Genomic DNA, 72,089 nt, shown 5'->3' with positions numbered 1-72,089 from the left:
TACAATGCTGTTCTCATTGTTTTTATAATTATATTTTCAATTATGCATAATTTTTAAAGCCCAGTCTAAAAGCCCATTCACTTAATGAACTTTGGATCTATATTCATCAAAACCGTAGTAACTGATAGTCTAGGCAAAGAAGAACTGAAAATATTTTTTGATACATGGCAATCAAACACAAGACCAGTTAAAGCAGTTCATTGTCTGAATTATGTAATTGATTTTAAAAAAATCTCTGCATAACTTTTTCTCAGTTCTCAGAGCTTAATGTAGCTACATTTCAATATCAGAAGTCTTCAGTCCCTAGCATGATACACACAGAAAAATTTTTGAAAGAGGGAATTTTGCACTGGATCCTTCGTTGCATGAGTGGGATAAGAAGAATTCTTCCAATGCATATTGCATGACAGTGAATTCTCATTTCATTCTTCCCCAGACCCAGAAATCTATCGAAGCCTTTGGAGTTATGTCAGTTTATATTGGTTGTGATTCAGAGTTTTAATGTAGAGACTTCTGACTATAAGAATGCATAGTGATCCTGAACACATTAGCATATGCTGGGTTCTTAAATTTAAGCCTTTTTAAGGTATTGAGGGTTAGATATCCAAAAGCTGAAGAAGAAAAAGCCAATTTAATCACACACTGAATTGTAGTCTGTCCATCAAAAGTTTTGTGTTAAGGATCATTCTGCTTGTTTTGTGAAAAGAAAGGAGAAGGGACCACGAGAGAAATCTAACAGAATTTAAGCATACTGCCTTTCCATTAAGTATTTCAGTGCCAGCTTCTTGTCCAAAAGAACAGAGCAGTGTGAAATGGGAAGCTCTGATTTTTCATGTAAGGAAATATTGTATGGTTTGTTTCCATTATTGTTCCAATTCAGACAGTCTTCATCAGAGAGCAGCCCTATTGATATCTGTGGGAATTATATAACAACTCCTTTGTATGTCTTCTTTTAAATGTTAAAAGTAATTATCCTGTCCCTTCACAAAGCATTCTACTATTATTCAGAAGAGATCTCAAGAAGTCATGGCCTTATCATAGAATGAACTATGTTTTGTGAAGAGCATACCTATTATCTGTGAGGAAAAAGGTATAATTTGTCCTTTTGCTTAGGACTTGCTGGCATATACTGCACAGCATAAACTTTGAGGGAATAACTTCATTTGTACCACCCCATTTTGCCTTTAAAAAAGAGAAAGAGGAAAGAGGAAAGAGGAAAGAGGAGAAAGAGAAAGAGAAAGAGAAAGAGAAAGAGAAAGAGAAAGAGAAAGAGAAAGAGAAAGAGAAAGAGAAAGAGAAAGAGAAAGAGAAAGAGAAAGAGAAAGAGAAAGAGAAAGAGAAAGAGAAAGGGATGGGGTAAAATCCATCTAACTTACAACTACTCTCTCATTCAGGCATAGAATACATTCAAACCCCTCCTAAGTATAACATCATCATCATCACTGAAGACAAAATATTTTCTTATTATTAATATCTACATTCTGCTTCAATACTATTTTCTCAGTTGAGTTATCTCAGTAAAGTGCTCTGCTTGATCTACAGGAGTTCTTATTCTTTGTTTTTATTTATTTTAAACTTCTGTGATTCTGAAGCTTGGGGTCCAGCCTAAATCCCAGTTTTCAAAAGGAAAAAGAAACTGAGGATGATGATGATTATTATTATTAAGAGATATTTCCAAATTCTTGCAGTAATCCAAAGTATATTAAATTGTTTATGAGAGTTCGTGTGTATGTGCATGTGCTCAGTGGTTTTCAACCAGAAGCCCTAGGGCACTTATGGAACTGTACACTACTACTCAGTTACATAAGGCAACAGAAAAAAGAAAGAGCATTAACAGTAGGCTTAATTTTGCTAAATAATGGAAACATCTGCACATCCAGTAGACTTCTTTTAGGCATCTACATACCAGTAGTAGAGTAGATTTTTGTAAACACCAAAATGATATCTGAATTTCTCAGCCTTTCTTAGAATTATGGCATACTTTCTGAAAGCTGATCTGCCCCATTGTTTTGAAACCCTAAAATACATTGTTAGACTTTAGGTCTGACTTGTTACGTTACCTTAAAACAATTTATAGAAGATCATAGAATCATAGAATCATTTTGGTTGGAAAGGACCTTTAAGATCATCAAGATCAACCACAAACCTAACACTGCCAAGTCCACCACTAAACCATGTCCCTAAGCACCACATCTACTCATCTTTTAAATACCTCCAGGGATGGTGACTCAACCACTTCCCTGGACAGCCTGTTCCAATGCTTGATAACCCTTTCAGTGAAGAAATTTTTCCTGATGTCCAGTCTAAACTTCCCCTGGTGCAACTTGAGGCTCTTTCCTCTTGTCCTATCACTTGTCACATGAGAGAAGAGACTAACACGCACCTCGCTATAACCTCCTTTCAGGTAGTTGTAGAGAGCAAAAAGATTTCCTCTCAGTTACCTCAGCTGCTCCTCATAAGACTTGTGCTCTAGACCCTTCACCATCTTTGTTGCCCTTCTTTGAACTTGCTCCAGCATCAGATGATCCTTAAAACAATGAATGACAGACAGTCTGCTTTAAAAAATAATATGTGGTAACATCTACGTGGCCTTTCTTCCACTCTCATGAGAGAGCATATCATAGATGTAGGAGGTTGGTAGAATTCGTGCTCGTACACATGGGCCACACACCTGATTGATAGAGGTTTTTATTACTAGGACTGACAATGCAGTCCACAGAGGAAATGGACAGTCCACATTTCCATGTGCAAGTTTGACAGCAGGGAACCTCTGCTATTGACATTGTACTGTGAAATGGTCACACATCTGCATAAAGGGCAGGTTTATGAAGAATTCAAACCAGATAAATGATTCACCTGCCTCAACTGTCATTCAGAAGTTATAGAATCCAGTAGATTTCTCAAAACCATGTCAGAACACCATTCCTCAACCTTTCTCAACTGAAAGACCATCTAACCTCAGCAAAATACCCCAAAACCAATTTTAGGGAACACTTTCCGCCAAAAGGTGTGTGACAGGGAAAGGAGAAGGAGAGGTTGGCTGGGAATGATGTAATAATGGCTTTACCACTATCCGTGTAATCAGTGAACACTTTGTATGGATATGGAGTGTGGAAATGGGACCACAGAGGTATAGTCCACAACGAGATCTCCACACATCGCATGACCATCAGTATGGCTATCTAAAACTGCCTTCCTGAGCTTTCCTCTGCCTCCCTCTTCCTGACAGACCTAAGTGCTGCTCAAAACTGCTGCAGGCAGCTGACTGCTCCTCATCCAGCATTGTAAAGGAGCGGAGATTTTAGCTGATGGTCAAGAAAATATAGACACTATCCGCCATGGGGGGTAGTGGTTAGGCTCATGCTCCAGTGCTTAGTAGACGACTACCTTCTGCGGTTTTCCAGACAACTGGTTGAGAAGCATCAGTGTGGAATGACATCTAGTAATGATCTGATCTTCACTATGCATCCGTAACATCCTTATTAGCTTTCACAAATAACCTCCTTTTCTCTCACCAAAAGGTTTATAGATAACTCTTTCTCTAGATGAAAACTCAAAGATGCACGTGCCTCACTTCGATTTTGAGACCAAAGTTCTATCAACTCTCTTGTGACACAGAGGAGAAAACTGAAGGAATTCCAACATCATGAAAAAGTTAACAGTTAAGACAGTGATGCAGTGGATTAGACGGCCCAGGAAGGTTGTGGAATCTCCGTCACCAGAGGACTGTCAGACTAGGTAAGCATAAAAGAGCACAGATGGATGTTGTACAGTTCATGGCAGGAGGATGGATTACAGATCTTCTCTTTCAGTCTTATTTTGTGTGATTTTTTTTGGTATGACTTTAACTCATGCTATTCCTGCATTTTCTAGACAGCTGCTCAGCAAAGTGCTCTGAAAAAAGCTGCATACCCACAGGACTACACATCAGATACTGTCACAGCAAGCATTTTCCACAATTTTACTTACACTATGATTTACCCAAGAGAAACTATTTCCAAGAAGCATTTCTTTTGAGCAGACTATCATGTAATAGGTGTAAATTATAAAAAACTTGCTACAGTTATTCCTAAAAATGCCCACAGACGTTGTATGTGATACCTTCTGTGTTTGCTGGCAAAATGTTCTGCTGCTAAAGAAAACCAGAGCAGTAAAATGTGCATATAGCAAACAAAGATTTTGCATGTTAGTTTTCCAGCAGAGAACCCTGATATCAAGAGATTTTTCTTTCTAATCAATAGAAAAATTCCTCAGGGACTAGGAATATACTCAGTCTACAGGTTATTTTGTTTTCAGTCTACAGGCATTATACAAAGTGGGACACAGCTCTGGTTAGCATGACCTGCATAAAACAAGGTGTGAAAAGACCATTAGTCCTCCTCTTACCCAGTGAAAAAGCAAAAGCTAGTGTTGGTAATTGAAAAATCACATGCTGGTATGTTTTGAGATTATCTGCTTATAAGGAAGCACAAGTGTGTAACTTTTATGAAGGGGTTCTGTAAAATGCTTTGCCAAAATTTTTGGTCCATATTCATATAAGGAAAAGATGGTTGCAGTTCAGGAGTCTTCAAGAGTGGGACAGCAGAAGGGACAGTCTGGGGTTTAAAGCATGTCAGAGCCTTCATTAGGTACAAGAGAGTCCTGGAGTAGAAAAGCAAACTTCCCCTAGGCTCCTTCCTGTCCACTACCATCTGGATGTCTCTTTGGCTGGCCATGGGGAATATTTCTTAGGAATAAAGTCTATCCTTATCCATTGAGCCATTGCCATGAGGAATCTGAGGAGTCTAATAATCATCCATCGTTAATAATGACAGTTAATAGTCACACTTTTTGCCCCCCATTAATCCATATTATGTTCTTTCAACTATTGAAAAACCTTTTTTTTTTTTTTTTTGTGAATAGTCTCCTCCAACACAGGTGACTTCAGATCTGAAGTTTATTTAAAGGTTGTTTGTTTCTGTTCTCTTTATTCTTCTGTTTTTCTCAGGGTATATGTTGGTTTGAGTATAATTAGATAATTATATAAAGGTCACATTCCATCAGGGTTTTTTTCTGTTACAAGCTTCCTTCCTCCATGTGTCAACAGAAATTCTACATTTTAAGATTAAAGTCTAATCTTTATACTCCTGAAACTGTTCATTATGAGAGCAGTTATCAAATGTCATTTCACTTTTCTGGTAGTCTGGCAGCAGGTATTTGGACAATCTTACTGACTACCCCAACAGTGCTTTAGTATCTATTGCCTTCACACCTCGATATTTGCTCTTTTAAAAATCTCAGTGACTGGTACATTTTCAAAACTTTCTGAGGCAGCTTAAATGGACTGATATTTCCCAAATTCAGTGGCTATATTCCCAATACAATGACTACAGATGGACCAATTAGTATATGCATGATGTGGAGGTGGGACTGTTGCTCATTTACCTTAAATTTTTATGCCAGTATAATATTTGTTCTTTCCCCCTTGGAGTTTCCCCAAAGTACTCCTGGCTTTGAACAAGCTGTGATTTATTGTGTCATGGAGAACATCACGTGGCAGTTCAAGACTTTTGGGAAATAAATAATAAATTACAAATTAAAAAAGCTTTATTTTTCAACAATTTGCATTTGAGAACTTCTGAAGTGCTTCATTATTAAAGAACTTAACAACCATACAGAAAAATTTGGTGTGCCTGGCAAAACAAACATGGTAACATTACTAATTATGTCTGCCTAGCAAGGAGTGGACTTTAGTACATCCTAAACCATTTCAGAAGGATGGTATTTGTTCTAAATAACTTATAGCTGCATGAAGAATGGACAGACAAGCAGAGAGAGAGCAAAGGAAGAAAAACTTCAGAGTAGACAGAAGCCTTGGCAATGAGTTCATTTAAGGTGTGACAGGCTAGAGACCTATATGGGACAGAACAGGGAGAAAATTTTGTAAGAAAGGCTACACTGAGCAGTCATAACAATGAATAAAAAGTAATCTGAGGTTCTCTAGTGTGCTATCTTTAAGGATAAAACCTTCATGTGGAAACAGCATGGCTTATTTTGCTTTCATGAAAACTAGTCTCACAACAGCAAAAATCTTTCCACTGTAATAGAATTCATGAGGTTTTGTTAGTAAAAACAGGGTGTCGAGAGAAGCAAGGAACCCATTAACAAAAGTAGGAGTAGTCTGCTGCAGGATGTGGTAAGAGCATTGGGTATAAATTATAAACACTCTGGATCGACTGCAGGTGTATTAGTTAAGCATTAGCAATACTGAATGTGTTTCATTAGCTTACTGACACTGAAACAGAAGGTCTATGGAATATAATCATGCAGCAAAGTTAGGGTTTTCTCCAAAGTCTTATGTAGAATAAAATCAGGATTTTGCTACCATCTGTAGCCAAATTTTTCCTCATCTATATAATTCCAAGTATACAGAAGATGAATACAAGCAGAGAAGGTAATGCGCTCTAGTTTGGAAACTGGCCAGTGAATAGGAAGGGAGTATGGTCAGAGACTTTTACAATCAATGAGGTTTCAGATGAAAACTAGAAAGCCAACGAGCCTGGAATCCTTCTCTGTAAAGGATGAATAAAGAATTGTGCTGCTGCAAAGGGTAGAGCTGTCTGTCCATCTTTAAGAAGGCCAGGATTATTTTCATTAATTAACCAGATTCTGAATAGTAAATTTTGCTGTCAATACCACTATTTCCTTACTTGGTGAAGAGAGGGCTATTTCTTGTCACATGATTTTAGCCACATATTTGATAAATGTCTTGTGAAAATGACAGCTACAGAAATGCTTTCTCACATGTTTTGATCCCCAAGGATTTGAGCCTAGAGCTGTCCCTGTGTTTTCCCAATCCCGCACAGATGAAGATAGACCAAAGTGACAAACAGAAAAAGAAAGGACTTCTGATGGAGCTGTGAAAGCTAAACGATCTATCAAGACACAAGGGAAAACACTCACCTACACCATGACGTGAACAGTACTTTTCTTTAATGTAAGGAAAATGTAGCCAAATCAATCTGCTCAGTGCTGCGGGAGGCTAAAGAAAAGGCTTTTTAGAAATTCAATATAATTTAGAAAATATCCAGAGCCTGTTTTAAATGGTTTATATTTTTGCTGTGGTAACAGAGTGTTCCAGAGCTGAAGGATCTTCTGTTCACCTCTGGAACACTCAAGAGTTTAGCTCCAAAGCCTTCCCTTGGTTGCACTCTTACAATATTACCTCTACTGTGATAACACTGTCATTCAGAGCACTTTAGTTAAAGGCATATGGGGAGGTACCTTTCCTTGTTGTGAGAAACATCTTACCTTAATGTGTCACATGAGATACAGGCTCCATTTAGAGGTACAACAAATTGCTTAATCTAAGTTTAGAGACTCTTCTTTCCTATAGCCCATATGCATCCTTCCTGTGGATATAACATCCATTGATTTGATGTTCTTCCCTCAGGCTACAGAAAGCAGAATTTTTCCCTTCCTGATTCAGGATATCAGTGTAAGTGAATTAAAGTCAATAAGGATGTGATGTTTCAAGAAGAAGATGGTGACAGGATGAGCCACTGCTCTGTTTTATAATCGTGAGCGGTAGCCACTCACGCAATAAAAAATCACTCCAAACTTCTCATGCTGGATCTCATCTAGCTTTTTTTCAAACATTAACTCTCTTACTCTGTTAATGTCGCTAAAGAATATACATAAAATATGTTGTTATAAATAAGTAAGTTTTTATAGTATAACAGATAAAATAGAACAAAGAACAAGATATCAAATTGTAATGGGGAGCCTTGTATTAACATCTCTATCAGCTCTTTCTCCCTTGTCAGCACAGTGATATATTTGACTTCTTTCAATGACAACAAAAAATAACTGATTAAAAATGCCCTGAGATTTCACACCTATGAAAATAGGTCAAGGAGAGACAGAACAGGTCAATCTTATAAAAATATGGTCAGGTGTTTCACAGAACACATCTGTTATTTTTCATTGCCAGACTGCTTAGAAATCTTTCCCATATCAGGTACACAAGAAAATCATCAGGAAGAGACAAGAAAGATAAGCTGAGGTAAAAACAAGGGTAAAGAACCACTCTCCTGTGTCAGGATTTCTAGCAGATTGAGAGTTGTGGTACTGCCAAACCAGTGCGGAAAATGGGTTTCCACTCAAGACATGAGAAATATTTCTATCTTACTGAAAATATGGTCACAGAATAATAATGTTCTAGATATTTTTATTTTTTATTTTGAAATGAAAGGCATTAATACTCAGATTGTGACCAACACACTGTACGTGTTTGTCTGGTTCACTGCAATCACTGATTCTGAAATCCAGTTTTCCTCTCTCTCTGCTGTAGCTTGCCAGTTTGAAATGAAAGCTGCCCCCGTTGCTTGGCTCAGAGGTATGTAATTTCTGAGAAAGGTCTTTTTGTTTGTCTTTCCTCATTCTAATAAGTGGTGTGCAATGGGAAGGTGGTGTTAGCAATGGATGATCTGTTTTGTGTTTTCCAAATGATATAATCTAATGAAGGTATGTAGTAACTCTTTTAACTGTTTAGAAATTTGTTAAAGTAACTAGATTTTTTATTTGTTTTTTTCAAAGACTTCTTAGTAGCAGAGATTTTTTTCTATGTGAACCAAAGCGTACAGTCATTTTATTTGAATGACTGAACTTCCTGGGCAGATAAAAATTTGTAGTCTTACATGCTTAAAACTGGAGATGTACTATCAGCTTACAAATAAACTGGAGGAATTATAGCAGCTTCTAGTGGACAAAAGATGCAATTTTGGGAAACCATTTTAATTGTGATTAACAGCTTGCTGATGCCAGTTAAAGGTTACAAGGCTAATCCTTCTAGTAGTTACGAGGCGATATTCATATTGCTTAACTTTAGCCATCTAAATTAGATACCTAAATAAAGAGTCCAGTCTCCTCAAGCTGCCCTGAGCAAGGTGCATGAATGTAACTTAAAATTAATTACCTGGAGGGTAATTCAGAGAGTCTGAAGTTGAGGCATTCCAGAGAGAAACTGGAATTAGGTGTCTAAATTAAGTAGAATGAATATGTCATTCTTGTGACTTGCTGGTGAGTAGATGGGGAGCAGTCTGTAGTACTGTAACTCTTGCTTTCCTTATAGTGAGTATAGCAAGGTCTATGGAGCTCTCTGCCCTCGTTCCGCTCACAGGGCAGCTGCTGCTGCTGTTGCTGCTGCTGCGTAATGCAGTGCATGGATTTGGAGCCTACTGTAAGTGACAGGGCACTGTAAGAGCTGATCCCAGCTACTCCCAGATTGAAATTACTATGGATTATTTATGTCAGACCTATTTAAATGCCTGGCAGAAGATTAAAAAAAAAAAAAGAGAGAGAGAAAATTGCCAGTTCAGTAAAGAATCTAAAAATTTACTTTAATTAAAAACAAAAGAAGAAAAAGTGAAAAAATTGCTTCAAGGGGATCGAGTCATAAACCAGTATTATTCTGAAAGTCTAAAGCATTTAATATTACATGAATTATAAATTATGAAATGTAACAGTCAAAAGATTTCCAGACATTTCCTTGCTGATGTAAAATCTTCTATCACTCATTGTCACCATGTGTTTATATCATCCTCTGCACCACAGAATTGGCTTCAGCCCATAACAGTTAATGCGTTAAGTGCTTTTTTTTACCTTAAGGTTCAGCATTGTTGTAATAAAAATGTAACAGAAAAATTGTGGTGTGAGACATATTTTAGCTGTAGTTGATCTCAACACAGCTTTAGCATTTCACCCATTTTATAACAAAAGTATATATTAAGCAATAGCAAGAATGTCTAAACTTTCATGGTGATCAACAAATTTACACCACTTGCAAAATAACTTGACTATCAGAGTAAAACATTAGCATGTACACATATCTGAATTTTCTGTTGTAGGTCACAGCTGGTGTTAACTGGAATCAGTTCTTCAGCATTGTGACAGTTTATATCATTGAGGAATCTCCTTATGCTTCTTTTGTGTTTTCTCCTTCTGTTTCTTTTACTCCAGCAGAGTTTTCACTATAATATTTTATCCTAATAAGAACAGTCTAACAAACACGTTTGCTCACCTAATGTGAATGCAATTGCTCTTTTGATCTGTCCTACTAGCCATTGTATAAATGTACAGTGATGATTTTAAGTCTGAAATTTCTTGTCTCCCTTGGACAATAAATATGTCAAAATGTTGAAGCAATTTAGATCAAACAATCTAAACAATCTTTTAATAACCACCTACTCACTTACAGACAAATGGGTTCCATTTCCTTCTCTTCTTCCTCTCTCCATCTACTTCAAAGTAAAATAAAGTGGTAGTGCAGCCTCTTATTTTCTGGGTTTGTCTTTCTTTAATGAGTCCTATCTTTACTGATCCTCCTGAAAACTGGGTACCATCTAGCCTGGATACTAGCCTATTTCATGGCCAGCCCTATGGTCTGATATTTAATGGGAGTTCATTAGAGAGATACAGGCAATTTTAAAATGCAGTTTTATGATTCCAGACTCCAGTCTAACCTTTATTTGTGACTATTCTTGTACTGATTTAGTAACTATGATGCTGAAAGTGTGGAGAAAATATGTCAATTCTGCTTCTGGTTCTCCCTCAGTGCCTCTAATTCCTCAGTCAGATCTTTGCCCTCCTAGCTAGAGATCAACCTCCCACAGATGCCATATGCATGTGTAACATGGTTTGAACTCCCAGTTGGAGCCTCCCTTGTGTTATACAGCTGCTCCTATACCTACAACTACTGTCACTACAACTTTCTTCTTTTTAACAATTGCTTCATAGAACAGCTCATAGACAAAAGAAGTTTGAGGAAAAAGTCTAACACATAAGTTCTTTTCAGTTGAGTTACTATGTGTGTTTCAGGCATCAAAACTTTCAGCATTTGCACTGGGAGGAAAAGGTCCAGGATGGCCCTTCAGTACTGCATCTGGGCATAAAATGATACATTCGAGAGAGAAACAACACTATACTACAACTACAACTAAACATTACATCTGTGCCTATGTTTCAAAACAGGTGCTATCTACTTCAGCTTGTTAGATCTGCTTGTATTCCTTTCCAAACTCCCAAAGAGAAAATGCGTTTTGTCTGTGGAGAGATAAAAATCTTTTAAACAATATAAACATGTAATCAAACAAAACTGGCTTGCCGAGAGATAGAGTAATATTCCGGAGATTTTGTTTGATCAATAATATTCTACTTCTTGTAACAGCAGCTTAGGTAATGAGAAAAGGACATTTTTATTTTTTGCTTTTAGTCTTTATATGTCACTAGATAAGATGATGAAGTATACACTTCTTACTCTATCTTAAGATAACATTGACTCCTTATCCATTTAATCACATACAGGATCTCGCACTACTGTATCAGTGAGATGAAGAACAGAAGTGGCAAGTCTGGTATACTGGTACCATCTGGTCTTAAATACTCCTGTTTCTTGAAATCTGGTAGTAGCACACTGCAAGTTACCATGGCCAGATATGGCAACAGCACCAGACTGCCAGAGTGCAGACTTTAGAAAGAAGGATGGGCTGCCTTCAGTCCCTTTTCCACACTCACACAGAGCCAAAGGCATCCCACAGCCCACACGGAGCAAGTCAAAAGTTCATTGTCAGTTACCTACTTTTGGCACCCACACACCTCACAGGTAATTATTTATCTCATAGGTTTAGAATGAGTGAAACTGGCCATTTACTTGGCTTAATGTGACCTGTCACAGAGTGTGTTGCTTAGAGTGTCCCTACAGCTATTTGTGCTACATAGCATTCCTGTTTTTTTTCCTCTAGTTTAGCACTCTGACAGACTTCAATGAGTTTTACAATTGTTTAGGTGTCCACAACTACCTGTTGGTGCCCATAAGGATCAGCATCCCATTGTGCAAAGCTGCTTTGATTTAAAACACTGCTGTTTTTTATGAACACTGCCCATAACTACCTTCCAGCATCTGTTATGCTGCAATTTCTTCAGAAAGAGCAGAAATCATAGTTCTTGCTTTCTGGAGCTTCAATCGAGAATCTGCATAAGGAAGTTTAATATCTAAACGTTAAAGAGTGTTTCCTGATGCAGTCTGAGCATCCCAGCCTCTTCAGACAGCTCTACCTTGTTAATCTAGACTCTGTATTGTGTTTATTTCTTTCTGATTTGGATGAAAATTTAAAAAATCAGTCACACAATTAAATAATTAATTTTTAGGGTCTTTCAAACTGCATTTGAGTTTTATTTAGCTATTAGAGGGTCATTTACTTATCTCCTTCTATATCTGGTTTGGTCAGACCACATAGAGACATTCAGAAGAAACCAGAAGTATTTTGTTGGATTAGTCACACAATTACTTCTACAAAAGAAAGCTAAGAGTCATTCCTGCATTGTGCAGCTCCATTACATGTGAAACAAACATGCTTTGTTGAAGAGCAGGTCAAATAAAAGGGCATTTCCAATTTCATAGCCTACTTTTGGGAAAGTTTTGTTGGTTAGTGGAAAGATGGAGCATAAAGGTTTTCTATACCTTTCTATACCAGAAAGTATTACTGTTTGACCCAGTCTAATGAGTTTTGATCTTTGAATTGCCAGATTTTTTTTCCTGAACCGTAGTGAAATTACAATTGCAATGACTTTGAGGGAAATCCCTTGGAAGAGTGAGATAAAATGTAAAATTCAGAGAAATTACTAATATGCATAATTAAATATAAAATGTGCAAAGAAGAATAAAGTAGAGAATAAATATTGCTGCTTCTTTCTCTTTTTTTGCTTCCTTTTTTTTTTAACCAGTCCTTTGTTCAGAAAGAAGAGTAAGAAAAAAGAATCAACAATATATGATAAACTGGACTGTCTGATCTGCACCGTCATCTCTGGAGAGCACTTTAGATAGATAGCAGAAATGATCCAGAAGATGTCAAATCATCTGAATTTTTTCACAACCCTGAGTGATCTTTAGATAAGGCCTCAATGTTATGCCAAGTGCCTCCCCTGATATAAGGATTTTAAGTAGTAAGACTCTAGATAGAAATCCCTTTGAAATTACCATCAAAACTGTAATTTACTTCTGGGGAAAAATCTGAAACCTGAAATAAGGATGGTATATGTAAAAAAAAAAAAAAAGGTTACATGTTTTCTTCATGTGTGTCTATAGCAGACTCCTCTTTCTGGAACGACATTCAGGTATTATATTTAACCAACTTTTTGCGTCATCTCTAAGAATGCATTTCTGTCATTTCTGCCTAACTAATTTCAGCTGTCACCAATGTCAAGAGAGCACAATTGGTAAATAGCAGAGAGATAATAACAGGCTTTCTGGCCAGTCCTCAGGAGGTCTGGTTTGACTGCTTTCATATATCTGGGTAAGCAATTAAACAGAAAGCTAGCTAAAACTGATCAAGGTTATGTCCTTGTCAAGTCTCTTGTTTTACTTTACTTCTAAAAAAGTCAAGGAATGGGAGGTCCTAGGGAACAGCATGTGGGGATGCCTCAGGAGCGAGTGAACGAAGGGCGACCTCCCACCAGCTGGGGTCTCACCAAGGGGTCCTGCAACAGCCCCCCACACTGCAAGGGGGGAGCCAGGACCAGGGGCCACTCAGGAGATGGGGATGGAGACCACCGCTCCATGGCAAAGCTCAGGGAGGGGCTGAGATGGCCCCTAAGGCCAAGAGCTGGGTGTGGAGCAGGTGAGCCTGCATTTATGGCCTTTTGGTACCTTCAGAGCCCTGATGGGGGGCTGTGAAATCCTCTCCACAGGATATGTGCCCTACACAAAATTGCAGTGTAGAGAATAAAGTGGCTGTTAATGTGAATTACAGGACCTTGCCTGACATCCTTACAAAGAATCCCTACTTAAATGTGGAATAGAACTGTAGGGGGCTTTGGTGTCACAAGCAGCTTCTGGGGAAACTGCCTTATTTCATTGTAAAATAGCACTTAGTCATGTTGACCTGACATCACTGAGAGACACGCCACTATTGATAAAAAAAATTATTTGTATACAGAGACCGTGCGAAAATCTGTGATGTTGAAGGACATTGAGGCATGTGGTAGTGAGAAAGGTGCAGAGGAATCCGGGGTAGCAAGACGGGGAGAAACACAGCATGGATGGGAGACTGTACCGAGAGGCATAAAAAGGAACTGATGAGTATAGGAAAGGGTCACCTGGAGCATCAGTGGCCTACTGTGTGCAGATCTGGGCTAGGTGGTTGTCTTGTGTCTGTCTCCCATGGCATGACCATTCCTTAATATAGCCATAGAAGGCAGTCATCACTATCCTGTATGTCATCCCTAAGGAAGAAAAAGCTACTGCAGCTTCCATGCCGTATGAGCTTAACCATCCTGTGTGGTAGCAGGATGGATACAGCCATCCAAGGGCATTGGCTTCTCCAGGGGACAGGCAGAAATGATGATGAAGTAATGAAGCTGTGACTGTTTTCCCCATGTTAATTCTGCGTGCAGGACCAAGAGGACAACGCTTGCTGTCAGGCTGTGCTGTTTTGCATGCTTGCTGGCCTGGAGTAGGATGTTCGGTTATGTTCAACACACCAGATGTGACCTGTATCCTGATGAAGAAACACGATGTGGGTTATGGACTTCAGGGGTAGGGATAATGATGCTGCTTAAGGTAATGATATCTTAAAAAAAAAACACCAAACAAACCAGAATGAGTCCACTTGGAAGGCTGAAGGGTGCACAGGACACATAAGGCAATGGCAGATCCACATCCTAATTGTGACTTCACTTAATCCTCAGGGTAGTGGATATGAGGCATCTGTCTATATGCCTGATAGTTGGGCATGAACATCCTAGCAGGACAGGCTTGCATTTTCTTTTGAATAAAAGGAAACAGGTTCAGGAGGGAGGGGCAGCTCTGTGAGTCATCCTCTGAAAGACCGGAGATGAAAGCTGGATTTAAAAAACGCCTTCCTAGACCAGGTGTAGAAAGACAAGAGAGAGTAGTCAAATCCCTATGGAAAATGATGATTTTATGTTTTTTACAGTTTGGATTATTTTAGGCATTTTTAAGAGTATAATATTTAGTAGAATTTCTTTAGATTCTTTTGAATAAAAAAGTTTCATCCTTAATAGAATCAGCTGATATTTTCACATTAAATGTTTTAAGAGAAAAAAATGTGTATGTATATGTAGATGTATATTTACACTCACATTATGAAATGGTAAATGTTGCCTAGAGACATTAAAAAGGACAGTCATTAGTTTACTGGAGTGAAGACAGGTTTGTGAGCCAAGCGGTTATTTCAATTTCAAAAAAATTGTTTGTTTTGGAAAAAAAAAAAATTAACCCAAAATTCTTTTTGTTGCTTTAAAATTATTCTCTACATAGAAATGACTAGGACTTGCAGTTTTATTTCCTTCAGCTTTATTCTAAAATATTTAATATCTTCCAGAACACTAAGATCCAGAATAAAACATTTTCCCTGTCCCCAAATTATTTTTTTGCCTTGCTTATCACCAAAAAATTAAACTGTTTTTAATTCCCCTATTTCAGAAAAACCCTTCAGGATTGACAGAAAGCAAACAAATTAAGAATTGGTAGGACTTAATTCCAGATAGAATTTAATGATATTTTCATCCTACATCCCTAGCAGTTGTTTTGAGGTTTACATTGTTGGATTTTACATGCCTTTTAAAGACAGAAAATTCAGTATAAGTGATATAAATCATTACAACATGATGGTAAACATAGGGGCAAAAAAGACTGCCACAAAGAGTTCTGAGAAAACAAAGTATTAAAAACTAAAAAAAAATCTGAAATGTTCTTCAGTTTAAAGGGATCTTGATTTAGGCAAACAATTGTCCTCTTAAGAATACACCATGGTCATTCATTTACAGTTACTAATCTCTCCTGTACTTAGAGACCATTAATTCCTTAGCTACTTAAGGTATAATTCCTCACAAAATTTCATAACTGATTCATGCACACACTATTCCTTTTCATTTATCATACTTGAAGCTAATTAACTTCTATGTTTCTGTAAGGCCCTTAGAGGAACAAGCTATATGAAAGAATTGGGGTTTTTTTTGCAATGAATCAGACAAGTCAAAGTGATAATTTAACGAATATTCTGGTCCAGATTTTTATCCCAATTACATCATGGTGAATAGCAGTATTGAATAATTGAGTGTATAATTGAAATCACAACATGGTCTTCAACAGCAGCAACTCAGTATTTTAAGTAATACCTTCTAGCACTGTGCATTCACAGATGTTTATTGGTACTGCAAGGACAACCAACTGTGGCAGCTTCAACATGTCAACCAACTCCAAAATGATACTTCTTTGAGCACAAGAAAGAAGTCCTTCTTTTTTACATTTTTTTCAGGTGCTTTATTTTAAAATATTGTCCTGAACTAGCGCTGTCAGAAACCATGTAATTTTGATTTTCCAGGTGAATCAGAGTAGGAAACATTGGAGGAATATCTATGATAACGGCCTTTATGGAAGAATTCAGTATTACCTACTCTTTCAAGTTAACCATAGGCAGAACTGACAAACAGGGAACATGCAGTTCAGTGGTTGAGATATAAGGATATCTTGGGTTGAAAATAAGTTTATGTTTTAAAAATTGTAGAGAAATGAGAGGAAAAAAAGTTGGGTCAACCCAGAACAGTTTGATTCAACTAAAATGTTTTGACTTACTAAATGAGTGTTTTAATGTGCTTTTACTTTTTAAATGAAAACTGATATTTCAAGAAGAAAAGTCAGTCTTTGATATATTAGCCAATCATTCCAAAACAAAAAATATTTTTTCATTTTTTAAATTTAAATTTTTATTTTATTTTTAATTTTTTTAAATTATTTTTTAAAATATTGAAAATGAATATTTGAACTAATATTTCAAGCAAATACTTAACAGTTCTTAAACAAATGAAAAGAATTCTTCTTTTTATTTGTCACCTGAAATGCCTTCCAAATTTAGAGCAGTTTTATAATTATTTCCAATTCCTATGAAAGTTTTGTTCATAAATTCAACTCTTAAAAAGCCCTTTAATTTTCATCTTCACTATCAGAGTAAATACCTTTTTTTCCCTTAAAATTTACCCACTTTTGGTTTAAAAATAAACCTGAGGTTTTGCACAAAACAACTAGCTTTTGTTGTTTAAAATTGTTTTTCTCTCTTGTGGCTACAGAGAAAAGCTTGAATACATGAATTATAAAGTGTCCACAAGCAGAATAAAAAAGAGAAGAGACATTTACTGCATTGTCTTTTCAATCTTAGATCTAGAAATCACTGCTAGTAACACTGAATATTTGAATCATGGTTTGAACATTTGCAGTTGACCCTGAGTTGCAGCAAAGTGGAGAGCAGTAATCAGCAGCAGTAGATGTACCCTGGCACTCTGCAAGGACAATTCTCATATTCCTCCAAAATATAATGCCTAACCACCTCTCTGACAGCACTTTCACCTTTCATATGAATTTCTAGGTCAGACTTACAGACAGAAAAGAGATCTTGGACAAATTAATTTTTGTTTCAGATGCATATCAGCAAGTCTGAGTGCCTGGTGTTTGAGTATATGAACAATTTCAAGTGCACTCTACACTAGTTAGAAACTGTGTCAATCTTCCAAGCTGATTTATTGAGTAAGGCCCTCAGCTGCATCCTGGCCCAATTTGCATGCATAAAAAGGCTAAAGAAGCATGCAGAGGCATTATTTATTAAGGACTGTCACCTCTGCAGCACAGGCAGTGTGGGAGATAAGCTCACAGGAGCGCCTCTCGAGCTCTGCTCCAGGTATTGTACCACAGCAGGAGGTGTGCAGCAGGGCAAAGCCTTAGCTTAGGATACTGCCGCTGTTTAAATGGCATTGTGGTGAGCTCATGGATACAGCAGTAAAATCAAGCAGGCCTGAATGTCTAGGTAAAGTAGAAAAAAAGAGATGGAAACTCTCTAGGTACCAGAGCAACCCAGAAGTGGCAGTGCACAGAAGTGACTGAAAATAATCTTCACTGCTCCATCTCAGTGCTGGGGACTTTAAAAGATATGTCTCAGAATCACACTCATTCTGCTTAAGTATGGAGAAGAATTTTATCTTTCTTTTTCCCCGGAGGACATAGATTTTGCTATATATGTAGCTGCTGAAGAGAATACAAGTCCAGAACAGCAGCAGAGCAGCCTGGAGTTGTTTTTTTCTCCAGTGGGAGTTTTTCTGACTTGTGACATCTTTATAAAATACATGCTACTATTAAAAATATTTTTTAATTGTATGTAAAAAAACACACAAACAAACTGAAAAAGATGGCAGCAATGTGTTTGTAGTCTCATCTTTTTATCATATATCCATATTCTAGTTTCACATTGAGAATTTACCGGTCCCTCAAGGAATCAATTCACTTTACATCATATGCAGTAAAACAAACTGTCTTTGAAATACGTCAGTGGCATAAATGCTTAATGTTTAACTTCTGTCCTAATTCATAGTAAGTCACAGAATCACAGAATCACAGAATGGGTGGGGTTGGAAGGGGCCTCTGGAGATCATCTAGTCCAACCACCTGCCAAAGCAGGTTCCCCTAAAGCAGGTTGTGCAGGGTCGTGTCCAGGAGGGTTTTGAGTATCTCCAGAGGAGACTTCACAACTTCCCTGGGCAGTCTGTTTCAGTGCTCTGTCACCCTGGAAGTCCTTATAATGCAAATAATGGATTAAATAATTGACTAGTATTTCTTGGGCAGAAATCATCTCTACAACTTCTGCATATATTCCAAGAACTAATTATGTGGATAAATGCAAGTCTTTCTTAGAAAACAAAGGGTTTAAAGGAAGCTCCTGCTCTTTTCAGGAAAGAAAGGGTACATGAGTTATAATTGCTTCATTCTGAATTGTTCAGTCAGCTTACAACACAGTATAAAATATTAAGGGCAAACCTTTCTGTTAATTAATTATGATTAGGTACTTTTTGCTTAGTTTCTGATTTCAGCAGATTTAAACGGATAGTACCTCCTGCATAAGTATTATACTTATCTATTTAGTGTCATTTTAGCTTTGTTAGCACAGCAAAACTACATAAAGAAGAAATCATTCTCTTCACGACTGTCCCATTAGAAGCGAATTTCTCACGGGAATCCATCATCAGAGGCCTCCGGTTTTGACCAAGGCAAGTGGACCCAGAAAGAAGAGTTTAACAGGCTCTTGCAGGTGTGAATATTGTCTAACCACGCAGAGCTGCTCCTGGGAACTGACAGGCTCACTCGTGTCACAGCAGCAGCTCAGCTCCCCTGAAGACATTAAGCACTTGGGTAAAACATCGAGGGAGCATAAACCCTGCCACCTGGGCAGCTGTCAGGGCAGCCTGAGGAGCCAGAGTGGGAGTTTCACAGGGAGGGAGCTGCCTTCCCCTCCCAGCTGTGGAGACTTCACCGGCTTCCATGGCAGCTGCCCAGCAGCTATGGAGGACAATTACAGAGAGAGAGGATGGATGCATGAGTGTAGGCTCTGAAAAACATCATTTGAAGTGAAACATTGGTGATAGAGTCATAAAGCTTGATACTCCATGGCCAATTTTATTCTTTTGCTAGAGCTAAGCTAATAAAAACGCCATTGTTCAGAAGAGACTTTTATGTGAAGTTTTATGTGAAAATGGAGATTCATTTTGAAGTTAGTATTGTGATGCTAACTTTGTGATATTGGAGTGAAAATAAGAATTCCAGCTTTTCAGTATTGACTCTTACAAAATGACACAGGATTTCTGGAAGCATGACACTGTCTTTAGGAAGACATGAAGTTGTCTGGGGCTTATTGGTGTTATTTCAATTGCATTTGGGATTAATTTAATATTCTCAAAGGGGCATGGGTTGAGAGAGGAGGGATTGAGCACGTAGCAATCACTAGGGTTCGTAAGGGGTTTTTTAAGCTTTACTCCACAACCTGATGGACTAGAAACCCATTTTACCTTTTCAAAGAAACACTTATTCTTACATAGGCCTTTGAGTTGGGATACTGTGGCTTTATGGAAAACATTAAATGTTGAAGAATTTTTTTAAAATCTGATTCCACAACAGTGACATCATAATGAGATTAGGAAATGGTTTGCCTGTGTTTTGTAAGTCTTTGCAACATGACCAGTCGCACAAATGTTCATGCACTATTACTGACTCTAGCTGAAGGAAAACAGAGAAAGAACAGAGAAAGAGGCATGAATAAAACAGACTGACAGAAACAGCAACACTTGGACCCAACAGGGATTTGTGACCTACTGGGCACACTATTTTTTACTAGTGGTTTAGTCATCTCTTGCCAGTGACAAAATTAATTACTGACCTCACAGTGATACCATGAAAAATACTCTATGCTTTCTTGACTCAGAGAGGCTTCTGGAGCTCCATATTAATGCTGTCAAACTGTATCTAAATAATTTACTGGTGATAAGGTTCTATCAGATGGCAAAGAAATAAGGGGACATTCCCTTCTCTGGCCCAGTGTGATGTATAATGCAGGGAGAGAGATGTATTATTTCTGCATTGCCTCATGGAAAAAGAATTAGCCCAGGATTCTTTCTTACTTCCCAGATACCTGAATCACCCCATATCTGTCATAGAGAAAATGTGACAACATTGTGAATTACATGGATACCATGCAGTTTAATCTTTTTTTATTTCCTTCCTCAAACTTTCAGTGAAAGGGAAAAGCAAACGAGACCTATTACAGATGGAATAAGACAACACCAAGAATCTCAGGGTCTGACCTAGCTTAGATTTTATGTAATGGCAGTGGTTCATTAGGTGAAGAAAGATGTTTATGGTTTTTTTTTTGGTTTTAAAATCCACAGTTCTATGAAGCTTTAGACTGGCTATATTTCAATTTGCATAGAAGAGGCTACTATGGTAACCCTCGTTGTGTTGCTAGGGCAACCATATAATAATAATTAGTTCCTTTAAAACTAATTCACCTTTAATAAAGCATTAAAGATTACACACAACACTTCCAAAAGGTGTGAACTTTCTGTGGGAGGGAGTCATGCTGCCATTTATAACAAATCAGAAAGACGATCTTTTTTCTTTTTGTTTTTTTTTTTTTTCTAAACAAGGAAGCACGATTACTCCTCTTGCCATATCCACATATATTTATGTGACTTGCCTCCCATGTACAGTCTACAGAATATTTTTGTGCTTAGAAAAGATACACTCAATATTACAAAATTTCAACAAGACTGCACCAATTCAGATCTCTCAAATTTATGAGTGTCTTCATGTCCTTATGCCATTCTGCTCTAGCAGAAAACTGCATGCAGGAAAACTATTTTTTTCACCATCCTCAGTAAGAAGCAATGAGGTTTATTACTGTAAATGGGCACATGTTACACTGCACAGTGTACTGGAGGCACCCTTGGTCAGACATGGCCATGAGATGGTTGAGTAGGACTGTGGGGAGAGGGATGTCTTGGGGGGCCCATGGCCAGGCAGGGCAGAGCTGTGGGAAGCTGGAGAACAGCCCTGCTGTGGCATCACTGGGGCAGGCGCTGATAGCCCTGGGAGCTGAAATGAGGTCTGGGCAATAGGCAGGGTTAGGGGAGCCCTCAAGTCCATGACTGAACCGGGCACTTGAAGCAGCTTTCAAAGTCAGGAAGATTTAAATTCAGGCCTAAGCTGTATACCTCAGATGTGAACTTCATAACATGGGAAATTTCACTCTACATATATTCAGTTAAATGACAATTCAACAGTTGTGAAATGAGTCTGAATCTGTACTTGCTCCCTAATTTACTCACCAGGAATACAGCTTTTATAGACAATATTCTCTACTCGCCTTGCTGCTCAGCAGGGATTAGAAGTTAAGGGTAAGAAAACCCTCCAATTGATGACATTTTACTCCTGATCACCTCCGTTTAATGGTTAATATTCAACTAACATAGTTGTAACCCTGAACTTTCCCCTTGGTGTTTTGGAGCATCAATATCTGCCTTTAAAAGACTCACCTGAACTACCACGGACAGTCTCTTGCGATAAGCAGTGTGCCTCACCACAAAACTGAAATCCCGTTTGCACTTTCCTTCCCTTAACTTCCTGAAGATTTTGTGTGCAAGGTGGCTAACATTATTTGCTTTCAGGAGTGAAACTCAGTCTCCGCTATAGGACTTTGGTACCTGCAGAGTCCCAGTTTTGCAGTGGCCTGACATTTAGTTTCAGATAATCCTGAGTCCTATGCAGAATTACAGATTTAAATTTCGTCTGCTTTGTGATTTGAGGTTCTGTTTGTCTGGTGCAAACTCAAACGATACTCTGGGCTGCATGAGAGTGCTTAGAAGCAACATTTCTCCCTCCTCTCCCCTCCTCACCACACTTGGACCACAGCCAAGGAGGAGAGTCTGTTTATCTGTCACTCTCTGCTGCAGCCACCTGAGGAGGGAGATGATGAGAAATGGGAACCTTCTGAAATCAGTGCCCCTGTGACTCAGAGTAGCTGGGGAGTGCAGATAAAAGAAATTACAACAGTCTAAAGGAAACGGGACTGAAAGGAGAAGCCCAGCTGAGTCACAGCTATGTCTCTGATGTGCTCGGACACTCTGCTGAGCCCTTCCCAGCACAGTGACACCACATAGGTAAGCAGACTCCCAACTCTTGCAAGATGAAATGGTTAAAAAGTGCACAAATCTGTCCTTGTTGTAACATGAGCCTGACATAATTAGACTGACAGTCTGCTTTTTGATGCCTGTAGCTATTATTGAAGACATTACTTTGAAATGTGACCAGAAGAATAGTGAGAATGCAACAATTTTCTAATCCACATCAATTTATCTGGCTTTTCATCTATCATAAAATATTGGGTAACATCTGGTAAAGAACCCTTTTCTTTCCCCCTTCGGCATTTCTTTTAAAGCAGCCCTGATTAATCTATATGACTAGGGGCTGCAAAAGGAAAGCAGATGGCATACTTATCACCTAAAGACCAATCCCACAACCTTGTCCTTTACGAGTGTCTCTGGTGAGGAGGCAACTTGCTAATGATAGCAATTAGCTTCATGAAAATACAAGGAAGGCCAGAACCTTGCAGACAGCATTTCTGATAAGCTCTGGGACTGATGCTTTTGAAGCCATCCAGACAGGTAGAAACCATTAGTGTCTAATGTTAATTCATCACAACTAATCGAGTCCTATGGGTTTTTACTTTGGTGTAACAGTAGCTTGCTAGTAAATGCTAAATCAAGGAGAAAAAAAAATAGAGATCTTTGTCTTTTGTCACAGTACAGGAGTCTCACATTTTTGTTTATTACTCTTATGCTATACGAACATTCAACATCAAGCTGTCCTGTGTGTATTGTGGTTTGGTGAAAGTCACTCTTTCTCCTTTAAAGTAACTTTTTCCACTAAAGGAGGGGAGAAACCGTCCACAGCAATTTAGTTGAATGAACCTTGTGCATAACAACAAATTTCAATATTGCTTCAGCCTGTAATTTTATCCTGTAATTGCAGGACTCCTCCTTGAGAAGGATGCAATTATTGGAACAGAGGTGCCTGGTAAGAGCAGGTCAGGGCTTTCAAGGAACAGCAGATTGCAGAAGACTAATTTGTAAGTGTCTTTGCAGAAACCTACATAAACTGAGCACTTTTTCTCATCTTGATGTATTGAGATTACTGATCAAGAAAATGAATTTGAATGATGCAACATTTGCAACTAAGTTTCATTATAAACTCAATTTTGGCTCTCTCTGTACAACTCACAAAGACGTTTTGGTCACACCACCGGTAAACTGACTTTTTTTTTTCTGAAATTGAGCAACTCTACCAATTCCCTAGTGAAACATCTCTCTTTTTCAGTGCACTTTTCAGCTTAAGTGATTTACCCCCTTGTAGGTGATGTGGAAAGATGATTAATTCTTGCTCTGACAAATGACCCTGGCTTTTGCCCTGGTAGCTCTCAGTGGGATAACTCCAGAAAATCATAATCCTAAAGATTGTCTCGAATTCTTATCAGTTTGAATGGTGAAGGGCCCTAACAAGCTTCAAGGAGAATGCCAGCTTATTGCTGAGAACTCATCTTCCATCTAAAACCAAATAAAAGTTGATGTCTATGCAGTTTTATTGCACAGGTAAAACACAAACTCTACAACACGCATTAGGAAAAATATTTGTCCAATAAAATTGAAACAAATCAGGGAAATCTGTTGTGAATTCCACCATGTTTACTCTCCAAATGTTCATGTTAGAATTTTCATCTACAAGTTATTTCTATGGTAACTTAGAGTCTTCACAGATTCATTTTAACCTGAATATGTGGTGTTTATATTGTCGTGGTGGATATTTTATAGTTGCATCGTTCCTCACTTTCAAAAGTGGGGCTAAGGGAAAATGAATATCTAGACATGAAATAATGAGCAGATATATCCATATACATATATTTTCCATTTCTGTTGAGTGGTTCAGGTCTTGGAGCAGGTCAGCAACCTGTGGTAAAATTAAAGCATTGCTCATTCATGTTCCTGACAGAAATTCATCAGCACCCACAGTGGCTCTGGGATTACCAAGTGCCTGGACAGATAAACTAGGGACTGCAACTGAACTTCTGTTTGATCTCTCATGGTGCTCCCTCTGGTCAGAAAAGTGGTACATTAGTGAGACAACATCTGGCATCTCACACTGTCACATTTGTTCAGAAGATCAATAGAAGACCTCTGTTCACAGGGCAGTCAATCTGTTACCTTTTAAAAGCAGTAAATTCACTTAGCAAAGCATGAAGAACAGGAATACAATAGAAATTAACTTACTTTGATCACAGCCAGATCTTGACATTTAGTTTCTACTGTAAAGACAATAATTCTGAATGGTTTGATGTTTTTCCCCTCCTGAGCTATAACACTAAAAAGTCAGTGTTAGTATGTATATGAATAAAAATCATTCTAACTTGAAAAATATGAAAATCTAGCCATGTTTCCAGACTTCTTAAGGCATGTTTAATGCAGGTTTGGTCTTGTTCACTATTTGGTTGGATGATCTCTTTAAAATGCTGTTTTGTACCAACAGTCTAGTCAATAAATTACGCACCTTTCTAAACATTACCATAGCCTATAACTTGTCAGTAAGACTTCTTGAAGTTCTCATGTTGTTGTTTACATTCAGTCAGTAAACATAAATAGTTTGCAAATGAAGACTATTGCAGTTATGAACAGTAGGACCTATTTCATTGTGGTAAAACAGTGAGAAACTCAAAGTGACATGAGAAGAGAGAGTACATGCCAAAAATTTTTTTAAAAAATGAAAAAAATTCTCTATGCTTGTCTTTACCTCCTTCTCTTGAAAGACCACCTCATAATTTAAACACAGTTCCACTAATTCCTGAAGTGGCATTACCATTTAACTTTGACACAGCTGAAACAAACCAGCTATATCTACCTATCTTGTTTCACAAATGTCTGCCCTCTTACTAAGCAGATGGTCCTAGCTTAGTATCAGCATACAGTTCTGATACAGTAAGTAAGAGATATTATTTTCCTTTATTATCTTGAGTATAATTCTGGTGCCTTAAATAGAAAACATTCAGAATAAGAATATTTTTTCCAGAAACCTTAGTTTTTAATAAGGAATACTCTTTCAGAACATGATGCCACAGTTTCCTCATGCTCTGTGGAATGTGGTTTTTTTTGTTTGCCTTTCCTGTAAGAAGGACTTCAGGAACAACAAACAACATGAACATAATTTTAAAGCCTTTCATTTTTCTTGGGCTTCTGTTTTACTAGTATTTGTCATTTTGCAACCTCACACATTTCAGCTGTTAGATGGAATGATACCAATAGCAACCTAGTAAGTAAGCATCACTCAAGGATCTTTCGCTTTCACCATTTGAGATTGCTTGCAATTCTCAATGAACACGCTCTCAACAGGAAAATGCCTCTCCCAGAGCAATACCCCAGAATTTTAGAGAGTATCTAGCAGTGTGAAGTATCTCAGATTTCCCTAAAGATGATTTAATTTACCTTTTCAGATTTAAGGGCAGCCTAGATAGACTAGTCAGTTTCCCATTTGCTTACTTCCAGAGATACTCTGTACTTCCCCATACTTCCAGTTAGATTAGGTCATGGCATTTCTTCTGCTTTAATTCACTGCATAGCCAGGATTTTGCAATCCCTTCATGGCCCTCCACCTCCCTTTGCAGACTGCCCTCTCAGCCTTGCCATGGTCAAGGTCCTTCTCACTTTTCCTGTTTTGTATTCCCAAAATCTCACGTGGTAAGGAACATACGTGCTTCCTTTTCTTCCTCCTCAGCTTTTTATGTACTGTTTATTATATTATGCTTTTATTTCCTTCCTCTTGGGTGCATGGGCTCACTTCTCTCCCCCATTGTCCAGTCTCTTCACTATGTACAGGCTACACAGCATTTACTTCTTCCCTTCAGGATTTCCAGCCCCGGACCTAAAGTAGCTTCTTAACAGGTTGCTCACTAGGAACTTTTCAACCAAAAAAGCTCCACACTACTAATTGACACTATTTATACTGAGGTCTTTACCTCAGCTGTAGCTGTATAATGAAGTCTCTTACAGCTGATAAACTGAGTATTTATATATTAACCCCTTTGTGGCTGGCAAATACTAATGAACACCGCTGAATAGTAATGAATGTAACTGGCTCATAGATGATCCTGCATCTGCAGTTTAATTGTTTCTCTACAGTTTAAATGCTTGTGTGTTTTCTATTTCTTCATATTAAGGACAGGCTGAGAGAGTTGGGGTTATCTAGCCTAGAGAAGAGAAGGCTCCGGGGAGACCTCATAGCAGCCTTCCAGTACCTGAGGGGGGCCTACAGGAAAGATAGGGAGGGACTTTTTACAAGAGCGTGTAGTGATAGGACGAGGGGTAACGGTTCTAAACTGAAAGAGGGGAGATTTAGATTAGATATTAGGAAAAAATTCTTTCCTGTGAGGGTGATGAGACACTGGAACAGGTTGCCTAGAGAAGCTGTGGATGTCCCCTCCCTGGCAGTGTTCAAGGCCAGGCTGGATTGGGCTTTGAGCAACCTGATCTAGTGGAAGGTCTCTCTGCCCATGGCAGGGGGTTGGAACTAGATGATCTTTAAGGTCCCTTCCAACCCAAACCTGTGATTCTATGATTGTTTCTTTTTGATTTCTCTCCCCAGATCAATAGCCTATGCTCTTAATTCCTAAAAGCCTAAAGGAATTACTTACTTCTGCTTAGTCCTGCTGAGCCAGCACACCCCTGGTGGAGTGAGCTGCACTCGACCAAGGATCCAACATAAGCAGCAACATGAAATGAGGTTGAATCACAATTTTCTTTGCTGAGAGTGACCATGCCTGTCTTGGTAAGAACTCTCTTGCCTTTCCCATCCCAGATCAGATTTACAGGGCTGGCAGTTAGAAATGCTATTATTTAAACAGAGTTTAACTTATCAGAATCTTTTATGGAAATGTATGAAAAAATTGAGTAAAGAAAACATAGTCTCTTGGAGATTAATCCAGTACAGTTTTGATTACATGTTATTTGAGAATTGCAGTTAATTATTAAACTTGAAATAAGTCTAATATAATTCACAGGATATCAGATTTGTTTAGCCTGGTGAGATACTCCTATCACCCTTTCTTCTCGTGCATCTTTCATTAAATCTCCAGTTTACTGATTTAAATGTTAAGACAAGCCTGCACCTGGAGATTCATACAATTGCATTGAAAATTTTTAGAAGAAAATATAGATGAAAACGACTGATTGAATGACTATGGTAAAAACAGATGGGAAAAAGAGCTGTGAAACCATTGAAGTATAAAAAGGGAGAAAACAAATATCAGGTTTGCAGGCAGAATACTGTGTTCAAGTTCGAGATGAATAAGTGGTGCTAACAGTTTCTTTTTCTGTCTCTGTGTACTAAGCTAGAGACAGCAGATATTAAAACAACCTATTTTCTAGATGTGTTGAGCTACCTTATTTCAAGATCAAGTCCTGAATTCAGAACTGAATGAGACCAAGGAAAACATCAGATATTGACAGTAAACATTTTGTCTTATCCCCTGTGGTTCCAGTTAGAGGCATATGGGATTATCACCCCAAGACTATTTCACCTATGTTTCCTGGTAAATCTTATTGCTCTATTTAACTGGAAGAAAGGAATACTGAGTAAAATAGGTAGCAGAAAGAGATCAGTGAGAAAAAAAAGAATTTCAGGCATAAGAAAATAAAAAGCTGGTAAGAGAGCAATGGAATAAATTAAAACAACTTTTCATAAACATGGAAATAAATGTTTTTTATCTTGTGAAGGAATATGCAATAATGCAAAACACTTTAGAAAGGGTGAGGATTAATTTTCTAAGTGACTTGTCTCTAATGTTCTCTTTTATTCAGTTTATTGTTACAGCAGAGGTTCTGTTGCCGCATTGAAATATAGATCAGTTATAGCCAAACGGCATTGTTTTGTATGAGAAAGGATTAACTTCCTTTTATTTTTGCTTGCTTTTTGTTCTTCTGTTATCAAAATGAGCTTTGCTACTTCATGTATTTTCCAATTCAGTTACTGCATTGCTGAAATATTGTTGCTAGTTTGTTTAGTTCTTTTTACTTTCCAGCCTTCACCACTTTGGTTATGTCATGTCATGTAAAAAAAACGGCCAAATCTTATTCTTCCCATTATTCTGAATCTTCAAGTTCCTGTTTGCAGTATCATTTCCGTGATACAAATTCTTGATATTGCTAAATGAAAAGAACAAGGCATCTTTATCACACTGAACTGCTTAATAGCAAGAACAGTATTTAGCAATCTTTTACTGGCTTGCTGTCAAAGGGTTTGGGGCTGCAATCATGCTGTGGCCTTCTGTTCCACCAGATACCTCCTCCTGGTGTTGCCCAGCTCCTGGCAATTCTCTCTCACTGTGGTCCTCCCTGCTGTTTTTGTCTAGGTACTGAGGAGACAGCTCTGAAACTGGATGAGGTGAAAAATGGGGAGAGTTTTAGCTCCCATTAGTGTTCCTTGTCAGGTTTTAAGATGTGCAGAACAGGAGCTTAGCGGAGTTGGAAGAACTTCTCTGCTTGTGAGAGGAAGAGAGTGGAGGAGTGGAGAAAAGAAGACTGCAGGGCACCCTCAATCCAGGGCATCCAGTAGTTGTCATGCTTCAGAAACTGCCATTCTGTCTGTTCCTTCTATTGAAATGTATCAAGGCACTTGATTTTTTTATAGTCCCCACAAATGCAAACCACCTATTCCCTCTATGCAAAATAATTCCTATCAGAAATAGCTGGCAGGGTTTAACACACTGAAGAAAGTATCAGAAGGGGCTTAAGTTTGACTTGTTCTCTTAAAATAGAGAAGATGTCAAGGTATATAATCTTCACCCCAACCCCTCTCAAAAAAAAATTGACTTACTGCCATAGGTAATGAACATGGTTGTGTTTTTTCCACAGAAAGGGCTTCCAAATATGGGGCTTGCACAAATGACGTCACAGTACCCACCAGTAATGACTGCCATGTGTCAAGACATTATTTCACCTGACTGGTACACTTTCTTCAGCTATATTTAGGCATTTTTACAGAAACCAGTTACACTTTAGAGACTATTTTAAACCCTTAGAATTGAATTTGTAATTCCTATGCAGTACACTTTTGACACGGAAATGAGATATTTATACAGATCTATCCCTCGATAGGGGAAAAGGGATTTTTCTGAAGCGAACCCCAACCTAATTCTCAAATGAGAACAAAGCATGGCTTGTAAAATAGGGGAAAAAAGCAACAATCTTAAAAACAAATTGAATATTACAAAATGAATGCAGAAAATGTAAATTAAGTTCTGATAACATTATAATGTGGCTTTACAGTCTAATAACAACAGCGATTTTTAAGCTCATCTTCATAGTTTATTGTTTCTCCTATAAACACTGCAAGTACATTACTTTTTGTTAGAACTGAGCTGAAGTCTATGACCAGGGACTTGATAAATACTCAAGCAATACAGATTTGTACATGTATGTAACATAATAGCCTTAGTGAAATCAATGGATTTGAAGCTGTACCACTACCTACGGACTAGGTGTTATTCATTTAATTGATTTTCATCTAAATGAAAGGCTGATGGAGAAAAGTAAACTGGGAGCCACTCTCAAACAGTGTTTCCAAAGTGCCTTCTCCTGGTTCACCTCTTGTCTGCCTTCACAGCACACATTATCTTCCCATGTGGAGAGATTTTTCTTTTTTGTCTTTCCAAGAAAAAGTAGTGAAATAATTAATAAGATAATGTCAGCAAAGCCTTTTTAAGTCTGAAAGCATTGTATTAACTATTGACTCCAAGACCGAGGATCTTCCATTTCAACCTTCAGCTCAAAAAATTCATATTAGAGCAATAACAGCCACAAAAATTATTTCGTTCCCTAACTCTTTGCTGAGGACATCCTCTTGATAAAATTGCCTAGAAGAAGATTTTAACAAGATAAATTGGACTTCCACACTTTGAATGCAGTTTTACAGATTTATTCACAGGGGCTGATAATGGGTGTCTATGTCCCTTTTTCAAAGGTTCTCATAGCATGTCTGAGAGAATGACTAGACTACTTCTTTTTTTTTGACTACTAGAAAAATGCATAGCAATTATTTCTGTATATTTGGAGAGACTAACTTTATAGTGTAACTGCAATATAATATCTGCTGTCCTTCATAACACCCTCTGAAAAACTCCTTGTTACTGGGTCTTTCTCACTATGTAAAGGCATTATAGTGTGTCAGTAATTTCAGTTGTAAAGCTCTCAAGGTTGAAAAAAAAAGGTAAACTATAGCTGAAATCCTTTTTTTCCCCTTTCTGCTTTATCTTCTGTTATCACTAAAAAGTTCCTGTAAAAAGAAAGGTCTTGATCTGAACTCTCACTGTAACTGGCGTTTTGATTCATTCTGACATCGTTGGCAAGGAGAGTCCCACAGCCAAGGACCTTCAGAAAATTTCAGAAGGAATAAAGTATTCCTTGCTGTTGTTGTAGCATCTCAGGTAAAAAAAGGCCAGCAGTTATTTTAATAAGCTTTTTATTCTTTTGGTGACAAAGGTGAGGAAGCATCAGTGGAGGATGAGATGAAGATGTCAGATAGCTCAGTATCTCTGCTCAGCCTAGTGCAGGCTTAATTTCCTCTGACTGCTTACTTGACATGGCTAGCAGAAAAAAACTGCAGAATCACATGTAAAGCACTGAAGACATCCTGGGACAAGCCAGTGTTTCACACACTCACCCAGACATGTTTCATCTGATCTTTTTTTAGCCAGGTTTAATATCAGTGGGACTCTGTAATTTTGAGGGTTTGAAGCTACTGCCCAATAGATTGCTTCTGGAACTGTTTCATAAGTAAACAATTTTACTGTCACTGCACACTGCTTTAGTGTATCATCAGCTGCACCTACAGACAACTTTTCATAGTTCATTAACAATATATCCACTACATCTTAGTGATATTGGTTGTATTAAAGCCCTCTAGCTGGTATAACATAGTGTAATATAACAGGGCTGTGGAAAACAATTCAGGGTTCTTGCTAGGTTAAGGGTGCATGCAAGTATTCAAGATTATTCTAGCAAAAACCATTGCCAGACAACCAACTAGTTCCAATGCTGAAAAGGTCACTGGCAAATGAAATGTTCTTTAAAGGATTATGTAATCCCTCATATGGGTTTTAATACCAATTTAGTGAGCACTGCCTCCAGGTTCACAGAGCTTTAGATCAGATTTTTAAGTTAGTAATGGATAGAGATCTATGTCACTTCTGCAGCCAGAAACTGCTTGAAGTAGAAAGTGGGAAAGCAACATGAAATGAATACACTCGGCATTTATCTTCACAGAACCAGAGCTTTCATCATAGCACATCAGAAAGCATTACATTCAGATTGTCCCCATCATACAACATAATCAATATGGAATAGACCTTTTCATTCCTTGGATACTCGCAGTGTTCTAAGGCATTGAAATAAATACACAGATGCTCTAAAAATATATTAAGTGGCTGCCCTCTGTCTGTTCTGTAGGTATAAAAGAACTTTCCTGTTAACACTTCATCTCCTATCCCTTTGTACAGGGTAGAAAAGCAAAGATAGCACATCTTACCTAAGAGTCCAGTCTACCAACCAAATAGCTTGCTTAATCCAGAGGTGGAGAATTCAACCTTTGGTTTAGGTTTCATGTAATACATAGAAGACTATACCGTGCCTCAAATTAGAAGAACTGGTTGCATTTTAAAACAATTTATATCTAAAAAAAAGTTTTGCTGTTATATCTAAAAAAAAGTCTCTGCTGCTTGCAGAAACTATGAATGAAGCCTTAGAATTTAGATGAGAAGTTCTTTCTTCCCTGCTGTAAATAAGAATATCCTTCCTGGCTATAAATTTTCTCTTTTCAAAGTATGGCTTGAACCTCAAACTCTTTATCTATGCAGGTCAATGATCTGTTAGATACTCAGGAAGATCTTTTTTTAATTCTAAATTAAATTAATGCTAAGCAGCAAAAGATTACCTGGCATCCAAAAAAAAATCTGTTTGTAATCTTTCTCTAAAATAGTTTATTATTGCTCAAACTGATTCTCCTGTGTGCTAAACATCAGTTTTGCATATATAATACAGAATTTTGATACCCTACTGTGTTTTCTCCATTCTCTCTCAGCTGGCTTTTCCCTAGTTAATGTCATGGATTTGTGTTCTCTAGTCCCAAATTTCAGAAGAGTTTTGCAATATACCTAATATTTTCCCATCTTCTCTGCTACTTTCTATTAATTCTGTGTTCCAAGATGTTTGGATTCACTTGATTTTCATTTTTCTTAAAAGAATAAAAATATTTTGTATTTTTTATAGCATATGTCTGTCATCCTTTCCTTGGAAATGTGAGTCTAGACATTTAACGTGTCAGCAATGTCTCCTTCAGTCAATAAATTCCCTCTGACCCTTGACAGAGGCCTTACACTCTTTCTCCTTGACCTGTGGTTACTTATGTGCTTGAAAAGTACCTAGGTTTTTAAGATGCATTAATGTCTTCATTCTTTAGGGTTTGCTCCCCCAAAGCTTCTTTCCTTCTAACCCCTTTTTGTAGTCATCCCCTACTCACACCTCCACTTTTCTTTCGACCCAGGATTTGTGGCTCCAGTGACAGGGACTGCACAGTTTGGCATAGCGGCTCTATAGTTTGAGTCACTACAGGCTACGAATATTTCTTCAGCGCTAAGCATTTCCCCCATCTGTGTTGCTGCACAACACACATTGGAACCTCCAGCTTGAATTTTGACTTTGAAGAATATATTTAAGCATTGATCTGATTTATTGACAAAATTTCTGAATGCCCACTGTGGGCTTCACAGTCACTCTCAGTGTAGCTGAGAACTTGGCACTGGGACAGGGGATGTCCGGATAACAAATAGGCAAATGTTGCTGTTGTAGGAAAGCATCTCCTCAGGAGCTGCTGGGTTCTGAGTGCTTTGGAAAATCAAGGAGGCATGGGACTACAGACTTCAACCTAACTGCATTTCCAGTTTTTAACCTCTAGGCCTGCAGGTGAAACTTGCAGAATGCCGGGTGACTTAGGATCCTCGCTGCTGTTCATACTCTATGCTTTCAGTCTTGTGATTTCTAGATCAGTACACATTGGTATTTATTTTCCTTCTGTTGATTGTAGTGCTTCTTGTTTGTTTGATTAAGAGGGGAAAAGTTACTGAAGAAAGCAGTACCAAATGGTCATATAATGCTTCTAATGCTGCCTCAAAGGTCCCTTCAGACACAAATTTGAGCCTTGATTCACTTGTTATCAGTCACTACTAGACAGTAAATACAGAGGGGTTTTCATACTATTTCTATGTAAAGCAAAACTTCAGTTAAAGTTCACAAGCCTGGGGAAACAGATCTTTTATTATAAACTAGTTTTTATTATAATTATTTATTAATTAGTATTAACTTTTATTTCTTGGGGCTTGGAGCTTTGAACTGAAAGAAATCCAAATTTCTGTTTTCCTATCTTTTGCACAGCTGGTTGCACTGAAAATATTCCATTACCTACAATAAAATGTGTTTGCTTTTGTGTAGTCTTTATGATTTTAGAATACAGGTGACTCATAAATACTCATTAATTTCTTTGTACAGTAACTCTGAGGGCTTAGAACTATTATTCCATATATTTTCATGATAAGAAATGAGAGACCAAATTACTTCCCACAGAACTGACAGAAAGGCCTAATCAAAGCTCTTTTGTGAGTACTTTTGTGAGTGTTTATACAATGACTTTCAGATCAATCTCTAGATGTTTTTTTTAAATTTTAAGAAGACTGCAACACTAAAATTCATTTTTGGGGTTTTTAAAATTATTATTTGTTTAATCAGGATACCTCTAAAATGTAGCTAATAGTAATTGCATGCTTTCATAAAATGCTTCCAAATATTACAATGAAAAATAAAAACAAAACCTATCTCTGCTCTTTGTGGTATATTGTTCTCACTGTAATACTCTTTCATTGTCTACAGATTACAGAAGTCCTAGAGGAAAAGTTTTAGTATTCTTTTATCAATCTAAACATGCAAAAATAGCTTAATATTCTGGAAGTCCCCGAGTACAGTTTCTGTGCCAGAGCAGAGGGTGGAAGGTATCTTTCTATTTCCAGAAATTATAGAAGGAGTCTAGAAAACCAGTTTAAAGACTGAACATTTAATTGTGCATGGCTAAAATCGGGGAAGACAGATCCTTCCTAGGTGACAGGCTGTGAAATGTGGCTGCAGAATTGCTATTGGAATTGAGAATGAGATTTTTCAAGTGCTGTAATACTAGCTTAGAGAAACAGATGTCACTGGAATTTTAACCAAATGGCTGAAGAAATTATTTAAAAAAAAAGCATCATCTCCTGCTCATTGTCTTTGGAAATACACAGAAATTAGTGATTTAGGCATTATGACCACTGTCTAAAGAATCTTATAAGAAAGTGTCTATTTGTGAAGTGTTTTCAATCAGACTGAGATCTTTTAACCCTACTTCCACGCGTTTTCCTCTCAATTCCAGTATTTATGACCTCTGCATAAATTTCATATGATGCTTCAAGAAAATGATGTGAAATATGTTATGCAGGACTAGAAAAGAGGAAGTGATAGGGGACAATAATGGCAGATGACCCTGTGTCCTGGTTTGGCCTAAACCAGGCCGATTTTCCTTTCAGTGATTTTTACTTTCAGCTAAGTCTCCTCTAAATAACTGCACTTTCTGAATGCAGGCAAGTATCAATGGAAAACATATTAAAAGAATCTGAAATAACCATGGACATTTATTGTTTCTGAAAACATCCAGGCAGTGAAGGATAGTGGCCAAATTTGGGAGGTTTGAGAAGATGTAGAGCTCACTTCTGAAAATACTGATTGCCACCTCATCCCACATTAGCCAGGTGAGAGTCTGTCATTACACACAGGGAGACACATTCTTGCTCCAAGTAATTTGAGCACCATTGTTTTCTTTCCCTTTCTTCTCCCTTTTGAGTCACATTTATACCTACCTCAGATGCCATTACTTCATTCTGAGTCACATTTCATTCCAAATATAAACTCTTGAGCAATGAATGTGAGATCCAGAAATACTAAGATGACAAACACTTGCTAATGCAGCCTAGATTAGTCTTGGATATTTAATCTTAAAATATTCCTTTCCTGTGTGTTATATGTGGACTGCAATAGAACAGAACAGAATTACATTTTTGTAAAATATCTTTTATTCCATTCCCCAATGCATGTTCCTCTTAATACTGGCCTCCTGATGAATTTGTCATTGTTTTTCTAAACTTAACTTTTGACCTTTGCAGCAGTTCTGGACTCATGACTTTCATACCATACTGAGTCCCCCTCTTGTCCTGTAGGCAAAAATGTACTATGTAATATTCGCCTACTGTCCTGTCAGAACGAGTCTTGTTCAGAAGGACTCTAGTTTAGAAGGTGTCTAACTTCTGTTCAGTGACCCCTTGACATTTGTTACTGGCAATCACTAGGTATATTTCTTTTTCAAGTACTTTTTAGTAAAAATCATCTTCAGCAAGTAGCTCACCTAAGGTCATGTAGGTACCTACGGTTCTCCTGCCATCATCTGTCTTTCCTCCCACTGTTTACAGTTTAGCCTTGTATAGGTTCACTCTTCGTATTGATTTCCCTTCTATTCTCCTTCCTCTGTTAATATAGTCAGGATTTTGCTTTGTTTCATACTTCAATCTTTTATCTTCTGTGTCATCGTAGTCTGTGCTAGAATCAAACCCTGGTTTGCCCCCATTGCCTTTTCACCTGGGTCTTCTTTTTGCATTCAGAGCATTTATGGAAGAAATGCTACAAAATATTTACTACATCTTTTCTGTCTTTGTTCCCCAGTTAACAACTCTTCTACCATTTAGTGGATTTTCTCACCCCAACCGTCAATCACTTGTCACTATCTTCAAGACTCCCCCCACTGCAGCCAGCATTTTACTTGTTCCACAAACAGTCCTCTTAGCCTCCCAAGAGGAACCTGACCAAACAGAGTGCCTTTGCATTAGTTTTGTCTTCCTCTTCTTAAACTATTAAACTCACCTATTAAAAATAGATGTTTCTTGACTGCCTTTTTCCGAACTCCTTTACTTGTTCCAATGACTTCACTGTGTAGCCTGTCTTCGTCATATTCTGTTTATCTTCCCTTTTTACTGCTTTCACTACAGAGAAGTGCTTCCTGGTATGTTTTTCCTCACAAATGCATCTTTGTCTTTTACCTCTGAGACATCCCTTTTCTGCGTCACTGCAGATGCAAGTGATCTATCTTTTAGGTTTGTAATCTAGGTTTAATCTTTAGAGTACTTTTTAGCATTGACATATAAAACCTATTTTAAAATGTGGCAGATTCTTTTTCAGTGGTGGTGGGAGCTGGCAGAGCACTGCAAAGATACAGTTTTATTGTGCATTTAAATTCTTAAAGCTTTGCCATCTTACAATTCAGTTACTGTGGCATGATGTTGTCTGTTCCTGTCAAAAGCAGTTTTGCTCTGCCAGTGTTCATGTAGAAGGCTGCTGCTAAGGTCATTTTCCTAGTCCATCACTTTGACTTTCACACTCTACAATTGCTCTTCCCTTCTGTGTTTCATCTAACAAGGTACTTTTTTAACTTTCCAAGCTCTTCAGGTCTCATTGCAGTATCAAGTTGTCATTTCCCTCCTCCAGGTGGTCTTTGAGGCCAACTTTCATCACACCCATGTTAAATTCTGAACTGCATATATTCAGGCATCAAGTGACACCTCTACCTATCTTTTATTTCCTACAGTCTTGCATAGAACTCTGTGTTATTCCCTTTCAAACCACACTTAAACCACCATTCTTCTTTGATGTAGTGCTCACAAAATTGGGGATTGCTGGGCTTTTGTTGCACTGAGATCAGAAGCCAAGCACACCCACAAATGTTGCCTCATTGTTTTCCTTTACTCCTCCCATCTGTCTCTGTCCATCTGTTTTGTCATATAGTTTAACTCTAGTCTCTAGTCCACAGAACCACTACCTACAGCACTTGACACACTGGAATGCTGAACTGTGGGTAAAATTCAAATATGAAGGCCATAGGATAATGTAAACAAATAAAAGAAAATAGATGTAATTATTAGAAGAATTCTACCAATATTTCATGGAGGTTTTTTTTTTCATTTTCCTGACAATGACAGTGTTAATGATTTTTTTTAAAAATTATTCGTGTCTTTTTCCTAGTAGTTTAGAAATGTTAGTGTTGGGTTTTTTTGTCACAACAAACAAATCAACACTAATTTGTGTGTATGAATTCTGGCAGAATTTTTTCATCAACTGTTCATGAACGTTTTCTCTAAAACAGTCTGTAATGTAGTGACACAGCAAGTGTTAAAAGGATGCGTTAGCATTCCTGCCAATAATGACAACAGGTAGTTAATCCATATGTTGATACGCTGTCAGTCAAAAGCAAACAAAAAAAATAAATTCGTCTTTGGGCAAAAAATAAAAGGGACATTCCTTGATTTTTTTTTTGTTTGGCTGTTGTCCTCCCCATGACTTTGTGTGGCTAGTGTGCATAAAAATAAATACCATGGCTCATGGCAGACATGTTGCGATCTACATGTTAGGAAGGTAAACGAAATTCATGTCTCTTTTTCTGAAAGCTGTTTTTCTTATTGCAGAGTCTAATATTAAGAAGCAGAGAGGACAATAGGTAGCTTGGTGTTCTTTATTCTGCCGTTTTCTCCAAGCCTTCGGTGGAGATCCAATTGCCTACTATGCCATTTCTACACACAGTTACTTTCCCTGACCAAATGTCAGGGGCAGAGATGTGTTAGGGACCCTGACTAGAACGTAAAACCAGCAGAGCAGCACATTTAAGGACCAAGCTTTCCTACTGGCTATATGAAACATATTAGTGTTTTAAGCAACTGGGTTTTTAAAAATTTTTATTTTATTTTATTTTATTTTATTTTATTTTATTTTTTTTTATTTTGATGTGGAGTATCAAGGGTTGAATTTCTAGTTTTCCCAACATTTGTGCCTCTCTAGATGGCTACTGTGTTTTCCTAAAATGTCTTACTGAACATCAAGGGATATAATCATGTCTTTAAAAGATTTGCTGAATTGAGAACATAGCTTCATTCATGAAGAGTTATGACAATATTTCATGTGGGTGCCTTGGTTAACAAGGTATTTTGATAGAATGTTCCCCTGATATATAGCATCAGGACCCCTAATGTCCCTAACCTCTGAAACAATTTCTAGTCCAGATAATGAAAGTCAGTGTTTGCGTGTCATTTGTGTCTTCGAAAATGTCCCCTGAAGCCCAGCAATACAGTGGAATACTGTTTTGATACTGTCTGCTCAGAACAGGCAGTCAATGGTTTGACATTTTCTAATCCGGAAGCATAAGGTAAGTCAGTTAACAAAGCCCAGTGAGCTCACTATAATGAGCTCTTGAGCTCACTATAATTTTGTCTTTTGATATAACCAGGTGTTGTACAGAGTTGGATTTGATACTGCATTACCTGGGGAACTTTTGAAGTTGCTATCTGCTTCACCTTAATTTGTACATGTATAGATGAAGTTTCTAACTAACCAACATCTCTGCTAACTCCACTGTGCAAAAAGTTTCCCTCCATCAGACAGTGATAACTCAATCACAATGTTTAAGCATTTGTATTTCTTAATGGTCAGAAAATACAGTATAGACACTGCTATAATAAAACCTGATGGAATTACTTAGCTAGACCACTTCTGGTTTGCACAAAAAAATTTCTGATTTCTAAAAAATATCTATTTTCCTGCTTTGGACTGGAACAGAAACAATTTTCCTTTCAGTGATTTTTCCTTTCAGCTAAGTTTCTTCTAAGTAATTGCACTTTCTGAAGCTGATTACCTGTGTTTTCAGACAGTGTCCAGTTCTACAATTGATAGCACTCAAAGTTTATAGTTATTACTAAGGTAACAGTACGAATGGTATGCAGAAAGGCTCTTGCTTATACTTATTCCTGTAGAAACCAAGGTCACTGTTAAGTTCCTTATGGTCCACAAGTGAATGGCCATAAAAGAGCTGCACCTCCAGGAAGGATCAGACAGAACAGGTGACCCAAAATTAACCAACGAAGTATTCCATCCCATACACGTCATTCTCAGTTTAAAGCTGAGGAATCACGAGGGTCTTGCTCTCTTCTTCTATGGTCAGCATCCAAAGAAGACTCTGTCCGTTTTCCTGCTGCCCCCGATCCCGATCCGTACATCCCTGAATCCATTTCCCATCTGCTGCTGGACCCAGTCTGGGCCTTCCCAGAGCCTGCCCTGCAGTGCCAGTGGTGACGTGATCATCATCAGGGGAGCTTGATCTTCGTTTTGTATATATTGTATATATTTAATTATTTCCATTTCTATTATTATTATTATACTTTTTTTATTGTCATTTTTTATTAAAACCATTTTAACTTTCCAACCCGTAAGTCTCTCTCCCTTTTCTCTTTTCCTTCCCCTTCTGTGGGGAGTGAAGGAAAGGATTCCCCCTCTTCTGGGGGAAGGAAAGGGTTAATAGATAGCATCTGCCATCAGTTTAATAGCCAGCCCAGCTTTAAGCCTTGACACTATCTTTCTGTATGAATTCATAGCAGGCCTCTTTGGATCTAGGAGTTCCTAAGCAGAAAGTATGATTTGCTCTTGATAGAAAGTATGAACTGTTACAATCCCCCTCCTTCCTCCCTCTCCCCATGCAAACTGTGCCTATATCTGACACTGGCAGTCAGTACTCCCAAAGTATCAGAGGAAGTGGTAATAAATCCTAATTGGGAAGTTACAGATAGATGTGGTTACATGTAAAGTTTAATCTTAACCTCCTCAGTTAGTGGTAGGCATTTTCCTTGGTGACTTTTAATGCATGAGGATAGAAGCAAGACAAATCCTGAACCCAATTCAGTGGCATATTTCCTCCCTCACTTCAGTGAGGACAGATTTTCTCTCTGAGGCCTCCCTCTCAGATTTCACTGTAAAAGTCTGCTCTATCTGATTCCCCTTGAGAAAGCAGGCCAATCATCTCTTGAGTCATCAGCAGTATCAGAAAGAACCTCTAAGGTTAACCAAGGAATTTTATGGAACACTTACTGTTTTACCTCTTTCTATTGTAGTCCATATATTGATAGCGAACAGGATACATACCGCTCACTGGGTGAAAGGCAAGACAGCTGGATGTGTCATGGTTATGTTACTACAGGTAGCGTTTCACAATACAAACAAGTGTACAATAGGCAACAGATTAAAAAGGAACAAACAATACAGCCCTCTAATGGTAAAAGTGAATGATAACATTTCAGAGTATAAATAATAATTGCATGAGAGAAATATTTTTCTGAATCATATAAAATGTAGTGCCCATAATCCTTTCTCTGGTTCTACTGATACCAACTGGATTAAAGTAAAGAAGATGTTAAATCCAAGCAGTGGACAATGATCAATCCCAAAGCACAGGAAAAACATGTAGCCCTGATCTTAAAGGCCAGCAGAACTGAAAGAGGCAGGAGAAAAATGAAGGATGAGAAGATTTCTCTGTGATTGCTCTCCGTTACTGCATAGCTCACAAACTTGCACTGTGCTTTGGGGGCTCCTTCACCTGGTTTCAAAAAAATCATTGCTCCATTGGGGGCATTCTTCTTTCCTAAGCTACACTGGGATCTGACTTTGTCCTGAGTCCTACTTTTGAGTGCTGACGGTTGAGCCTAAAGCTTCTTTTGTCGTTGACTGTGCTTACGGTAATGCCCTACAGTTTCCAAGGCAGTGATCCTGTGGTGCTATAAAAGCAGCAACTGAAACTAAGGGGTTTTATTCTCTTCATGAATGTTAGAAAACATAGTTGCGTTCAATTAATTAAAATGAAAGATAGTTGGTTGCAGGAAGTACATAGGGAGAGTTTCCTGGCTCTGTTCTTCATCCAGATCTCTGATCTGTTTGCTTGTCATGCATGCTCACTTTTTCCCTTGTGGAACAGTCCAAAGGTAGGCAGAAGCTATGTGAGGAACTGGCTGAAGACATGTACTAATAAAATTGTTTATGTGGAATTATTTCTTTTGTTATCTGAGGATAAAAGCTCAGTTTTAGTGGTGTACTTCTCCCTGCAGAGTTTTCTGCTGGTTTTCTATTTCATGCCCTTTGCACGGATCTGTCCCAGCAGCGAAGGACTACAATCAGTAATGAAGTCCTGGCTGTCTAACAGTCAAAGCTAAGAGCCTCATCACTATCCCAATAATGATGTTTCGCTCTCATGTCCCCATGGCAGCCTCAGCAGGACCAATAGGCTGATGTAGAAACACAGGCTACTTCCCCTCTCACCTCATGTTTATGAATGAGGAGTTTAATGTAATTTCTATGTTCAAATCCAGATCTTCTACCGGAAAGCTTACAGCTGTGTCATAGCTGGCTGACAGAGACAGTCAGTGTATCATATAAAGATAATATGTGAACTACACAAAAAAACATTATTATCACTTTTCTCTCTTCCTAGCTGCTATGGCGTCCACATATTACATCACACAAATACACTGGAAGTACTTTGTAGCAAAGGCCTTCCTTTCCCTTATGTTTGTAGAACAGAGCACTGACCCTTCACTGATATGATTGGATGCTACTACTATGCAGCTACATACATGGATGAAAGGCTAAACTCTGCTCTTACAGCAAACAGTAAATGAGAAGTTTCAAATTTGGGCAATGTTTTAATACATTCATATTTTCAGCTGAAGGTATAATTTTCTTTCTATACAATATAAGCTGTTTCAGGGCTGATGTAGCCTCCAGGATATTTATCTAGGCTGTTCTTTGAATCCAGACATTTGTGCGAGCCCTGATTCTTCTGGAGGCTGTTACAATTAGAACTGCCTATAGAAACTCATTAAGCATTACTGAAGCTCTTTACTTAAACCATGACTTAATAAGACATACAAGTTTGCATAGGACACAGTAGTTTTGGACTAGTTTGCACTTTTTCTACTATGGGAAGAGACAGCAAATAAGAATATCAGTCTAACTAGAAGCAACTCCATTAGAATTGCATAAACGGTATTTCAGTGTATTTTTCAACTTCTCTGACCTTGAAATACAAGACAGCCAGGCTTCTGCAAATCAGCTACTATTAACATTTTTTCACTTTATAATTCAAAAAAAATTCAGGCCAAATATATCATATTTACATATGTGAGTGATACTAACAGTGACACTGAAGACACAGAATTTGTCATACTTTCCCACAGTATGCCCCATACTATGCTACAGACTGCTTCTTTTTCTTCTCTCTTGTATTTCTAATATCAAGGATTATGTTTTCATTCTGAATCATTTAACATGACTATGGCTGTATTATCTGTGAGCAATTGTTATTGGGAAAGCAAATCATTTTTTTTTTCTTTCGTGTTTTCCAAAGCAGTTTAGCAGTTGCAAAGGAGAAGATGAGAAGACTACGTACATATTATATGGATCACGTCTGGAGAACTAGTGATTTGCACATACATTCTTTGTATTTAGAACAGTTGATCTATAGGATAGAAGGGCCTTGACAAGACAACTTATATTTTCATCCTCTCAAGAGATTGTTCGCTGTTCATTTCAATTGTGAATGGCTGTTTTCCATGGATACTTAATACTAAAGTTCTCTCTGCTGATGTGTGTCAGTGCCTTGAATACCATGCAGTCCTTTCCAGATTAAGGACTTAAACAAAGCTGTACATTACAATTTGTCTTCTCAGCTGCACCATATTTTATTCCAGAGGTGACAAATGTATTATGTTGTATACAGAATCCCATAGATTCCTTCCATTATATGAACTCATTTGTGTGAGAGGTAAAGCCTATCAATTCCTTACAGTTTTATAAGTATAATCATAATTAGGCCAAATTCCTCCGCCTCAATTGCATTTACCTGAGAAACTTGTGTTGGGAACTTAATAATGCTAAGTTCTCTCAACAGTAATAAAGGCAGAATTAAGTATCAGTCCAGACCTGATGCACTCTCTGGATACGTCTCTTTCATTCCACTGATTTCACAGGGAACACAGAGAACTTAAGCTCTAAATTTAGACACTTCAATTAAGTGTTTTAAATGGGGTGAATCCAGGCTTAAATTCCTGAACTTTTGTTAAAGATGTTCTCCATAGCCATCTTTGTCTCTTTGAAGGCCTTCCTTAGCGAAAGAAAATTGTCTTGATGCCATGAACAGTATGGTTTACAATATATAACTTAAAAATCGTTGTAACAGAATTTAAGTTAAATTTGATTTTATGATTCAGTACACTTCGAATGCCAAACAGACTTTTCCACCTTTGTTTATAAACAAACCAAATCTTTATGGGCAAATTGTAACAGTTGAAAAAAAAAAACAAAAAAAAACCAACCTTCCCCAAAACAAGCAAAGTTTATATTATTAAAACATAGAGGCAGTATTTCTAGCTGCTGAGAGTCTTGTTGAATGTGCTGCTATGTTGTTTCCAAAAAAAATTCTGTCCCAGGTGATGATACAACAGCTTTTTCAGGAGGAACGGCACTTAGGAATGGGTTCTTCAGTCTCCTCCTATCATCACATATTACATTGCAAGGGTCTATCTTCTTTCACCTCATTTGTCTGGTTGTACACTGTCATTACAGGATCCACTCTGTAGTTCAGGAGGAGCAGGTAGGCAGAGGCATCATTTATTTCTCATCATGAAGACACATAATCACATCTAATTTTTTGCATGAGTGCCTTTTGCAAGAGGAATGACAGACTATTGTTTTGACTAGGACTTTTTACATAGAGACCTGGTTTGTGAGAGGTCATCCTTTTTGCTGCCTGGCCTCACTAAGTCACAGGAATCAATTTGGTCAAATATAATTTGTAGTTTAGATTTTTTACTGCAGAAAAGTATAATTTGAGCTGTAAAAATGCCAGACATGTAACACTTATTTCCCTTCTTTGCAAAGGTGAATCAAATAGACAAAGGGCATCCTGACACTTCATGGTCTCAAGTTGTAAATTAAGCATCAATGTATTTTCAATAACCGGCACTGACATTAGATAGAAAACACCTGTAATTTTCTTCACAGAGAAATATTTAATTTCTTTACAGTAACAGTGTAGGGTTTTTTCACGTGCTTTGCTATTTCTCTTAGAAAGTTATTTTTACAGATTGTGATGTCATTTCTATGCTTTTAAAAGGTGTTTTCTTTTGGCTTCACCTTTGCTCTTGTGTTCCCATTTCATTTGTTACATTTTAAAGAATCCCACTAATCAGCTGGAAGCTATATAAACATTTATGCAAAGAAAGCCATATCCCATTTTTATGGCATCTGAGAGACTATTTTCAAGAACCCATCTGTACAGGTGGGCTGGAATACAAACACAGGAGAACTTCTTCCCCATCACACCACAGTGACATACAGAGGATGAGATCCTTTATAAAGAGAAAGAAAGGGGACCTTGCATTGGGATACCTTCTTGACAAAGCTCAGTACTCTCTGCACCAGTTTACCCCTTGCCCACAGAGATCAAAGGAATTTGTTCACTCACTAAATACTGGGGACAAGGAGAAGTTCTGCCCAATGTTGTTTTTGGGAGGACTCAGACCAGCTAGTGTTGCAACACTTGGAGACCAGTCTGCCCACAGCAGAAAGCGAATACATAACGACCACCTTCTGATGGAATAGCCTCTGCATACGGATGGGAAAGCAGCAGTAGCTGCTACTCTGTCAGGCTCAGCAAGTATTGGGGCAACACTTATATGTGGCTAGATCAGCAGCAATTTCCACAGAAACAGACTGAGAACCAAAAACTGCTAAAGCTCCTGTTTGAGCATCAAATATTCTTCAGAGTAACTACAAGTGAGATTCTGCTTCTCAAAGAGCAGTCTGAACTAGCTGGGTGAAGACTTTCAGATATGACATGGTGTCCTGGTTTGGCCTAAACCAGGCCGATTTTCCTTTCAGTGATTTTTACTTTCAGCTAAGTCTCCTCTAAGTAACTGCACTTTCTGAAACTAACTGCATGTTTTTGCAGACAGTGTCTGCTTCCAGGACTGATAACGCTCGAAGTTTGTAGTTATCATTGAGGCACCGGTAGGGATGTTGTGCAGAAAGGCTCTTGCTGTACTTGTTCTTGAGAGAAACCAAGGTCACTGCTGAATTCCTCACTGCTTACGAATGAAGAGCCGAAGGGGGGTCGCAGCTGCAGGGGGGAGCGGACAGGGCAGGTGACCCAAAATTGACCAACGAGGGTATTCCATCCCATACACGTCATTCTCAGTATAAAGCGGGGGGATCACGAGGGTCTCGCTCTCTTTCTGCTATGGCCGGTGTCCAGGGAGGACTCCGTCTGTTTTCCTGCTGCCCCCGATCCCGATCCGTGCGTTCCTGAATCCAGCTCTCGACCATCGCTAGGCCCAGGCTGGGCCTTCCCGGAGCCTGCCCTGCAGTGCCGGTGGTGACGTGGCTGACTTCAGGGGAGCTCAATCTTGGTTTTGTATATATATTTGTATATATTTGATTATTTCTATTATTATTATTATACTTTTTTTTTCATTATTATAGTTTATTAAAACTGTTTTAATTTCCAACCCAGAAGTCTCTCTCCCTTTTCCCTTTCCCTTTCCCTCTGGGGGGAGCGGGGGGGGGATAACAGAGGGCATCTGCCGCAGGTTTAATAGCCAGCCCAGCTTTAAACCGTGACACATGGAAGGGCAGCTAACAGAAGCCTGGTTTTGGAAGTTCTGAAAGATGATCTAAAGTATTGCTTTTAGACACATCTGAAGATATCTTGCATTGTTGCTGTTTCCTTTGCTGCAGAGCAAGTTGCTAGAAAGTAGGAGAGTTTACATGAAACGGAAATAATCTTTGAATTCCTAACTGAATGACTGCTTATCCTGCAAACTGCCAGATGGGTTGTGACAAAACACAATATTTAAGGTACACCTAAGGAAATAGGAAGATTAAACCTCTTCTTAATAAGGTAAGAGATTAAAATGATTTGTTCAGGTCCTACCATTGACAGTGCAAGTAAACTCCTTCCTGAGATTAGTAGGATAAAACTGATTAGTCCTAATTGAGTTTCCAGCAGACACAGTCTCCTTAATTGATCTCTTGTGTAACAAGATATTTCACAGAATGAAATTATCACCTGTGTGTGCAAACATGTTTAATAGGACCAACTGTGCTCACTGAAATGCCTAATGCTTTGAAACTCAGAGGGTACCATGGAATTGATTTTGTATATAGACACCTATGGAAATTTAAGGCAGTTCTCTTATAAGCATATGAGAAAGGGTGAATCTTACTATATCTGAATCAAAGATTTCTCATATCCAGCAAAATAATGTATGTGATAATAGAAAAAAATCCTACAGCTAAGGAAGCCAGCTGAGACCCTAAAATAGTACCTTCAATAAGGTTCACTGGAATTATTACACAGAAGCAGAGGTCAAATCCCAAACCAGCCCTCTGTTATTTAACATTTTAGCCTTCTCTGTCATCAGGATGTCACAGATCCACTGCTATGAACACAGGCCCACGTGAATGAACATTTTTCTCACTATAAGTTACAGGTCTGTTGAATGAAGAGTGAGTTTGATTCAACTCTAAGGGGGTGGAAAGGAAAAGGAAAGGTGTGTAATTGAGTCTGAGGCATCTATCCTCACTCTGAGGGAGGAAAACATGCAAGAGGAAAAGCAAGGAGGAGAATCTGGGGAACTACAAGCTGGTGAATCTAACCTCAGTTTTTGGGAAGACATTGGAGTAAATCCTTGTGGAAACCCTTTGCAGACACATGAAGGACAAGAAGGTGACTGTGAACAGCCAGGATGGATTTAGCAATAGAAAGCACAACTGATTGACTTGATTTGTTTCCCATGAGGAGGCGATTTGATCTATGGACAAGGAGACAAAGCAGCAGATGTCGCTTACCTTGACTCCAGCAAGATTCTCAGCATGGTATTCCATGTTGCTAAGTTGAAGAGATATGTTTTGGATAGATGGAGTATAAGGTGAATGGAAAATTGCTGGATTGTTGGCGTGAAGGACTAATGGTCAGAGGTTCAAACTCCAACTAGCGGCTGGGTACCAGTAACATTACTTGGTGGTTGATACTGGCATTGATACTGTTTAAATCCTCCATTAGTTACTGGCATCATCGAATACCCACCCAATGGGCTGGCAAACAAAAGCAAACTGGGGGAGTGGTTGATATACTGGAGAGCAGGACTGCCAATCTGAGGGGCCTTCACAGGCTGGAGACATGGATCAGCAGGAACCTCATGATTTTCAGCAAGGACAAATCAAAGTCCTGCATCAAGCCTGTAATAATCCCATACAACACAATAAACTGGGGAGTGGCTAGCTAAATAGAAGCTATGGAGAAAAGGGCTTGGGAGTCCTGGTGGTCAACAAGCTGAACAGTAATCACCAGTGTGCTCCTGTGGTGCAGGAAGCTGCAAGCTGGATTTTATTAACAGGACCATAGACAACAGGTGGAGGGAGAGATCATTCCCTTCTCCTTGTTTGTGTAGCACACTTGTTATTCAACACCTTATGCTGGTTAAAAGCTGTAGGAGTATTAATAAAAATGTGACCTAGATGAATAACAAAAGTGCTTTTCCAATCTGATTACTAAATAGAAAAAGTATCTTTAATTTGAACACTCTTCTTCTTCACTTATGAGATGCTGGGTTTTTGGTAGGTACTTGTGTTTCACACAGAGAAGACTGGTTAAGAGAGATTCTAACAAACAAGGAAAAAGGGGGATTTTGTCACAGAACCTCAGAAAATAGGTCATGAGGCTTGTGTTCACACAGAAATTCAGGACATTTGCAACCACTTTGGTGCATCTGCTGTTTTGACTGGTGTCTAGGGAAGAAAATGGAAACCTCCTGTGATAGGAGAGCCTCTCAGCATGGACATGAAAAGAGACATGAAAGCTGTCAAAATAAACCCCAGTTATATACTCTTCATATCTTACAAAATTATAAGGAAATTGTTCCTTCCAAAGTTTGCATCTCCCCAAGGAATGCAGTTGATCCATCACCTATGACATGATCAGCTCCTGGGTCTCTGGATTGCATCTGATGTTTAGTCAAGTTAGTGGCAAGGTTCACCAACACTCTTACCATGGCCAGAATCCCTGTTACTTTTCCAATACTATCTTCCTAATGTAGTGGCTCAACGATTAATGATTTTCAGATATATAGCCTAGGACAACACTGGATTCTTTCTGATCCTACTAGTATCTTTCATACTCCTTCCTTTCATGAGTAGTGCACAGCTGAAGGCTGAATATGAGTCCATAGCTTTTATGAACACGATAACTGGCACCAGAAGAAGGAATCCATATGGCCTTTTCCTCCCCTCTCCCATGGGCCAGCTCAAGGTTTGTGACAGTGATCGAAACTGAAAACCTGAGCTAGGTTAATACCTTCTTTTTATTGTTCTGTTTCTTGTTCAGGGGAGGAGACAGCACATGGATGGAGAAATTCAAAGATATGTGTGAAATAATGGTTTTAGACACAAGATAAAGATCCAGTCCCTCTGTTTTATACAAAGTCTGGAAGGAAAAAAATAGGGATAATTTTCACATATTTCACTTCTTTCTACTTGTGAAGCTACAAGAGAAAATCTCTGGATTCCCAAAGCCCATTTGTAGGAGAAAAAAATTGGTGGATCAGGCAGATATACCTAATATTTTTAGAGAAACAAATGCTGTAAAGGCGTAAAGTTACTGCAGCTGATACATTTAGAGACCTCACTCTTCCAGTGTCATTCTTGGTAGGGTCCTGGGAGTAAAAAACATTAAAGAGCACCAATTACACAAGGAAATAGAAAAGCTACAGGATGTTTTAACCATAATTTCCTTAGAAATTAGTTAGAGACTAGCATTTCTATATGAATTTTGCAATATTTAACATTTCTTCTCTAGCTTTTCACTAAGTCCATGAGTGATGGCGGTCATTAGTACTTCCCAGCATAACAATATGACTCTCAGTACATACATATTTACCTCACTTTTTCATCCTGACATTTAACATGAAACAGTTCTCCTCCCATGCAAATTTTGCATCTCTCTTTCCTCTGCATGATTTTTTTCTCCCCGACTGGACTTCTAGTTCTGCATAAGGTGTTTGTCGAAACACACTTTGATTTTTCTACTGTAATGTGGACTTTCAGTCCTCAGAAAAAAACTGTTACTCTGCCAACTCTTTCTGCTTTGTCTGTGCTGCACTGGCCACAAAAATTTTGGTGACGCTAAGCTCACCTCTCCTTTCCCAACTTTAAATGACCTTGAAACCAGGAAAATCTGTTTGCATGGTGTTAGACAGAACAGTCTATAAGACCAACAAAGGCTTGGTTTAGACTCATGTAATTTTAGACATTTAAACAAAGATTCTGCTCAGTAAAAGTTCCCTTCAAAGCTGTGCAGAGCTTTAGGGCCTCTGTGGATGTAATCAATGTTTTGCAGGTAACTCTCTCTTTGCATTGACTATAGAGGAGGAATTTGAAGTCACACAGATGATGAATTCCATACATAAATTTAACCAGAAGGAATTTGGGATAAAGTATAGTGTTTGAAAATTAAGTTATTTTAAATATATGCTGTCAGTATAGGATTTTATTTTAATAAACTCTTTTGCATAACATTTATTTTAAAATAGTTCCGTGAACAAATACCCAAATAAATCTGTCTTTGGAGAGGTGAAAATACTGGCACTCACTTAGCATGGTAAAAAGAAGAGGTTTATGGACTAAAGATTGATCTCAGTTGAACTTATTAGTGTTTTAAATGCTCGGCTGTTGTCATCCTCCAGGTCCTAAATGGTATAACCATAACTAGATTTCCAACTTCAGGAAATACTAAGTAGCAAGAATTCTTAAATTCCATAGAGGAAGATAAGTCCTCAGCACAACATAATATTCACCTTTACCTATTTTTCCTTTTCTTTTTTTAAAAAAAAAGAAAAAAGAAAGAGAAAAAAGATCAATATTTGTAAAAAAATCTAGCAGAATACATGGGTTGGGTAGAAATTATATTTATTGAGCCAGTAGCCTTCAAACAGCCCCATGTATTATTCCTGCTCCCAATGTGTTATTGAGATGGTTTTTCTGAAATGAAAATCATTGAAATTGACATTAGATAAACCAGAAGCACAAAATAATAACCGGCAGCTAAGCTACTGGGTTCTGAATAAGGATTTCTAATTCTCCATAAGCTCTTCTCAAATTCATCTTAATATGGCCAAAGACATTCACAAATTGGAAAAGCTTCAGCCAATAGAATATGGCTTATGGGCTTAGTGTGAGAAAGAGTTGGCACAGCTTCACAAAGCTCTCTCAAGGTGCTCTCAGGAGAGCCTGAAGTGACAAAAGACAGTGGCTTCTCAGACGCTCTTATCTTTAATAGGTAAATCCAATATTAGTTCATCATCCCTCTAAGAGTGTTTGTGAATCCTCTGGCAGCTGTGTTGCTCAAAAAGCCCAGGATTTTTGAAGCAAAGTGGATTTCTAGTGGAATTGCATATAAGAAAAGCTGCAACAATTGGAATGAGAAAAACAAAGTTCATAGAGTCATAGAATAATAGAATGGTTTGGGTTGGAAGCGACCTTAAAGATCATCTAGTTCCAATCCCCCTGCCAAAGGCAGGGACACCTTTCCTCTAGACCAGGTTGCTCAAAGCCTCATCCAACCTGGCCTTAAACACTCCCAGGGAGGGGGCATCCACAGCTTCTCTGGGCAACCTGTTCCAGTGTCTCACCACCCTCACAGTAAAGAATTTCTTCCTAATATCTAATCTAAATCTACCCTCTCTCAGTTTAAAACCATTCCCCCTCATCCTTTCACTACTTGTCCTTGTAAAAAGCCCCTCTCCCGCTTTCCTGTAGGCCCCCTTCAGATACTGGAAGGCTGCTATGAGGTCTCCCCAGAGCCTTCTCTTCTCCAGGCTGAAGAGCCCAACTCTCTCAGCCTGTCTTCATAGGAGAGGTGCTCCAGCCCTCTGATCATCTTCGTGGCCCTCCTCTGGACTCGTCCAACAGCTCCATGTCCTTCTTATGTTGGAGGCCCCAGAGCTGGACGCAGTACTCCAGGTGGGGTCTCACGAGAGCGGAGCAAAGGGGCAGAATCACCTCCCCCGACCTGCTGGCCACGCTGCTTTTGATGCAGCCCAGGATGCAGTTGGCCTTCTGGGCTGCAAGCATGCACTGCCGGCTCATGTTGAGCTTCTCGTCAACCATCACCCCCAAGTCCTTCTCCTCAGGGCTGCTCTCAATCCATTCTCCACTCAGCCTGTATTTGTGCTTGGGATTGCCCCGACACATGTGCAAGACCTTGCACTTGGCCTTGTTGAACTTCATGCGGTTTGCACATGTAGAGGGGTTTCTGGAGGAGAATGGTCATGTAATGAGCCAGTAGTATGAGAGTATGGAGTGAGGGCCTAGCTGCGTGACAAGATTCATGTAGCTAGTGTCAACAAGCCGACCTTGGGGAGATGAGGAAAAACAGTAGCTGAGCAAACAAGAATTGAAGGAGTAGCCGGTGAGAGCCGAACACGGAGGAGAAGAAACAAGAACTGATGGAGCCAATTAAGAAAAGACCAGTGGCAGAGCAGTGACCAATGAACACATCAAAGAAGAGTGTGTTTAGTATTATTAACCAGGAGCAATGCACATGCTTACAGCCAGGGAAAGTACAAAATGTATAAAAGGGACAGCTTATGCTTAATAAAGCGTCTTCACTTTGATTCACATTGGATTGTGTGGAGGCGTGTTCCTTCTCCTCATGCACAGGCCCAGCTCTCAAGCCTGTCAAGGTCCCTCTGGATGGCAACCCTTCCCTCCAGCATGTTGACCACACCGCACAGCTTGGTGTCATCGACAAACTTGCTGAGGGCGAACTCAATCCCACTGTCCATGTCACAGACAAAGATGTTAAACAGGACCAGTCCCAATACCGACCCCTGAGGAACGCCACTCATCACTGGTGTCCACTCTGACATTGAGCTGTTGACCGTAACTCCCTGAGTGTGACCATCCAGCCAATTCTTTATCCACCGAGTGGTCCATGCGTCAAGTCCATGTCTCTCCAATTTAGAGACAAGGATGTCGTGTGGGACAGTGTCAAATGCTTTGCACAAGTCCAGGTAGATGACATCAGTTGCTCTTCCCCTATCCACCAGTGCTATAACCTCATCGTAGAAGGCCACCAAATTTGTCAGGCATGATTTGCCCTTGGTAAAGCCATGTTGGCTGTCACCAATCACCTCCTGGAATTCTGTGTGCCTCAGTATAGTTTCCAAGAGGACCTGCTCCATGATCTTGCCAGGCACAGAGGGACATTTCTTACATGCACGAATAATAAACAGTGAATTCTACAGACCAATGGGTTTGTGAGCACAGGATATGTTGCATTTTGGAAGACTCTAAATGTCCTTGCAGAGACTAGTTTCAGTTTAACAGCTGTGTAGCTCTATTGTCAAGGGAACTATTGTACTGCTATTGTTGTACAGTTTAATTTTTCAGTCCAGATAAGATATTATCTAGTAATGAACCATTTGCACAGATGTTGTCATTTATATTATAAATGGTGATAATAATTTCTGTCTGTGAGGCACTTGTACATCATGCAAGGTATTGCACTCTCACAGGATTAAGCATGCTCTCTGTTCCAAATCACTGGCCAACATTATTTATGACATGGGGCTTCTTTTTGCTCTATTCAGCATCTTCAAACCCCTTTATCTGTTTAGAAGACAATGGCATGTTTTCTTCTGTATAGTGTTCTTCCCTCCTAGTTTTTCTGATTTTGTTTGCCTTTTAATTTGCATCAATAATTTCAATATAATTCAAAAGAGATGAAGAAAACCAACTGGTGTGAAGCAAAAAAATCTAATGATTTCCACAGAACAGAGTAATTGTGGTTCAGCTTCTTTTTCCATGGAAATGTTCTGGCATCAGATACCATCCTGAACTACCACCTACTGTCTGGTGGGTTTGTGCTTTGTTTTAAAGCATTCATTGTGGCCAATGTAGTTTTTCATGCAAGGCTCGACCCTGCTGAGAGGTGTTTTGACAATAAGTTATCCAAAATTCCCTGTAGGGCGGGGAGTGAAACCCCTGAGCCAACAAAAGGAAAATGAGGATGTGCGTACAGTTATCACTTGTACTCCCACTGTTCCAATGGAAAACTCATGTGCTCCAAAGGTACAGGCAAAATTGAACCAGATGAGGTAGCAGGGCTCAAGCTGGTTGGTAATTTCAACCATGTATAAACCAATGTAATATCTTTCATCTACAGGTGCCTTGAAACAATAGCTCAGAGTGGGTTCAACCACTGTGCTCATGTCTGTTTAATTGTACATAAACATAGACAATACAAAGACATTGTTAACTGTAACCCTCTTCCTGTATTCCTCTGCCGAGGGATGCAGCTCTCTGTGGCCCAAGGCTTAGCTTCAATGCAGCCCAGCTACACATCCTGGGAATAAATGTCAGAGCAAACTGTTTTATTGTAAGAAAGAGATGTAAGGAAGTGCGTAGAGTCATGCAAGATAAAGCAGCTAAAACCGCAAACTCATAGCAGCTTGAGGATCTAAGAGGAAAAACACCAACATGGAGACTTGGTGCATAAAACCCTGAAAGAAAAAACAAGGAGTCATAAGACAGCAAAATAGCAATACTGAGGGTCAGGCCCTTCCACAGACCAGTGGAGGCTGACCCTTTGCCCCCTCCTTGACCATTGCCTGGCCTGCAAACACTCATAGGGCTTCTCATTAGGGGTTGCGAGCATATGAATGCTTAGACTAATAGCTTGGTAAGTGTAGTTGTTTGTTGTGTGTGTTAGCTAATAAATTACTTCTTTGGTCTTTCAAGTTATGTGTGAAGGACTTGAGCACGCAGTAAAAGCTGCCTGAACAAAATGATCCAGGGAGAGTTAAAACAAGAATATTGAAAATAACTTTGTAGTTTGAAGTTTGTTTTTTCCATTTCAAGGGAGTGGGCTTAGCCATTCATGTAACCACAATTTGGAAAATCACTATCAGCTTCTGTTTTCTATACTAACCTCTGACCGGTTGGATGGGAACAGAAACCAACAGAGAAAAAAAATCAACCCTGTCCACTAAAAGACTTCACTATAGTTTTTTTATTTTGTATTATTTTCTACGGTATGACAAAAAAAGAAATTTGGCAACTCTTCTTCCACCATATTTGCAACTTTCTATATTTCTGACATATTCTTTATTGTCCTTATCTGGGTCTAAAACTCTTAAACTTGATATAGATTTCCAGATAGGAACGAAGATTCTAACATGGAAGTGCATACTCATGCATACTCTATGGAGAAATAGGAGAAATGTAAATGAAATGTTTCCTACAAAGGTGTTCTTCCAGCCAGTTAGGGGGGAATGCGTGAATTAATCAGTCTTGCTGGTTATCTTTGAAAAGTCCTCAAAATTTAAAAGAAAGTAAAATTATTTTCAGCATAATTTCTCTCTTTATGGACTTAAAGAAATGGTGAGAGGAATAAAGACAAATCTTATTTAACCATCAGAAGCCCTTCAGAAAGATGGCAGCTAAACTCTGAGGAACTTATTTAACAATCAGACTCTTTGCATTATGAAAGCATTTGTTTTATTTATATTTTTGCTTAGAAAGGAGAAGGATGGCAGAGGCAGATAGAGGTGGGAGACAAAAAATAAAAGTCATCTTGCCTGGATGAATCTTTCAAAGTTCTTAGGTTGAGTTGCGGAAGACAATAGAAAATGCTACTTCGGGTATAAAATGTAAAGCATATTGTGTGTTCTTCAGTTTACTGTGGTAGAAAATAGGATGCAGAGGATGTGCTTTGGGATAAAACTGTATACTCTCTGCTTTGAGTACAGGTAATACGAATGGAAATATTAAAATGTAATTATGCCTCTATTGAAAAGTCAGATGAGAGAAAAACCTGTCTGCTGCTATTTTGTTCTCAGATCTTTATGTGGTCTGACATTTCCAGCCAGACTAGCAGGAAGCAGCTGCACAGCACTGGGAGCTACACTAACAAAGATTGCTCACCTGTAGAGGCGAGCTATCAGGATAAGCTTCTTAACATTTCTGGCATGAAATGGAGACCTTTGCTAAGATTCCTCTAGAGCCTAGACAGAGAAGAAGCTGACACCACACAAGCTTCTTTTAAACAGTTTTGAAATATGCTTTGGTCTCCTACGTTTGGGCTTTCACACTGTAAACAATACACTTACATCTTTGATTTTAACACCTCTGATGCTCCAGGCATGGTTGAAACATCCCCACCTCTGATAACAGGTTTCACACCTCACCTCAGCACCTCTTGTGTCCTCTTTCATGTCCCCTCCATGCCCAGCAGCCTTTCAAATTCTGCCTTCAAACTATCATGAAACCTCGGCATGTGTTAGAGCTGGCCAGAACAGCAAATGCATCTTTGTGAACTCTGTGATAAAAAGATACCTACCAGTTTAACTCTATTGTGATTTCATTCAACTCACAGCAAAAGGCATGCTACCGGGTGGATGCTGGGGTCTGATACGATCACTTTGAACACTCAGTGGATAAAACATAGATGCAGAAAAAAACAGAGATTGCATGGGACAATCACCTCATGCAGAAGAAGCCCACACCAATATGGAGAGAGCATAGCAGCCCCTGTATTTCAGTATCTCACCTGTCTGTGAGTAGGGTGTGACAAGATTTAAAGGAGTCTCTTTATATTTGGCTGATGCCCAGAAGTAATTTCAGTACATTAGGTCTGATAGTTGTTAGGGTAACCTAACGTCACAGACAGCATCCCCGTAACAGAAGAGCTTTACATAATCTTTGTGAATTCCCCCTGACTGGTGTAATGTGCTTTTCGATGACAAAAAACAATTTGGTCCTACAATGCCTGCCCTTTTTGCATGACTCCAACACTGTAGGTCTCACGTACTTTAACACAAACATTGCTGAAGTAGGAGCCTTTTAGAAATTAATAGCGAACTCCATTTTAGTCCCACTCCTGGGTTTGGATCTTTCTATTCCTCCACAAAAGTAACTCTAGTGAATTACATGAGAAAGCTGTCCCTTGCACACCAAGAAATGCAGTTCAAATCATTTGTTTCATGAAGCTAAAGGTATCAACACCACAGCATTCCTGTATCACTTGCAAATAAGACACAATTATGTGATTTTGAGATTTAAAGTAGATCTGGAATAAGATAATAAGTTTGCTTCCCTTAGAAATGATTAGGGATTTTGGAGCAAGAACTGAGTTGGAGGGGTTTTTTTTCACTAATATAATATTCTACATCACTCCTTATTGTCAGATGAGTATTTTGTAGAAATTTCGTTCTGCAGTGTGATATCCTGAGACTGTTTGAAGATGCTTTGTTGTCAGATTTTTAAATAGTGATGTACAGAAAACACTTTTTGAAAACAATAAGCCATAAATTTAAAATCAATGTTTTCCTTGATTGCATGTCTACCCGCAAGAAAAGTTCTAGTTCATTTACAGGCTATTAGGTTCAAAACAGAAACGACTGGATGAAATTCAGTGAGTCAGATGAAGTGGTAAGTCAGAATAGATAATGCTTATGGCTTAAAATCTATTCAACTGTTTAGAAGGTAGAAAAAAGTAATCTAGATAGATTTGTAACACACAGTTGTTTGGTTTGGGTTTTTTGAAGGGAAAGAGAGAAAGCTCAGGTTTAGAAATACACATTTCCCTGGAAGATCTGTTTGGTTTATCAAACTAACAGTACAATTGTACATATTTTTGAAGGCGAAGAATAGGAGCTGAAAACTTGGGCACTGATTCAGCAAGGTACTTAAGAATGAGCTCAGCTTTAAAATTGCTCTAATCAAAGACAACGTTCCTGGTGCTACTGCCTGATTTTAGAAAGCAAATTTGACACTAATGAAAAGATGCCAGAATGAAACAAGTGAAGGCTGTCATCTCTTTCTGTGCAGAAAAAATGACACAGGAAGTAGCAACGCATGCTTTTTTAAGCCTTTCCTGCCTGCCAATCCTCATCATCCCTACCCCCATATGTTTAAACTTAATTTTATCCTGATGAAGTCCTTGAGATGCTGAGCAACAGTTTTAGTTAGCACCAACAATGGTAGTGTTATATTGACACCAATTCAAACTAATAATGTAAAAAGCAGTTTGTAGCTCTATCCAGTCCTGTTAAACTACCCAGTCCCCTTAACAGTTCAGCATCTTTTTTTCCTTTTCTTGTCACAAATTCACTGCTTGAACTTGTTGTCCATGGTTCCTGCAATAGCAACACCTCAGCACGATGTCTGCTACCTTTTCTCTCACTCAGAACATGCCAGGATATTTGCCTGACTGACAGGTTTAATTATGAGTGGCTGGAGCATGATAGGATCAAGGGCACAAAGGTGACAAACAGAAATGAGATTTGGGGTGGATTATTGGAGGCCTTCAGTAACTTTGTAAACCTCCAAAGGTGTTAGTCTGTGAAACAAAGGTTTTCTTGGTAGAAATTTTTCAGAAGTGTTCTGGCTTTTTAACTAGGGAACTGTTTTCATAAATAATGAGTAGTTTAACTGAGAAATAAACTTTTATTCTCCCACAATTCCCTATTCTTCGCATTGATAAACTTCTCATCAGTACGAAGTATCACTGTGTCTCTAATGCAACACTGAAAAGAAAATTCTTCTTTGTGTTATAATATGGGAAAAAAAAGTTCGGTGGGATTGTTTTTTTTTTTTTTCCTGGGCATATTTTCTACAGTGTTCTGCTGTGGTGAACAAGAAATCTGCAACTTCCAGCAAGATCTTACCAGATTTCCATTAAGATATCCTTTGTACTGTTATGCACCAACAGGATAGGGATGAGATTCACCCTATACTTCTCTTGTGGGACACAGGGAGACTGCCCTGAATTACAGTCCCTAACCCGAAACACTGCAGAATTTCTATAGTCTGCTCAGAAACCAGTTCTCACAAGAAGGATTCAAGGATGGGTGGGGATGGGAATGAGAGCCAGACCAAGCTCTTCTCTCCCAGCTTTCTGTCTCTGACAATGACTGGAAGATGCATAGGGAAGAACATGGCATCAAAGCAAGGAGAGAGTTGTTCCTCCTGGATATTTGCCTTGTTTGGGGAAAGGAGTAGTTACAGGATTTAGACGAATTTATCTAACTTTTGAATACGCTAATACTTTTTCTTCCTATGATGTTCTAGAGAAATAAGTTCCCAAACTGCCAATGCACCATTTGAAAAAGAACTTCCTTGGGTTTAAGTTTGGAGAGAGGTCAGAACACCCCTAGCTCTTCTGGTTTGAGTGTCGTATCTCCCTTCAGCTGTTTCTTTCCAAGTTGAAAAGTTTTAATCTATTTAGCCTCTCTTCATGTCTCATCATACTTGTTGCCCTTCTCTGCACCTTTTTTTATGCCTGCTATATCCTTCTTGAGTAACTACACTAAGTATTCAATATACAGAATGCTAACATTTTACACCATGACACTATGATATTTTCCAAGCATTCTGTTTGATCAAATTTTTTTCCCTAAATTTATCTTTATGTGAGTATTTATGTATTTGTTTTCCTCTGTGCATATATATTACCTTGTATTTGTTAACACTGAATTTCATTTCTCATTTCATGTCTCTGTAACTCAGTGTCATCGATTGTCCAGCAAAACTTTAGGCAGATTGAATTTTTACTATGATGACTAATTTTGTGTCAACAGCAAATTTTATCACCTCACTAATTTCCCCTTCTTTCAGACCATTTATGAATACGTGGAATAGCACAAGCTCTAGAAAAGATTCTTGAGTGAAAATATCAATGGTAAACCATTTAGTTACCTTTGCAGTAGCTTTTTGGAAATTCAACAATTGAATTGAAATTCAATGCTGTATTTTACCAAAGCCCTTTTATCTCTTGCTTTTTGACTGCTCCAAAGGATCTAACAGATTTGTGATGCATGACAAACATGTCGATTTTTCCCCAATGTTTTGTACTTATACATAGGAAACTATTCCTGTTTTTATTATAATGTCTACCGGTTTTCCTACTGCAGAAATCAGAATTATTGAGCTGTATTTTTCTGAAATCTCTTAAAAATTGGTTCAACATGACTTTAAAAGGTAGATATATGCTTTAGTAAACAATTTTAGCAGTTATTATTAATTGTATAAGTTTGTTTTAAATATCTCTTCTGATGATCTTTCATTTTTTAAAAAGTTCTCAGACTTGTACCTGATGCAGAACCCTTTTTTAAACCTTTCCACAGTGAAAACTGGGGCATAACAACAAAATTTAATTTTTTCACTTTTTTTTTTTTCCATTTACACCTGGATAATTTTCTATCCTGATTGACTCTCTAGTTGGCTCCTTGCTTTGATGCATTTTGAAAAATTCCTATTATGAGTTTTTTTGCCTTTAGCAAGTTTCTTATCAAGGACACTGCTCACCTGCCTCTTTGCCATTCTATGTGTCACTTGCTGCTTTCTGTTCTTTTTTGCATTCCTCATTTGGACAATAGAGGGAACACAAATACTTATTTTTCTTCTGAACCATCAACCATTGTCTGGCAGTATGGTGAAGGGAGTACACTGGCCTCTTGGAAGAAATCTTGTCATGGAAAAGTAAGGAGGTTTGGGAGACAGTTTCTCCGAAGGAAAAGTAGCTTTCCTGGGGGCAACTGCCACCCCTGAAATAGCACAACTCCACATCATTCCCAGCACTGCAACACACTGGGAAATATAGTTTGTTTAAAACAGTAGGTTTAACCTTAGAGTAAAAATATTAAATACTGCATGAAATATGAGCTGCTGAGTGAAATTTACCTAAAATGTCACCTTCTAAAACTCCTGGATTAGGATCGAATCCTTAAAGAGAGCATGGAAAACTCTCTGTTAAACTGACAGTCACATTTATTACTAATTTTCCTAGCTTTTTCATGACAAGTTTTTTTTTTTTGTGGATGGTATTTTTGGGAAAAGTATGAATTAGTCAAGCAGTGGTAGTCACTGAAACAAGCTCAGCTGGGCACAGCATTTTCCCTCCCCATCTAAATAGGGAGGGAAAAAGGTTCCTCCTCACTCCTCAGCCTTATCACAGTGGACACTACATGGCTCCTGTCCAACATGGTCATGGTCTTTTCAGTTCACTTTTTGTTGCTGAATCTTCCCCTTTTCATTTTAATTTATTTTACCCTTTCATATTTGTACTCATCCACAAATACCAAGACCAGAGACCAAAGTCAAGTGAGAAACAAATCCTGTCTTCCACCTCCAGACCTTGTTGAAATTTCATGCTTTTCTCAGCTTTCAACCTCGTGTAATCCATACCTAATAAAATGCCAGCGTAGCACTTCATATTCCTAAAAAAATTATAAGCATTTTACTCAATTTACAAAATAGATTTATATTTAGCTATATGTGCAAAAAGGTTATCCTAACCAAAGAAACTTTGGGTGATCACAGTAGTATGGTCTACAATGCATCAGGGTAAAACCAAGACCTTTACAAGGATTCCATGAGAAACAAGCAAGCAACTTAGAGCATTTGCAAGACATACGCAAGCTCCTTGAGGTTTGAAAGTAGATCTGCCACATTTCCAGTGAGTCACCTGGCATTATAGGAATTTTGTCCTCCAGATCTCTCTCCTTCACTTCAATCACACATTCCATCTTGATTCTCCCCAAAATTCCTTTTCCAAAAGGAAAGGTTTCTGAAAAGCATCTCCAACAACCCTGCAGCTTTCTTGGCAACAGCTGGTAGTTGTCCTGACCAAGGGAATAGGAGGTCTCTGCTCATGAATATGGGCTCTAGGTTTATCTCAGCAAGTTGTATCATACTGATGACTCTACTGTGCTTCAGCAAAGTAGGCTTTTGCGTCTTTCCACCCACTGCTGATACAGCATTCATAGTAACAGCAGTAGGGATTGAAAAACCATCAGAAACAACAGGTTTTAAACTGTGTGGTTATGCACAGTGCCATTTCTGCTTTGTCTTCTGCTACCACAGCTATGCAACTGACAGAACTAAGTTGCCACTGTAAGGCTCTTGAGTTTGCTATACTGATCGCATTTCAGAAAGGCATATTTGGAATTAGCTCCTCTTGCATTTGTAAGCAGCCTAAATTGATAGAAATCAAAGCACTTGACATTTTAGATCACTTGATGACAATTATTTCATTGCACTGAGTTTTTCCCCACTTCAAAACCAGAAAATAACTACATGCATTTTTTCCTCCATATTATACAAAACTCTTGAAATGTGTGTTCTCAGAAATTCACAGGTCATATTCTCTTTTTCAACAGGATTTGCAGAGCAGATGCATACAAACAGCCTGTGCAACAAAGACCGTAATTTCCTTCCCCATATACTCATCTTCTCAGGTTGATGCAAATCACAGCCTGTGAGGTCATGGCCAGCTTTCCAAGGCTGATGGATCAGCTCCTGAGACTAACACTCAGTACAAAGCTGCCTACTTAGATGGTACAAGCCATCTACGATGAAGACTGGAAATGCCAGCTGCAGTGACTGATGGCTGTTCTGTAATCACTGCAAAACACAGGTCATGCTGTTAACGTGGCCAAATTAACGTGTTAACGTCTACTATCTGATGAACTACCTGTTATCTAGGATATGTCATGGGAAATGGCCAGGGGAGGGTGTCATTTATAAAACTGCTCCTTTGGCTTAGAAACTGATCACAAGAGTAAAGGAAGCCTGTGGTAGTTTAACCCCGGTAGGCAGCTCAGCCCCACAGAGCCATTCACTCACGCCCCCCACCCAGTGGGATGAGGAAGAGAATAGGAAGAGCAAAAGTGAGAAAACTCATGGGTCAAGATAAAGACAGTTTCGTACGTGAAGCAAAGTGGCACACACAAGCAAATCAAAATAAGGAATTTATTCACTACTTCCCATTGGCAGGCAGGTGTTTAGCCATTTCCAGGAAAGCAGGACCTCATCATGCATAATGGTTACTTGGGAAGACAAATGCCGTAACCTGAATATCCCCTCTCTCTTTCTCCCATCTTTATTGCTGAGTGTCATATCATATGGCTTGGGATATTCTTTTGGTCAGTTTGGGTCACCTGTCCCAGCTGTGTCCCCTCCCAATTTCTTGCCCACCCCCAGCCCACTCGCTGGCAGGGCAGCATGAGAAAGTCTTGACGCTGTGTAAGCACTGCTCAGCAATAGATAAAACATAACGTGTATTATCAACACTGTTTCGGCCAAAAATCCAAAACACAGTATCGCATGAGCTGCTATAAAGAAAATGAACTCTATCCTAATAAAAACCAGTACAATCTACATCCCTTATTCCATGACATTGGACAGTGTGGGACCTGAGCATGATGTTAAGTGATCAAGAAGGTGCAATTAGGATGATAAGGAGTTCAGAAAGATCACCAGCCATTCTTCTGATAACACTGCTGTGCTCTGACTCTTTCAACAATATCTGACAAATCCATTTTCAAATAATAACCCTCAAATTTAAAGACATCTGAAAAAGTTTTGCAAACTGAGCTGCAGGTGATTGGATCTGCTGATGTCCTTTGAAGGACACCTGTTGGAATCAGGTTCCCCTCTGGTGCATTTTCATTTTACAGTCAAAGAATCTCCCCCCTATAGTTGCCCTTGTATGAGATGCAGAACAATTGTTTTCCTTTTCTACACAGGTCTAATCATTTCATTTCAGCAAGGAGATTGTACCCAGCAGTACCTTATCTGATGAAGCTGCAAGGTCTGTGACTAGTTTAAAGCATTCTGATTTCGTCTCTTTTCTATGTTTACTTATTTTGTTTAATATTGGCTCTTTTGTTAAGGTATTCATATAAACTTAGCTCTTGAACCTTCATCCAAACTCATAGTTGTTGGCTGCCCTAAACCCAAAGTGGGGTTCTGAAGACTTAAAACTGATATTTTGGTACTGGCAGTACCATGACATCATATACAGATTATTCACTGCTGACCCTGAAGGAGGGAAAAAGAAAAAAGGGAAAAAAAAAGACAACTTTAATAAAGACCAGTACTTCCAGCAGCCTTATGCATAAGAAGTACTAAAGGTGATCCATGTGATACGGGGACTGTAGAATTTTTAATAAAATGCAATAGAAATTGGATTTGCATCTTTCTGGAGGAGAACAGTTAGATATCTGAGGGGAATAAACAGAAGCGATGCTGCAAGACAAGGTGACTGTTAAATAACATGGGAACATAAATTATCGTTCTAATAGAACAACATACACTGAAACAAGTTTATTTTGCAGAACATAAACTTTAGCATAAAATAGTAACAATGACATTCCAAGAAAAAAATATATACACATAAGAAGGGGAAAAAAGAGGTTACAGGAATACAAAGGAAGCCTAAGCCATACAGTAACGGGGAATGGCTTTTTGGTTTCAATCGTCTTCCAGTACTTTGGAGCATTACACAAGAGTTCATGCATGGGGTAATTTCCTTGATAAGTCAAAGGCATACTTTTCTTTTTTTTTTTGTATTACAGGTTTCCAGTGTATAACTGTTTTTCTCTCACTGAAGACCTGCACAAATCCTCTGCCCTTAGCCCTCTCAGTGAGAGCTCTAAGAGGAAACAGTATGAGTCTCAATGGTGATTCAAATATCATGCTTGCTCCATATATTAATTTCCTTCGAAAGCCAGTCTTAGACCCGTTGTAATGGAAACATTTAAAGAGATGGCCTGAATTTTACAGACAATCTGAATTTGAAGTGAGTACAAATTCTGTACTTTTGAAAAGCAAAGATTTTTGTGACAATCCTGCATTTATTCTTCAGAGCGCTTTGAATATATTGGGATATGCTTCATTTTATCTAGAAGACTTAATTCATCACTAAGTTCCTAAACTGCAAAGAAAAAAAAAAGTATAAATGTTCAGCTTCTCTGTTACTCATATAGACATTAACATAATCTCTATCCAATTAAATTTTTTAAAAATAAGTCATCCCAGGAAGGGTAAGAAACTCTTGTATCAAGATGCAGCTGCAGAGCTTTAAAACTTTGAGATGCAAGTACCGACAGAAGGAGAAACTGGTTAAAACTGAGTTTATTACTTGCCTCCTATAACATGCCTTAAATCAAATTTTCCAGAAAGCAAGCAGGAAAAAATGTCTTCGTTTAGAAAGAAAACTCTGGTTTTGCAAAATGAAATAAGGGCTTTTGGCTTTTTCTCAAAGTGTTGCTAACACTTGCTGCTCTCATTTTTGCCACGCACAAAGATGCACACAACCTTCCATAATCCCTTTGTACCCTGGTGCTGGTCCTGGCAGCCAGCCCCCCAAGAACCCACTCATCTATATGGTTCACCTTCTGCTCAGCCTTATGCTTCCCAGCACTTCTGGCAGTGGCCTCCACCACACCAGATGAACCACCAAATGCAAATTTACATGGTGCTGGATGAGTCTGGGCTCCCTGGACCCATCAGTGACAGCTGCTCTGGCATGTGCTCCCTGGAGTCATATGGTAGAACTGCTCAGTGCCTCCCGTTAGAGTGAGGCTGCGTCTACCCGTGCTACCCAAACGCCTAATTGCTCCTTCAATTTACCCCAAAACGAGAGTATTTAGCTTATCCATTGGCTTTACTTAGGTCAGTAATTAGCAGCAATGATGAATATATTTCAGTATAATACAATTTCAGTCACGTATAATATAAAACATTTAAAATATAATCTTTTTTCACAGCAAGTTAATTCAGACAAATTATCGAAATGCCTGCTTTACATCCAAGACTCCTGATATCAACATCCTGGAATGAATTAAGGAATATGTCAGTAATACAGTCAAGAGGAAAAACAGATTCATCACTTCTAATTTAGATGATACGGCATTTGCTTACTGCTCACTACGTAGCTTGAAGAACCAAACAAGGGAGTTTGCAGGTTTCGTCTTTATCTTTATCCTTATCTTTATCCTTATCTTCATCTCTTTATCTCTATATCTTTATCTTTCTTTGTTTATCTTTATCTATTTTATGTGCTACCATAGATTGGGACAGCTCAGCGGTGTTTGATAGACTGAAATTTGGGTTTTTAGGCACTTTGAAACGGCCTTCAGAGTTAATTGCTTAAGTATCACCTAAGCATTAAACACTCTAGTACTCCTAGGATACTAATTATACCTTGAAATCCCTCTAGTGATTGGTCCTGTCCTGGTATCTTATAAATAACAAGGCTTAAAAAACCCTTGTGAGGCAGATTTCATTACATCTTTTAAATAGTTATATAAACTGGACTGCAAAGAGATCAAGCTCCTTGCTCAGTGCTGTGCTATGAATCAATGATAGACTCAGCAATGTACCCAAAATGACCTATAGCAGTTTCCTTTCCTTTAACTGACAGGCTGTATTTTCTCAGATAACGAATTACGAGATGCACAGGTGGTTTCTTTTCCCTTATAGAATACAAATTATCAGTACTTGGAGTTAGGCAGATGTTCTTTTTTTTATGAAGCTGTACAATGTTTCACAATTAGGCGGTTTCCTGATGGGAAACTTCTGGTTCTTTTTGCAAAGTTTTAGAGCTTCATGAAGCATTGGCCTGTTCTGTTATGTTAGCTCTTATTTTTGTGAAAAAACAGGAGACCTTTTGAGCTCATTTGTTTTGCCTCTCTACTTTAAAGACCTGGCCTGGAAGTTAAAAATTAAAATCCTCAAACATGTTCTTTTTTAAAGGTAGCAATTATGAACAAATTGGTTTGGGAGAAGAAGAGAGAATGGTGATTCATTATAAGGGCTTCAGAAGGAGAAACTGGTGCCTCAGAAAAAAATGTAGGTAATTGTTTCTTTCTTTCAGTCATTGTTAATAAAATGGGAGTAACGTTTTACAGAATGGCAGGAGAAGAAGTACTGTCAGAAATCTCTTTTTAGTTGAGACATCAATATAATGCATTAAAACAAATTCTTCATTCAGATCCCATTCGTTTCCTCCATTAGAATCAGCACTATTTTTAGATCTGGACTGCCTCAGCAAGCACTTATTGTCAGGGAAATAGCTGTTACAAAATGAGATGCAAAGTCTAGAGTGATCTCAGCAAAGTATTGCACAGTCTAGTGCTATAATGGTGAAGAGTCCCTTTCACCTCATACCGAATTACCAAAATTGTGGAAAACAGCCCTAGCACTAGAAGCTACTCAACTTCTTAAGCACTGAGTGTTTGTTTCATATCCTTTGATGATATTTGCCAACCAACTTCCGTTATGCAATGTAACAAATGGTAAAAACCTCATTTTGCATGGCAGACTCAAGCTGTCTTGCTGCTCCAGTGACTGTGAGATATAAATTCAACAGCTCTTCGTTTGCCTGCTGTCTGATATCTCCTGCAAGTTTCCTAACCGACTGCTAGCTTTGTCAGCCCACCAACACACCAGTGACTTCCAATCATTATGAGAAGCATGTTCAACACATCTGGAAAGAGTAATAGGATGATTCCCAGGTGCATTCTCACTATGTGATGCCCTTCTCAGATGACAAGTGCTATCTATCAGTGGTTGCTAGCCCTCCATTGGGCAAGAGGTATGTTAGATAATTAATGCATGATCAGAAACCTCTCTTAGTATCTTGTTACTCCATCATTCACAGACAAATAGTGAACCCCAGAGAGAAAGTTCGGTCTTTCCCATGTGATGCATGATGATCCTGTTTAGCAACCAGACAAGCATGAGGTCACAGATGTGATAAAACTTACTGTTTCCTAAGCCAGTAAAACTATTATGCTATGTTAAAAGCAAGCCCTAACCTTCATAGTACTTCTTGACCTTGGCCTATATCACATTCCTTTAATTTACTCCAGTGACCAGTCAGAATGCCGGCAACACAAACACCTACATATGTGCAAAGGTGGGTATTTCTTAAGGACAGTGAACAAGGTCAATACCCATTACCACAGCGATTGCTTGAATTGTGTTTCAAAACCAGTGACTCTTTAAAGTGGTAATAAGACATCTTGTTGGACTACCACACAGTTTTCCTTGGGGATATATTATCTCCTCATAAAGCCCTTAGATTAGGCTTCGAAAAGATGATTCATTCCTTAGCCAGGTATGTTGCCTCCATAACCCAACTTTTCATGTGTTCTGCTCCACAAAGGAGACTGGATGGAGGAAGGAGAGGGGATTCACTCTCTGCCTCACTGTTCTGAGCTATTTTGAAGTATTTATGTGAGTTCTCAACAGTGCTGGTAAACCTAGAGAATAACTCTGCATTGTGCAAAAATCTGACTAAGTCCCCCTCTGATTCCTGTAAGACTTAGCTGCCCAGCATTGCAGCTTGGCATGCAGTGCAGTGCAGTGCAGAAGCTGCTTACATGTATTAGCTCACTTGAAGATAGACACAGTCATGTGCAGTAGAGGAGATATACACAGAGAGGTTAGTTTTGCTGAATGTGATAGATTTTTTATCAGCAAATAACAATTCCATTGTCTTGTTTTTAAAGTTAATCAAAGCTCCAATAAATTTGAAGTATCTTGGTATAACATATTTCCCACATATACCCACTCAGTAGTTTGAAAGACTGATTGAGGGAAACTTGCACTGGTATTGAGGCAGTTTAATACATTAAAAAACCCCTGAATTTCAACTGAGATTTTGAGAGGGAAAAACAGGCTTCTGAGAATTTAATAATTGTTTTTCAAAAGGCCTTAATGACTTAGGAGTACAAGTCCCACTGACTTGCAATGAAAATTATGCTCTCACAGGTCCTGGAGGTTTTTCAAAATTAAGACAAATGTTCCTAAATTACTGGGGCACCTTTGAAAACTTTCTCTAAATCGCTGTGGAATACTGCATACAAATCAGATCAGGATTATGTTTTACATGCTTGCTTCTCCTAGATAAGAAAAAGATTTTACCTTTCTCTTTTCACCGCTATAAACATCATGTGTCAGTATAACTTAAAGGCTGCAGGTTTTTATTCTCACAATCAACCTGTGGTTTAAATGAATTATAAGAGAGAAAAATGTTGGCAACAATTCAGCTCACAGAACCCCTAGAGTTACCCTATGCTGCATTTTAAACCTAGCATTAAAGCAAATTGTCTAGCCTTAATAAAAGAAAGATTACGGATGTTGTCGTACATGAATTATTGAGGAAAATATTTCAGCCAAGATAAATCAGAGAGTACTGAAAATCATCCTCTTATTCTACTTCTATCTGTTAAGTCATCTTAGATCAAATAAGGTGATTTTAGGCTTTGATCAAAGATTTGTTTCTTTTAAGATATAATTTTTGCTGAAACATTAACAAAAGCCTATCTAGCCTTTCAAGCTGGATAACACAGAGGGCATCGCAAACAATGAGGATTTCACACATTATTCCTGTGTAGCGACTTCTGGGGTAAACACAGCAGCCCTTTTGCAGATCAGCATCTTACACAGGAAACTCTAGACTGCTCTTCCTAGCCATGCTGGTACCCCAGACTGAAATCTCAAATGACTGTAACAGGAAACATCAGGCTTGTCAGTGGTGTTAAAGGGGAAAAACAAAATCCAACAAAATCAGAACTTTTTGATCTAGAAATTAGGTTACTTATTTGGAGCCAAATCCTATCACTTTTCTACATGTGGAATGCCATTTTGTACACATAATACACAAATTTCACGGACTTCTTGGGAGACACACTGCTACCGAGTAGAGGTAGAAGAGCCTGTACATGGCCAGTAACTGCTTGTGCCTCAGTTTACCCATCTGGAAAATGAATATTAGTAACCTCTACATTCCAGGTCTGATTTTATTAAAGTTTTGGTAATACTTAGAGATCTTGAGATGCAGAGATTCAAATAAACACCAGATATTATTACACTTTCCCATTTCTGCCATTTAGTTAGGTTTCTCTGATTGCTGGTTCCCAATAAAGGCAAGTAGGCAGAGCAAAACAGAATGCAAAAGATGAGCCACACAAAGCCATGAAAAGAAGACAGGCCTGAAATCATAAATCTCTGATATACCTGACTTAGGAAAGACTTAGACATGGAGATACTTCCTTTAAATCAGAATTTCCCAAGCTCTTTTTCCCTGCACTGCAATCCCAAATGTACACTTCTGCCTGTGCCTCCTGCCTCATTAGCACGGTGACAGCCGTGTGTCCCTGTAGCCGCATCACTCTACAGCTTTTGGTGTCAGCACCTCCCCTACAACCTCATGGCATGGGCAATGCAAGTGCCTGCCCGAGTGGGTACCTCAGCTCTGCTACCAAAGTTCATGTGAGCTCTGGATTTTCTCCTCTCTAATAAGGTATTTGTGTGATTCCTTGCTGGAAATGGAGTTACAAGGAAATGTTTTTGCCAGACCACAAAGGATAGTTTGGTTCTTGTTTGCAATTTTCCATTTGTATTTATATATTTTTGCCTTTCATCTGAATGCCATGCCTTGACATACCTAGATAAAATCAGACAGCATGTGCCCTGTCTGGTCCACATACCCAGCAAGGCGATGTTCTCGAGTGCAAGGCATAAAGTTCCTGCCAGCCAGCTTAAGGACAAAGCTCTCTGTCTGACTGAAATGTCAGATACTATATTAAAAAGGTAGCAGATTGTGATGATAATGAAGTGCTGCAGCCTGTCGCTATGTTACCAGCTGCTCTGAACTGACATGTCGGAAGGAACAGCAAGGAAAATGCCCAGAATCCCTGTTTGGATCCCCTTCCCACGCTTACCACCAACTGGAGTATTTAAAATATTTACAGATATAGACAGCATGTTTCTTTATAAACAGAGCCTAAAATGTTAAATAGATAAATACACTACCCCAGTGAGCCTGCTGTCTAAAATCATCCTCCTACCTCTCCAGTTTGCCTCAGATTGCATCCTGCACCCCCTGACAGATTGGACACTTCTCTGCCTGTTCTCTGTCCCTGAAAGAGGCCAAACTCCCCCTGATTGTTGCAGTGTGTTTAAAAGTAGATTGAAACGGGAGGGGAGATGTTTTCCTGCTGACTGAGGATGAGGTGAGAGCCATGGATGCTCTTTAAAGGGATGGGGGACATTCTCCATCCCTCAGACTGCTGGTTCTACCTATTATTGCCTTATTTATATGGTGTTAGTGTCACCAACCTGGGCAACGAGCCTCGCTGGATAATAAAGCTGGCTGCAGCTGGCCGGTAAGGGGCAGGGGCAGAAGTGAGGAGGGTGGTGCACAAGGGCATGGCCAAAACCATTGCTTTCATCCTGCGCAGAGCAGCACTCACAGCAGGCTTAATCCCTTCCCCTCCCTCAGCAAACCTACCTACCGTGCAAAGCGGAAAGCACTCACAACCAAACCACTTCTGCTCTCATGAAAATTTTGTGTAAACAAAGAGAACAAAACAGAGCCCTTATCACGATGCTAGGGATGTACTGTGACTTGCCTGGTGATTTTGATATGAGATGGGTCTTCATCACGGGGCATGTTTGCTGAGAAGAGATTGTGTTTGGAAGGGCACTGAATCTGGATGTGATTCTGTGCTCAGGGACGCCAATGTCATTTTTAAAACTGTCTACTCAGTCAAGCAAACAAACTGGTTGGAGTTGTTTGTTTCCTGCTGCACACTGTGCAGAAATGGAATTCTTAATTATTTTACCAGTTGTGCCTGAATTTTCAGTTACATAAAATGGTAAGCTTTCCCAACATTATGAAAAGAGATCAGTTCTCTGAAAAGCCTACAACATTTAAATTAGAAATAAGTTCATTTTCTGCTAAAAATCTACCATATCATTATCCTAATTCAGCAGTAAAATATTTTAAACTGGTTTTGGGTGAAAGTAAATTTGTACTAAAAATACACAGCAGATACATTTTCAAGAGCCAAGAACACAATTACGGAAGTAATTCCATTGTTTGTGAAAATCACACTCGAATAGCAGAGGCTGCTAGACATTCAATTTCAATAAAGATTTTTTTCCAGATGATTTGAAGCTAAGCATCAAAAGGAGAGTGTCTGGATTTGTGTGGCGCACAGCTACAAAGCTCCAGGTACTAGATGAAATGAAGGAAACAATGTGGTATGAAGTATGCGCTACTACTTGACAGGGTACTCCATAGGTAATGGAAAACAGAATTAAAAAACAAAACAAAACAAAACAAACAAAAAAAACCCCAACCACCTAAACTCCACAATTCCAGGTATTTCTAATTGTGTTTGAAAACAAATTGCTCAGAGCACCCCTGAAGCCGTGTACACCTAAGAGAGTCCTACTCCCGTCCCTGTCCTCCTGGTGGTAAGGGCACATGGTGGCAACTGCTGTATTGAGAAGGAGGGGAAAACAGGCATTTAACCAAATTTCTGATTAACAGTGCATGAAAGCTTCATGGCCTATCACACTTGATCAACTATATTTACCCTCATGCCACTTGCCATCACTTCTCATTAGTCCTGCCATGCAATTCAGAGGAAAATTGGCAGAACTTATGCAGCCAATACAAGGCCACACTAATATCTTACAGGTGTTCTATTTCCTCCTCTCTCAGCTTCATTTTCTGTTCCTCCTTTTTGCATACACACTTGTGAATGCGCAGAATCTAGACCTAGCTGTGACAAAAATCTGAGAAAATATCTTATTCTTCAGGCCCTGCTTAGCAACAGCTGTTGGCAGGCATATATGACTAGGCTAATATTGCATATAAAGGAAAGAGAGAGACCGGCAGGTCTACAGTAGCTTCCAACTGCACTGTAAAAGGCTGGTTTTTGGTAGACCAGGACAGGGCTTCAGGTAAAAGTTTGTTCTTTCTCACAAGG

Source organism: Nyctibius grandis, chromosome 5, assembly GCF_013368605.1.
Source record: "Nyctibius grandis isolate bNycGra1 chromosome 5, bNycGra1.pri, whole genome shotgun sequence".
Classification (NCBI taxonomy): domain Eukaryota; kingdom Metazoa; phylum Chordata; class Aves; order Nyctibiiformes; family Nyctibiidae; genus Nyctibius; species Nyctibius grandis.
Note: the sequence above shows the minus strand (reverse complement) of the source record.